Here is a 72,089-nt window from a genome sequence, read left to right as displayed (position 1 = left end):
GGCTGGGGTACAGACAGGGCAAAGTGGTTTCCCGAATCTTATTGACTTCCCTAAGTGTCCTATTAGAGGACAAAAATGTGAGTTTGTGAGCAAAAAGATCTGCTGGACAAAAGAACACAGAGGAAAATGCTCTTTGGAGGAAGAAGAGAGTTAAATTGGAGCTCCTGGCAAACAAACAAACAAACAAAAATTTTAAAACTGCAATATTTTATTTTTGAGTGGCTCAGTAGATAAAAGTGTTCTCTGATATTTGTGTCATACATCAGATTCTCCCTCTCCTTTGCCCTCTTCTGCCCTGGTCAGTATTTTAATGAGTCCTATTTCACCATCTGACTTAACAGCTGACTGGGCAGTAACATGCATGGCAGAATTCAGGGAATCACAGAATGGTTCTGGTTGGGAGTGACCATAAATATCATCCAGTTCCACCCTCTGCCATGGGCAGGGACACCTCCCACTAGACCAGGTTGCTTTGAGTCCCATCCAACCTGACCTTCAATGTTTCCAGGGATGGGGCATTCACCACCTCTCTGTTCCAGTGTTTCACCCCGCTCATCATAAAAAATTTCTTCCTTTTATCTAATCTAAATCTTCCCTGAGTTTGAAACCATTGCCCCTTGTCCTATTGCAACAGGATCTGCTAAAATGCTGCTCTGATTCTTCTGAGTTCTTCCAGCAGAATTTTTACTTTCTCCAGTTGTTCCTCTGTGTAGTTCAATTTCTCACAGCCTTATTAGCTTTGTCAGCAGGGCTCTTCACTTCTGGGTTTTGCAGCCACGAGTCCCAGATCACTGCACAAAACCAGGGTGTGCCTAAAACCCAGGCTGTGAAGTTCACTCTCCAAGGCAAAGCTCCCGATAATTCAGGATGGCCAGAACATCTTGGAATGGATCTCACATAAAAATGTGCAGGTAACTCACGCTCCTAAGTGCTTTAATAAATGGATAATGATGCAGAAAGGCTTTAGGGCTCCTCTTTTCTCTCCTTCCCTTTTTCTGTGCTTTAATACATGACAGAAAATAATAACTATCTCTGAAACAATTGGTTAGAGAGAAAAAAAAAAACCCTGTAAATACACTTTACCAACTGAACTGTTTAATAAAGAAAATTTAAATACACAATCCCTGAAGACTGATCCAATACACTTTGCATTGCTGCTACTACCAGGAAACAAGTAAAATATGCAAAGAACCATACCAAGTTCATATCTGACTAAAGATTTAAAGGGCTCTGTCAAAAACTATTACCACAAACATTTGTCAAATTTTTGTTTCCTTCTAATTCCCAGTGATGCCATGAAGATTTTTGCCTTTTCTTTTATACCCGTTACACCTTTTTACAACTTCTGTACTCCTAGTGCTTTTTCCCTACATTCTTGGACTTGTTTGTCAAGCTGAGAGACTCAACATTTTAGAAGCTTGGTAGCCAGGGATCAGTGTGCCCCAGACCCCAAGGTCCTCTCCAGAACACATTCTGTAAACTAAGATAGAACCATCCAGGGGAAGGTTCTTTGGGGAGGGGGGCTCACTCGAGCCTCTCATTGGGGAATCTTTGATAGATGTGCTAATTAGTAAAACCCATAATGTTATACCCGATGTTGGGGAGACAGACTCGGCAGGGTGCATCTCGATGCACATGACCTGGACGTGTACACCTAAGGATCCTTAAAATAAATACCAAGGTAAAATCCCTTTCCCCCTTCTAACCGTGTCTGACTCTTGATTTTAAGACCAGGAAAAGGCATCACCAGCAGGACAGTCCAAAAAATGTCTGTGGAAAACTGTTGCATCTTTAACGTGAATTGTTGACCTCTGTAAGTCTAATCATGGAAAAGGCTCTGGATTTGTAGAAATCCTGGTGCTCTGTACCAGCTGAGTGAGAACAGCTGCTGAAATTCTCCATTTTCATCTCTTTTCTTCGTTTTTCCTCATATTTTATTAGCATTTTGTACAGCACTAAGTGATGGGATCTGTGGTGAGGGGTCTGCTCCTGTACCCCTGTGCTCAGGTGAGAGCCCACCTGCAGAGCTGCCCCAGCCCTGGGACCAGCACAGGGAGGACGTGGAGCTGCTGGAGAGAGGCCAGAGGAGGCACCAGGATGAGCAGAGGGATGGAGCAGCTCTGCTGGGAGGAAAGGCTGCGAGAGCTGGGATTGTTCAGCCTGGAGAGGAGAAGCTTTGGGCTGAGCTCAGTGTGGCCTTGCAGGGCCTGAAGGAGCTGCAGGAAACCTGGAGAGAGACAATTCCCAAGGCATGGAGGGCCAGGAGCCAGGGAATGGCTTCCCAGTGCCAGAGGGCAGGGCTGGATGGGAGATTGGGCAGGAATTGTTCCCTGGCAGGGTGGGCAGGCCCTGGCACAGGGTGCCCAGAGCAGCTGTGGCTGCCCCTGGATCCCTGGCAGTGCCCAAGGCCAGGCTGGACATTGGGGCTTGGAGCAGCCTGGGACAGTGGGAGGTGTCCCTGCCCAGAGCAGGGAGTTTGAACAAGACCATCTTTAAGGTCCCTTCCAACCCAAACCATTCCATGATTCCATTCTCATCTGTTCCTTTCCAAACCATGATGGCCAGCGAGGATTTTTAACATCTAGGGGCAGGAAGGCCCTTGGGAAGCCCCACAGCTGTACATGGGATGCTGTGCACACTAAACCTTGGACAGGTAGAAGACATATGGTGCTTTTAATTTCCCTAATGATCCTTGTAGTTCCCTCAATCTCGTCAAGAATCAGGGTAAATTAGTTTCCTAAAGAACTGCATTTTGCAGCTAATGGGGAGTCCTTGGCTACCACATGATTATTTCCTAAATGGGGAAAAAAAAATGCACATTAACATGAATATTCAAATGAGATTGCAAACCATTAAAGACCCATTTGTTCTGCAAATAGAGCTGCAGTGACTTTTTGAATAAATTCCTTGAGAAAAGCAGTTTTCTATAGATGTGAGGGGCCAGAAATTATTTACTCACTCGCAGAAAAGGAGAGGTATCTGTTGTTTTGAAAGAGTGAGACTAAACACACCTAGGAGATCAATCTGTTTTTCTGCCTGGATTTTCAGAATTGCTGTTTTTTGCCATTTTCAACAGAATAATCAAGTCCCTAGGTGAACTTGAATAAAATTCTGTGTTCTTTTGAGTTTGATGGACTGGTTATTTTTAGTCAGGTTTAGATGCTAGAAGCAAATTGAGGTTTTTTTAGAGTTTGCACAGATCCTTAAGGATTTTTATAACACTTCAGAAGCACAGGGAAAAGCATTTTACTGCACTTATGATGCTTTCAAAGTATTTTAAAATGCTTTAATGAAAAACTTGACAAAATCTCACCAAGAAACAAGAAATATGCAAGAAAGATGGAGAGAGATTATTTACAAGGGATGGAGTGACAGGACAAGGGGGAATGGCTGCAAACTGACAGAGAGGGGGGTTAATTGGGATATTGGGAAGAAATTCTTCCTGGTGAGGGTGGGAAGAACAAAGGCACAAAAAAGTTGTGGCTGCCCCTGGATCCCTGGAGTGTCTTAGGCCAGGTTGGATGGGGCTTGGAGCAACCTGGGATAGTGGAATGTAGAACTAGATGATCTTTAAGGTCTTTTCCAACCCAAGACATTCCATTATTTTATAAATCTGTATATACATATACAAGTATTTATATTCACATGTCCATGTGTACTGTAATACAAAAACTGTTGTTAAAACAAGACAAAAGAAGAGGGGAGCCCAGGTCAGCATCCTCAGACCACTTCAAAGTGCTTTGGCCTGCAAAAATGATACATTTGGGTTGTACCCTTGCATATCCAACAGTGTTTACGTGCAGCCAAAGGCTATGGGCATTTGTAAACCACAGCTCTCAGCTAATAAACATTGCACAGGCTCCTGGTGCACCCTGCAAATTTTCCTTCCTATTTCCTCCTTCTTTTCCTCCTGATTTTGCTGAGGAAATTTACACAGGGCTGCTGAGGCACTAAAACACGAGGTTTGCTCTTTCCTTCACCGAGGCAGGCTGGAAGCGCGTGTTTTCCTCGTTAGCTGGCTTTTACTGCTTGGAAAAGGGATATTGCAGCCTCAGTGCACAACTGATGCACGGTGCACAGATGCAGTGCCTTGGAAAACATTTGCATTGACTATCATGATGCTTTCCTAATTAGATGCCTCTGAATACAGATCTATTTCCAGCACGGTTTTTACGTCGAACTGCACAACAAATTCAGTTCAACTGGCAGTTTAGCTTATCCAAATGCCATCCATGGAAGTTAGCTGAAATAAATTAAAGAGGCAGTAATGTGCTCGTAGCGTTAACATTAGCATTTTGTGGCCTTTAGCAAGCTCAGGCAATAAACAAACCCGAATTGTGAGAAGTTTCCTGCTGATGTGGACAGAAGGGTGTCTGATGGCTGAGGGCTGATTGCCGCCTCTCATCAGGCCCTGCCGGCACTCGCCTCTCCTGACAGGGCTCCTGAGAGCCTTCAGGATGCTCAGAGAGTGTTTTACCCTCCCAGAGAGGGTTAAAGGTGGGAAATCAGTGGGTTCATGGGAATTCCATGTGGTTTAACAAGGCCAGGTGCAAGGTGCTGCACACGGATTGGGGCAACACTCAGTATTGGCACAGGCTGGGGATGGAAAAATCAAGAGCAGCCCGGCCAGGAAGGACTTGGAGGTGCTGGTGGATGAGAGGGTGGACATGGCCCAGCCTGGAAGCCCAGAAACCCCATGGCCTGGGCTGATCCCATAGTGTAGGCAGAGGTGAGGGGGGGATGGTGCCCCTGTGCCCCTGTGCCCAGGTGAGAGCCCACCTGCAGAGCTGCCCCAGCCCTGGGACCAGCACAGGGAGGACGTGGAGCTGCTGGAGAGAGGCCAGAGGAGGCACCAGGATGAGCAGAGGGATGGAGCAGCTCTGCTGGGAGGAAAGGCTGCGAGAGCTGGCATTGTTCAGCCTGGAGAGGAGAAGCTTTGGGGCTGCCTAATTATGGTTTTTTAGTGCCTGAAGGAGTTGACAAGAAACATGGAGAGAGACAATTTCCAAGGGCTGGAGAGACAGGACAAAGGGGAATGGCTTCCCAGTGCCAGAGGGCAGGGCTAGATAGGATATTGGGAAGAAATTCTTCCCTATGATCGTGGTGAAACACTGGAATAGGCTGCCCAGAGATTTTGTGGCTGCCCCTACACTGGAAGTGTCCAAGGCCAGGTTGGACAGCACTCTGGTCTAGTGGAAGATGTCCCTGCCCGTGGGAGGGATGTTAGGATGAGATGATCTTTAAGTTCCCTTCCAACCTAAACCATTCTATGATTCCCTGATTCCACAAAACAGAACAAAGGAAGGCAAAATGGGGGACGGATGTCAAAGCAACCTTGCTAATAAGCTGATGGAAGGAGCAGCTGGGGATGCAGCAGGTCCCCCTCCTGGCTGCTGCCTGCAGTGATGGAGGTTTGCTGACAGAAACCGGCCAGCGTGGATTGCAATTAAGGGTTTTCCCTCTGGTTGTCCTTCAGCAGAGAGCTCGTGTGAAACACTGGCTGCAGGGACAGCGAGACAACCTCTGTCAGGATTTCTGGTGAAATTCAGAAGAAACCTCTGTTTTCTCACATCATCCTACTCCTTCCACAGCTGATGGAAGCAAAAATTGCTTTTAAGTACCTGGAGCTGCAGATATAAATTACAGCTGAATTAGGGTTTTAAACACTGCCTCAGGCTGGTTTCCTGGAGTCTCAAACAGGCAGGGACATATGTGGCAGAAAAATACCTGCTACCAAGAGAAAGAGGTTTTTCTAGAAATTACCCACCATAGAGAGAAACGTGATTTTGCCCAGGAATTAATGTCGTGACTGTATCAGATAATGGCGCAGTGAAAAGCAGGCACAAAAGGGATGGAGGAGCTCTTCTGGCAGGACAAAACAGTGCCAAAAGCTGAGCTGAGTTGGGGGTTAGATGAGGAGAGAAGGAGAAAAGGAAAAATCTCACCTTTATGAAAGTCCAAACTGTGTGGAATTGCTGTCATTTTATATCAAATTGCCTCTTTTTCTTCTTCCTCCCTGAGGAACATGGATTGCTTCAAGTATTGGGACTAAAGAAGTACTGCAGCAAAAGAAAAGCTCGAAATGGAGTTATTTAAATAGGTGAACCCTATGCTTCCCCAGGAATCATGTACTGGAGCCCCAGACTGGGGTAAAGAAGGAGGGCTGCTTTCTGCCATGGTTGAAGCAGATTTCCTGCCCCAGATTTAACTTCAGATAAATGGGTTCTGACAAGAAACCATTTTCTTGTCTGACAAGAAATCCTTGGGCAGAAGGGAGCAGGGGACAAGGGTGGTGAGTTTATGGCTCCTGGGGCCTCTGCCATACCCTGCTGATGAGCCTGGGGCTGATGGAGCACGGGAACAACGGCCAGAGAGGGGCAGGGACCTGGGACGAGCCAGGGAGCAATGCTGAGAGCTTCCCCCACCTCCCCTAAAATCATGGAATGGTTTGGGGTGGAAGGGACCTTAAAGCCCATCCAGTGCCACCCCTGCCATGGCAGGGACACCTTCCACTGTCCCAGGCTGCTCCAAGCCCCAATGTCCAGCCTGGCCTTGGACACTGCCAGGGATCCAGGGGCAGCCACAGCTGCTCTGGGCACCCTGTGCCAGGGCCTGCCCACCCTGCCAGGGAAGAATTTCTTCCTAATATCCAATCTAAACCTGTCCTCTTTCAGTCTAAAGCCATTTCCCCTTGTTCTGCCACTAAATGTCCTTGTAAAAGGTTTCTCTCCACCTACTGAGTGTCTGAGGTGGCCACATGCTGCTCTGTTTCCCCCAAATGAGGTCATTGCTTGAGAACAAATTCCAGGATGTTATCACAAAAATTTTACATATTACCACCAAAGAGCCATCAGTATTTCATTAATTTATACAAATACGCCTTCAGCCACCACGAGGACTGCAACTCCAAAGAGCAAACATTTTAATCCTGTTCCAGAAGATTGCAGTTTGCTCAAGCACCTGCCAGCTTTATCCTGGCAGGCCAGGCTAGGATTGCTCTGGCATTTTACTGTGCCTTGCTGTTTGATGATCAATTTATCCCATAAATTTTTTTTCGGGCAATAAATACTCGCTGTATGTGGCAAAGCATCTGGAGCCACTTGTTAGTCCAGCACACAAGGGATGGCAGAGCAGCCAGCACACCCACGGTCTAATTTTGAAGCTAGAATTTATTTATTTTCTGTCAGCTGGTCAAGCTACATCCTTTCATGCACTGCAAAAGTAACTTTTATAGTTATGGTGCACAACTTTTAAAAGCAGTAATGGCCCATCAATGAGGCAAACAGAAAGGAGAAAGGGCATTGCAGCTCCTGCAGTGGCCAGGTTTGCACGGCAGAGCAGAGAACTGCCCTGAGATTTAGCACAGCTCCAGCTGAAGCCATTGACAGCTCCTTGGCATGCTGCTGAACCAGAGGGGCTGATTGCCAGGCAGCCTGCAGAGCAGTCCAGTAGCAGGGATCCAGCAGAGCTTGGGAGAAGAACAATTTAAAACCCACTTTTGTTGCCTAGAAATGTGGGAATACAGCAGGCAACATGATTGCTGCACCATCAAAAACACAGCCTGGTGTTGTCCAGGCTTGAGCTCATCTTCTAATTAGACAATAACAAAAGGTTGTTTCCCAAGACTTTACACACCTTAAAAAACAAAAACCTTGATAAGAAGTGCATTTCTTGCATTACCAGCAATGTATCAGCAGAGGAAGGTAGCAAAGGCTTGCTGAAGAGAGTGGAGCTTGGTTTGGTGTGGTCCCCAATGACTCAAGTTAAAGCATATCCAAATGTTTCCAAAGTTTGGTGTACAGTTATTTCAAAGGGGGGATAGGTTTGCAGAAATATTTCCAAGGCTGAAGTGGATGGCCAGCAGTGCTTGCAAACACAAACACCGTGGCACCAGAGAGCTGTCCTGGTTGGGCCTCGTGTGCTGATGCGCAGCTGGGAGCACTGAAGTCAACTTTTGGAGAGATGGAACAAATGGAAAGCCTTCAAATGGAAAAGGGAATTACTGAGTGCTTGTTTAGCTCAGGCACTGCCGGAACAGCAACCACGCTCTCTTTAAGACAGCAGTTCAACTTTAAAGAAGACAGGACAGGAGGTTTCTGTCACGCTTCCCTCCTGCCAGCAGATTGCTCCTGTCAGCCTTGATGAAGGGGAAACTTTGAGGCACAGAGTGCTCAGCTCTGCACAGGAGAGCACAAAGAAACTGAAAATTCTGCAGATAAAGCGACTCTTTAATATTAATTTGTATTTGCTAAGTTGTAACTCTTAAGCCTCGTAAAGATGGTGAAGATGCAGATGGGCGAATGCAGCTTTTTTAATAGTAAAAATGATGACAATCTTATAATTAGAACAACCTCATCTTGTACGTGCTGAAGTTTGACACAGCACATTACTGAAGGTTAAATTACAACAAAGTTCACCTGAAAAGTTCAGAAGAGTAAAACTTCTCTAAAAAAATTTGTAAAATTATTTAACTCACTGCTGCACATTTGTTCTCCAGTAGCTGAACTCACATTTTGATTTCTGGCAGGGAGATTTTTATTCCCTGTTCCGAGTAGTTTCTGAAGGAAAGAAAAAGGTCACTTTGAAAACTGTTGACATCTGCAAATGGGGGAAAACTCCTGATTGATTTATGTTTGTTCGTACCATGTGTGATGGGAACTGAAATATTAAGTAAAGGGTGTGGGGAGGGCGTCAGGAATCCTGCATTAGAGAAGGTCAGGTTCTATTTTCAAACATCCTAATTTTTCAGGACTCTGGCTTTCTCTCACACTTAATAGTTATGGCATTTGCTGTGTAAATTCCTAACTCAAATATATCAGCAGAAAGATGACCTTGCCAGATTGCAGAAATATGCTAAATATTAAATCCCTTAAGGCTTAGGCTTCGCTCACACATGCAAAGAAGTTTCAAGAAATGATTATGAAATACAAATACACATCACAGCTACACTGAACTTACATAATATCTTAGACAAGAAAGTTAAGTTTTAGTAACTGACTTTTAGATGTCACTGCCATAGGAAAATTCAGCATAAAAGCTCATCCTGGGATGCTAAGGGAAACATACTCCACCAAAGATCCCCTATTTTTCATCCAAGAAAGGCAGAAGCTCTCTTAGTTTCCCTAAAACGTCAGCTGAATCAAAATACCAAATCAAAACGCTTTTATCTCCCAAAATTTTTAAAATGTCCATGTGTTTGTGCCCACGTGGGCAATATGTGGAGCTGAACACAACAATTGGATGCCCTGGCCATAAACTCACCTCATATCTCAGAGCTGGGATCATCTTTAATTGATTGATTGTCCGGAAAAAAAGAGCTGAAAATAACCTGTGCTTTGACTGACAGTTCAGTTAATGAGCTTAACTAGATAATCCTGCAAGGTCTGACGTTAAATACCACAGCCAAGGAAAGGTATTACCCCTGGTTTTCTCCTCACTCTGACTTTACCAAGTGCACAGTTCCAAGACAAAAGACAAGGGGCATTGTCCAGTGCCCAGAAAAAGATCCCAACTACTTCAATTGTTTTGTTAATGAAGAACAAAGCCAACTTCCATCCACATCTCAACAAAGTTTTAAAAGGTGGCTTCTCATTTTTTTCTAGGAGAAACAGTGCTTTCTACATGACTCTTGAAACTAATAAACAAACTAAAAAAAAACCCAAACCCAACAACACACAAACAGGAAAAAAAAGAGAGGAAAAGAGCTTTTAACCCCAGAGATTGCACCTTGCTTCTTATTTTAGCAATGCAGCTCTTACCAAGGTAGGTAGCAGAGGTGCAGTGCGCTTTTCTAAAACTTCAGCTGAATGCAGAGGCTCTCATGTTGCACTAAGTGGGAAAATAGCACAGTTATTCTGCTGAATAGGGTGTTTAGAAAGAAATCTCTCTCAGATCAATTAATTTGGTTGACTGTATGTAGGCGAGAAACAGATTTTTCCGAAATATTTGGCCTTAATCAGAAAATCAGTGATCAGGCTGTGGCAGTGCCAGGCTGTAGCAATGAGCTCCTTTTCCTTCTTTTCAGGTTAGAGGAAGAAAGATCCTGTAAAAATTGTCAGTTTCTCAATTATGATTCCCAACTAATTTTTGACTGCAGAATGAAAATCCCTAAATTGCCCTGAAGTCATAAATACCCTGGGTTATATAATACAGCCTCATATCCTCATTAAAAGTGATGTCTTCAGTGTCATTTACTAATTCCTCATTTTCTCCCAGCTCTGGTGAAAACTGCCTTGCAAGGAGCCCACCTCCAGCACCCGGCCCCTGTCCTTGAGGGATTTCTTGGATGTGCTTCCAAATCTCCATTAACTGTGACTTTCCAGTCTATTAACTATTTGCCTCTGGTACCCCATGAGCATTTCTAACATAAACCCTGCTGCAGTGAATGTGGATGCTCTATATAAATAAAGAAGGAGCAGTGGATTGGATCAGCTCCATCTGGGAATGAGATAAACTCCTCTCTATCTCAGGACCAAACTGAGGTGATTTTTGCTGCAGAAGGAGGCTGGACACTTTCAAGGGTTGGAAGCCAGATTAAAGCCTGAGGAAGGGCCTAAATAAGCGTGGGTCAGCTTGGTCTGCTGTCCAAAAAAGGGAATTTCAGCACCAGGAAAAGGTCCTGTTCCTCCCGAGTTCCTCCAAACTCTCTTTGCAGGCAATTCCTGCCCAGCAGATGATAGATGCTGATCTGTAACCAGACAGAATTTGTTTGGCTGTGTTTCTGATGCAACAGACAGATCAAAAAACAATCAGATGTCACTGCAGCTATATTTACAAATGGATGGCTAATAACTGGAAGCTGGTGCAAATTAAGTCAGATTTATTTTGCTTTAGGTGAGAGCTTGTTAATAACAGCAAAATGCACGAGGAACAGAGGCTCTGCTAAATCTCCCTGCTTGGCAGAAGCCTCATCCATCACGGAATTGCTGCAGTTGAATATGGCACATTTACACAGTCTGTGAAAGATTTGCAAAAGCACCCAGGGGATTAAAGTGCACGAGTGCCAATGACTTTAAATGGTACTTGCTTTTGCAAATTTCATCCCCTGAGATTTCAGTAAACCTAATAATGCACAAAAATACAGTCTGAAGTGCAAGCCAGCTTTACATAAGCTTGGCAAGTCTTGTTTTTGTTTTAATTTGACTATTTTAAGGGGAAAACAAAAATGAGTGCTTTTTTTTTTTTTTTTTTTTAAGAAACTATCGACTGGAAAGTAGGTTTTATAACAATGCTTACTTAACTCCTAGGCTCACAGGTACAAAGGTTCCTAACAGCCAACAGATCAGATGTATTTTTTCGGTGGGAATCAACAGGTTTTATGTCAGAGAACAGACAGGCAAAAGGAATTAAGTGGCCTTGACTAATCATCTCACCTAAAGAATATCGCTGCTGACAGAGCACAGGAAAAGGGAGTTACAAGAGGGAACAGAACAGCCTAAAGCACACAAACAAAAGTAACCTTTTAAAGCTGATTTGCATCAGAGGCTGTGGACCATTGTCTAAAAATACTGATGTTGACTCCAGCAACCCAATCGAGCCTTATGCAGTGTATCAGGAGAAAAGCCATTCAGCTGGGAATGCCTTAGCGAGAAGCAGCAGGAAAATTGAGAGTGAAATTCGGTTTCTAGGACAAAGAACAAGCAATCCAAGTGTGTGCCTGCTCATGCCACGATAACTAAGGCATGCCCTGAAAGACTGGAAGAGCTGAGAAACCAAACTTTCAGTGTACATGAGCCTCCCCTGGCCATGTGGTTTTATATTCCTGAGCTGCAAAACATTTTTCAGTGGCGTTTTGCAAGTCCCAGATCCACCACCTGCATATTGTCAGCTATTTCCAGGGCAGAGAGGTAGAAGGACACTCCAGAAGTGGCAAGCAGGGGATGTCTTCAAAGTTTTCTGATGAATTATCCTTTTGGATGAAGCAGTGCCTTCCAGACCCACAGAGCGTGGCCTGCTTTGTTCATACATCACAATTTCACTCAGGTCTGGCTGAGTGGGAACACTGCACAACTCACCAAAGCAGCCCAAGGGCTTCCCCCCTGTGCCTGCAGAGTCACAGAATCCCAGAATCATCTAGGTTGGAAAAACCTCCAAGAATGAGTCCACCTTGTGACCCATCCCCACCTTGTCACCAGCCCAGAGCACGGAGTGCCACATCCTTGAACACTTCCAGGGATGGGGACTCCACTGCCACCCTGAACAGCCTGTTCCAATATTTAACAATCCTTTCCGTTGGAAGACCTGAATTTCAGAGGAAATTCCTCCTGATGCTCAGCCTGAACCTCCCCTGGCACAGCTTGAAGCACCCTGCACTCCCCAGCAAGGGAAGCTGAGCTCCAGTGAACTCTCAGCCACGGGGTGATAAATTTTGTGGTGATAACTCTGAGCACCAGGAGAGGGGAAGCAGCTCCAGGACTTGTATCTCACCTTTATGGAGCACACCCTCCCTCGTGCTGCAGCCCTGCAGCCCTGCAGTGAGGTGGCACCTGAGGAAAATCAAATTCCTGGGCAGGAACAAAGTGTTTGGTGCTGGTACACCCAGCGTGCTGTGCATGTGAGCCCGAGCTCTGACTGTGCACTGGCACCGAAGGAAATGCTGTGCAGATAAAAAAGGGATGTTTACCATTTTGGGGTTTGTTTCCTCAAAGGAGAATTAACTGTTTCTGTGCAGGCAAAAAAAAAAAAATGTCATCGAGAGAATTTCCCTCCTCGCTGGATACTTTCAGGATTTCCTTTATTCTTTTACTTTTTGCTTTGTTGCTAGTCCTTGAAGCTTTGGCAGCTCTAAACTAAAAATGCTATGAAAAATTAGTACTATTGCCTACAAAGCTTGCAGGATTACAGTTTCAATGTGCAGCACAGAATCAAGATAATGGACTTTTAATTCAGATGACAGGCACGAACTCGTGTACATCTGTGAGAGCAGAGCAAAAGCAGGTAGCTCTCTGATGCCAAGGAAACTTATATTAATGGAAAATGCTTCTATGAAAGGACCATTAACTTCTTCTGTATAAAAGTATGAAGAATATGATGCATAATCCATGCTTTCCCCTTGTGGGCATCCACACAGCAGTTCTGAAAAAGAGCAGAAATAGAGGAGCTAATCATCCATCTTTTTGCTATGCAGCAGATGTCAATAAACTGGAGTTTGTGTTCCATTCCACTAAAATCCCAATGTCCCAGGCAATAACCTGTCTTTCAATAAACCCAGGGCTAATGTCCACTGAGATGTGAGCTAATGCAGAGTGGAAAATGACTTCTCTGTTTACCTACATCCAAATTGCATTTTATTCATTTTCATTTACCAGATAAAAACAATTGATTGCTTTGACTTATCCTTTGTAAAGAAAAGGCCTTTGTGAACAGAGCAACATCGATGGCCCAGGAATTCCAGTGGAATAAAATTGCTTCCCCTGCGAACAAAACGCGTTTAATTCCTCCACAGATGATGTCTCCCAAGTCACTTTTTAAGCCCTCGGTGCAAGAGGTGTTTTGGGTGCTCTCCAGTAGGCACCATATGTCAGGGGGAAGTCTAGAGGGCAAACTGTAGGCTGACTGATCGAACAGTGAGACTTTTATTTTTAACTCTGCCAGAATTTACACGGCCCAGCTGTGATCCTCAGCTGCCTGCCAACAGCCTTGCATAACTCGGGCTCGCTGCAGCGCCCCAGCGCTGGCACTGCTGCCCAGGTATCCCTGAAGACAGCACCACGCTGCCTGGTTTTACATAACTGAAGGGGAAATCTCTAAGCAATTCATGCCATCACCACGAGAGTGAGTGGGAAATGAAGAGCTCCAGCTCCTCGGCATCAGGCAATCACCGCCCTTCCCTGCCACCCCTCCCGCTCCGCCCACCCTTCCTGCCAGCGTTCTCTGCCCACACCCTTTGCCTCCTCCTTAAAGCGCTCTTATTACATCTGTCCCCTTCACCTTTTCTAAAACCCTTCCCTTTCCACTACAGAAATCCCCTTCCCTGCTCCCAGGCTCTGCTGACATCTCCCACCATTCACTCCATCCTCTTCGCTGACAAGTGGTACCCGATGCTGGGGCTGGCTCTGCGCTTTAGGGCAGGATGTTGACTCCACAGCCCAGTGCCTGCTCAGCTCAAAGCTCTAATGCTGATGCCTATTTTTGGCCTTCGTTGCTGGTGTTTCGGCAATGAGATTTGCCTGTTCTGGTAGCTCAGCCAGGCAGGCAGGTGTGTGTCCCCATCAGCCTCTGAAAGATGGCTCCACCTCAAGGTTTGCAGGATTGGTCTGAATTTTGTCAAAATAGGTGGTAATGAGAGATTTGACACAAACAGAACAGTCCTACAAAGGGCACTGGTATATCCCCATGTGACCCTAAAGTGGGGACCAGACACTGCATCCATCCCCTGGGCAGAGGTGGGAAAGTGGGATGGCACCAGCCCTGGGCAGGGGCACGGCACAGCAGGGACACGGCCAGAAATGTCCCTGGTGCCAAGGGGAGACAATTTGCTGCCACTACAACTGGGTTTGGCCACAGCAGGAGGAGGGTGACAGCCCATGGCACACAAAGGAAAGTGTCACTGTGGCTTGGTGTATGATCTGAACCATCTTAACGTGTTTTGGAGAGATCACAGAGTCATGGACTGGTTTGGGTTGAAAGGGACATTAAAGCTCATCCAGTGCCACCCCTGCCATGGGCAGGGACACCTTCCACTGTCCCAGGCTGCTCCCAGCCCCGTCCATCCCAGCTTTGGACACTGCCAGGGATCCAGGGGCAGCCACAGCTGCTCTGGGCACCCTGTGCCAGGGCCTCCCCACTCTCATAGGGAAGAATTTTTTCCTACTATCCAATCTAAACCTGCTGTCTTTCAGTTTGAAGCCATTCCCCCTTGTCCTGTCACCAGCTGCTCTCGTGATGCCAGGCTTCTGGAAACCTGTCAATTTTCCCCTTGCTGTAGTAATTATTGTTTCTGTTATTAATCATCACCATCATCTGCTGGTTATATTTTTTTTTCCAATAATTCACTCTATTAAATGCAGGCTTGGCTCCCAACAAGAAATTACAATGGTTCAAGGGATACAGGGATTTAATTTTGCCAAGATCTGCAAACCAAGCACAGAAAGTCACTGTACTTTGTGTACTTGATGAGGCCAACAGATCATGTGCTCACACCCCCTCCCTTTGTCACATTAGTCCTGAAGACTTCTACAGGAATATTCATGCTGGAAACTACCACTGAATGTGAGTAATAGTATCAGTTTGGCCTTTGTGAAAAGATCATTAAATCACAACGCACTGAGAAGGGACAAGAGTCCTCAGGCTTATTTCGAGAGCTATTTTTAGCCGTGGATATGAAGACTTTTCTTATCAAATAATTAGTCATCACCAGTAAAGGCAAGTTAACTTTTCAGAATAAAATAGGAAGTCATTGAAACCTTTTCTGAGTTTCCAAAAAAGGTTGATTTAGAGATCATTGAAGCCTCTGCACCTGACTGTAATTATTTAGTAACAAAATGGGAAAGCACAAAAAAAAAAAAAAATTGAAACTATCACAATTCCTGCCTTAGTTGAAGGACAAAGTGCTGCAGATAAAGACATTTACCCAGATTTCTGTGTCATCCCAGTACTGCAGAGGTGCAAGGGGACTGTAAAACTAAAAAAGGTGTTTTACAGCCAGAGTAGTCCCTTGCAGAAAAAAAACGTGAAATCCTGACCAGCCAGAGAGATCACAGAGAGGCTCCATATTCATGAGAAATGATGTTCTGACTACAAGCCAGCAAAATAATGCTGCCACAAAAAATGCCAAAAGCCGTGTAAATTTGTGGTGAGGGGCTCGTCACTTGTAAAATAGTGGAGATAATTATGCTGCTGTGCCTGGCACTGGGTACATTTCATCTGGATTGGCTGCATTTCATTCCAGGCACACAGATAAATTGGCAGAGTTCAAAGGAGAGTAACAAAAAATAATGAAAAGGGTTGAAAAGGAGACCTCCAAGATAAGATTAGGGAAACTGGGTATAGCTGGACTGGAACAAATTAATCTAAAGGGCAGGAGGGAGGATTTAGGTTTTAAGTACAAACCAACCTTTATAGCTTTAAGAAAAGTTCAGCCATGGAACAAGCTGCCAAGGAAGGTTTTAGCCTCACCATCACTAGAGATACTAAAAGGCAGGAGACCATCTGTCAGGGAGAGTTTAGGGATTAAAAAAAAAGAGGCAGAAAAAAAGCACTGCCACAATTTAAGAGTTGAGCTAAATAACCCATTCGTGACTGGACTTTAATGGATTAGAAGTGGCATTGCTTCTCTTTTGAGGGGAAGTTCCTGCATCTTTCCACTCTGAAGATTGTCTTGATCATAGAAACCAATACAAGGGATTTCTGCTGTTTTCAGACTGAGAAGGATATTTGCATTTAAATGCTTCCAGGAGATAGATGTCTAAATATTAATTTAATCATATTGATAGTACACTCTGCTTTTTTCCCATCAGGCTTTGAACACTTGTATGGAGCGAATATTGAAAAAAAGAATTATAGAATCATGGAATATCCTGAGTGGGAAGAGACCCACAGGGATCATCAAAGTCCAGCTCCTGGCCCTGCACAGACATCCCAAAATCACACCCTGTGCCTGAGAGTGTTGTCCAAACACTCCTGGAGCTCTGGCAGCCTCGGGGCCGTGCCCATTCCCTGGGGAGCCTGTATAACAAATGGTCACCTCACTTGTTTTTCTGTGGGACCCTTTGTTCCCACACCTCTTAGGCCCTTCAAGAGGCACTCAAGGCAGTCCTGTTTAAACTTCTGGAAAATCCAGGTGCCCCTGGGTTACCATCACCCACCTGCTTACTTCACCAGCAGCAGGTTTGTGAATCACAGCTGCCACGTGGCTGGCAGTGATGTATTGTGGTTGTGTTACATCATATCATCATTTCTCTCTCAAGACCCTTAATGAAGTTGCTCTTTGGAAATCTCTGAATACTACTAGAGCCCTTTTAAGTAACATTTCTAAAATATGTTAATTATTTCCTCTGGCATTGAGGCCAGTGGGAGCAATGGTTTGAAGAAGGCAGATGTGTATCTGAGCTCCTCCACCAGCCCTGGGTGACCCTCGTGCAGTCCTGGTGATTTGTTGTTGTTAATTTGTTGTTACTAAGAGGGTCAGTTCAGATGGAATATTGGGCAGGAATTGTTCCCTGGCAGGGTGGGCAGGCCCTGGCACAGGGTGCCCAGAGCAGCTGGGGCTGCCCCTGGATCCCTGGCAGTGTCCAAGGCCAGGCTGGACACTGGGGCTTGGAGCAGCCTGGGATAGTGGATGTTCCCTTCCTATGGAAGAGGAGGTTGGAAGGAGATGAGCTTTAAGAACCCTTCCAACCCAAACCATTCCATGGCTTGATTCTATGATTCTGTGATTTTGCCAGGTTGCTCCAAACTCTGCCTGAGTTGTGGGAGCCTCTGCTCTGGGCATTAATCCAAGGCTCATTTCTACTTTCCGTAAAACCTCCACTTCCCCGCTTTCCCCACAGATTTGGCTTTGGCTTTTCTGTTTAACTTGACAGACTCCCCATTCTTTGCTGTTTTCCTCATGTGGGCATTCCTGTGCTTTGCGATGGCTTTTGGTTCCTTCTATTGGTCTCCCTTGTGCTGACTTCCACAGGTGATTTCACGGTCCAGGCATCGATGTGAACTAAGGATTTCAAAGGCTCAGGCAATTGTTCTGATCACTCAAGGTCACTCTCTTTTGGGATAATCTGGCAACAGTTTGGAGCAGAAGCAGTATGAATATGTCTGGGGAGGGTGTGGGTGTTGGTGGTGGGAGCAATAACCCTGTTTCCTGCAAAATCTGCTGCTCTGAATATTCTTCCGTGTTACCTATGGGAATTTTGGGGTTACCAGCACAGATACCCTCCTAATTTAAATCTTCCTTTCCATGACTTGGTTAATCACAGTTAGGCAGAGCTCAGTGAGTGTCTGGAAGTTAAAAAAGCCACACTTGTACCTGGAATATTTAACTGTTCTCTTGCATCCATCCAGGTTAAATCAAAGTCTTTGTCCTCACCTCAACGAAACCCAGAAAGGTCTTTGGGATAGCATGAGTTAGTGGTAAGACAAGAAATTAACAGCTGTCACTTTGGATATCGGCAAAGGATGAGTGAAGAGCAAGACTCAGGAGCAAGAAAGCTCTCCTGGGAACACGAAGTGAATCTGTGTGCAAACACATTTACATAAAAAGGAAATTGTCTGACAGAGGCAGTCACGATTATTCCAAATTTCATGCCAGATCACTGTTTCCTCATTATGTTTCAGTGTACATTAGGGCTGTGCCTGTAAGATGCACTCTGAACTCCACATTGAAGAGAAGCCCTGCTGCTGAAAGAGCCACAATTCATTTACTAACAGCCCCTGCTGCTGTGCTTCAATAATGTAATCATTTTCTGTATCCCAACCATATGATTATTCCTGTTGTGTAGGAAATTTAAGTCCAAGGAATGTCAGATCAAATATAAAAGCCTAGTGCTTACCCATAGTTTTTATTCAATTAAGTAGCCATTACAGAGCTCATGCTGTTTCAAATGACATAATGCAGAACACAAATGCAGTCTTTTATTACAAATGTATGTTCATCTAAACAAAATGGCACCAACACAACCCAAAGCCATGACAATTTTTAGATTATTATGCTTAGGCTATTATTATATGGTGAGCAGTCGCTGTGAAACACAATTGGGGGAACTGGGGCCTCCACAAACCACACTTGGAGCACAGCAGCGCTGTTATTTGAGGTTTATTTGTGAAATTCTTAAATGCAAAGGAACAGTGCTGCTTAAAAAAAATAATGAAAGCACTGAGCTGCAGCTTGGAGGATGATGCTGACTTTGCAGGTGACGAGTGGGAAAGTCATGCCTAGGGCCAGGACCTGACACAGACAGAGGTGCCACAGGCAGGGTCTGGGCAGCATGTAGATGTTTACCCCCAAAGTAGGTTCTAAAATGCCCTGTCCCTTCCCACCCAGCCTCAAGCACCTCACAAGTCATGTTTGCACAAGCTTTCTTCACTGCCCACAGGATTTCCCCTGCTCAGCATCCCTGAGGGCTGCCCGTAACCAGCACGGGGCCAGAGCTCCTGACAACACCACGGAAATGATGCCCAGCACCACAAGTGCCTTAACCTGCAGAAGGATGAGGGCTTTTCCCTTGTAATCCCACAGCTCTGCACCTCTCCAGCATTGCTGCTCTGGTGGGCTCCCGTGGGAAGGGCAGGAGATCCCTCCTTTCCCTCCATTCCTGCCCCCTGCTCATGGCTTTCTGCTTAAAGGTGACTAATGATGCACTTGTCCCTTGCCCTGGTGATCAAACACTCCTGAGGAAGGTGGGAGAGGAAGGAAAGAATCCCCCTGGGCAGAACTGGGAACGACACCTGGATCTCTTCCCCCTGAAGGAGGGAAAGGCAGGCAGGCTGCCACCACTCACTTCCCAATTTAGGACACATCGCTGTAGCTGCTTTTTGTTGATCCAAAGCTGGGCTAACACAGTGATAAAGGGGCTCACAGTTGAATACAGAACAGGGCAAATGGGCACAGGAAGCCTGTTAGGATTTACTCCTCAAATATGGAAAATAATATGGAAATAGACAGATGGCACAGAAATAGTTGCTGATTATGCAGAGGACTGAAAAAATGCATCCATAAACAGAGTTTAGATGGTCAGTTTCTATTTTTACAGACAAAAATCAATCCCAAACTTCCAAAGGTGTTTTGTGTCTGGTTTATTATTTTCTTTCCATAACAGTCAATGTGGTCCAAGATCTCTGAATGTTATCATGCAAAGAGGAAGGACAATTTCCCCACTCAAACCACCTTATTGACACTCTTGCAAGACAGAGATAAACCACTCCCTGCTTCCTACACCCATCATGCCAGCTTCTGTCTGCAACTTTTTCTTTTTTTTTTTAACTTTCAGCTCATTACGAGAAAGTAGTTTGATTTTCACATTTTGCTGGCAGCTGGAATTCTCCAAATGAGGGAAGCAGGGCTGAGATGCATCTATCTCATCCCTCAGCAAAAAATCCCTGCAACATACGGTGCTGTTATGACTCCGAGCTTTACATGGAGAGGGAAACAGGCATCTGGGCTGAGTTCATTTGTAATGCTGCACTTGCTGGATTAATATGGAAAGACAGATGAAGGCAGACACTTTAATTACTTCACCCTAACTTTTTATTACAACATCAAGTAAAATGGTGAGTTACAGAGGATAATGGGCGTGAAACATCTGGGATGAAGTCGCACACAAGCTCATGGGTTGTTATCTGCCAATGGGGTTTTAAATATTGATAATTTCTGTACATGCATCTTTGTGTTATTTCTGATATTCTTGATAAATCATCTCAGGATTACTTTGTTTTACGCTGTGAGGTAGCTACTAGGACTGGGACCCCGCTTTTTTCTTCTGGAATTTTCTGAACTGGGACTGTATCGCCACGGCCGCCCGCTCTGTCTCTGGCGCGTCCATGTCTATGTCAAACTCCTCTTGGACCTTCTTTTGCCCATCTGCTCAAAAGAAACAGAACAAAAACATCAGCAGGTTTTTCAGACAGGGATAATCACTGGACAGCACAGGTGGAAAATTCTGTTTCTTCATAGACACAGCCATGTCAACAGGGAGCAGATTCAGGGAAAAAACCTGGGACAAGTTTCATCAAACCCCTCCCAGTGATGGAATTTGTGACAGACTGTGGGGAGCTGGGCACTAAGGAGTGGCATCCCAAGGCTGCTCAGCACTCATCCAGCATCTGGGCAAGTGCCCCCCAGCCCAGGGAGCCAACGGTGAGGGATGGAAGGACTCTTCTGTGCCACCCTGCAGGGAGAACTTAAAGGACTTTTCCAACTTAAATGATTCGATGATTCTGTGTTTCCTCTAAAAAAAAAGGCAGCTTAAAATATTTTAAAGTAGAGGGATTAAGACCCTGTTCTTATCACACCTCCAACATGAGAGGAAGAATACTTCCTAAGATACTTCCTAAGGCTAATTTCCATCCTTCTCACTCGCTTCCTGCCTCATCCCTTCCAACACACTCCGCTCTTCCTCTTTGAATCATTTATGTCCAATCTCCCCAGCACTGCACTGCTTCCCTCACTTCTCTCCAGGCCCTGCTGTTGTCTTTCATCCTCAATCCTTGGCTCTCTGCCTTCCTTTATTCCCAGGCCTCAGCTTTCCCTTCAGCTGCATTCAGCCTCCACGTGGACAACCCAGCTGACTGCTGAATTTTCCTTCACCCACCTACAAGTTAAAAGTGCAGGCCTGGGAAAATTCCTGCCCTTGTTGCAAAGATAACCCTAAACTGCCTGGACTGAGTTAGTGGGGACACACATTTACCCCACTAACCTCATCACAGCACCGAGTTTTTCACCATAACCTTGTTTGTTAAACTCACTTCTGTAACTGTTGTGTCCCAGCCTGCAGTGAGCGTCACTCCAGGAGTCTGCAGGGAGCTCTACTTAACAGCAGCTGGGGGAATCCACCCATTTTGAACCACTTTGCTTTTAATTCTTGACATTAATACCGCCAGGATGCTCATCCCCAAGTACTGTTCATGCAAATAAAGGCAACACTTTCCATGTATTATTAAAATGAAAAGAAACTTAACCCCCATTGTCTCTGTCCTTCACAGCAGAGAACAGGGATGCCATTCCATGACTTCAGCATGAGTCTTGCAGTAGTTCTTGCTTGTGCTTCTTGCTCTTACTCAGAACTTAACTTTTGTGTTCATTTCCCATGGACCACTCTAAACTGAGCAAATATTTAAAGGGAAGGTTTTGCAATATTCCATATTGATTTAACTACAACCAAATAAATGCAGCTATGCTAACGTAAGAGAAATGTTCACTTAATATTTTGTTTTACTTAGAAGAACATTGAAGAAGAAAGATGAATGGAAGAAGAAAGAGAAAATCTTGATGAGAAGAACAGCTTGAGAGCTCACCAAAAGTTTGATTATACAAGCTAATGAAAAGCTAAGCTATCAAAACAAAGATTTTTGTGGAAGGCAATCAATCCATTAAACTTTATGTCATTAAATCACGGAATCATGTCATTAAATCCAAGAATCTGCACGGTTTGTGTAACTATTCAAGCAATACAACCACCCTAAGTACAGAAATACAATTGTAGTTGATTTTCCGTGGGGAAAGGGACGTGAAGGTTGGAAGTGACACAGCCAAGGAGAAATCTGAATGGATTTTGATTTGGTATTTATGGGTTAAAGGCAACCTAACAGCAAAAGTGGAGTCTATCCATTGATTTCAGTGTATTAATTACTGTCCTTTGGAAATGCCAGTTGGGAAAACCAGATGGGTGGATGAATAGACACAATTGGGTTTGTACCTCTTGATGAAATCTGGCTTGTACAGCTCATTTCCTATTACAGCCAAGTTTTAGCACTATCTTAACTTGCAACAGTGACTCAGCAATCTCACGTTAAGACTTAAGAAAATGCAGCATTTAGAGTAATTTGTCTCTAGAATTTCCAGGTCACCTTAATTTTTGCTTGATGGCATCATCACTGCCTTAAAATCAACTGTAATACAATAATTTACAATTATCTTAAGGTTTGACTTTTACTTTTTTTGACCCATTCTTGTTGAGAGATCAAAACCAAAATTCCATGCGAACTCTTTCTATATTCCTATTTTCCTATCACCACAGAGAAATGGTAGGATGAGAAGTTTTCAGCCATGACAGACTTGTAATTAAGAAATTAGAAGTGTTCAAAAGGTCCAAGACATTTACATGAATAATGAAGAAATTCAGCATTAGCAGATGGTATGGAAATATAATGATTACACGTATATGCATAATATAAATTATAAAACAAAACATGTGGAATCTATATATAATGTAATAGACATACCTGTATCATTTTCTTTCTCCCTATGTCCATATTTCACTTTTTTTATACATGTATGGTTCATCCACATGTGAATACATAGAGAATATATATTTATATATATATATAATTGCATAGACATATTTGCTTAAAGAGTTGAAGTCCTATGTTAAACTGAAAAGAGCTGGATTGGGTATTTCCCCAATTTTGGGAGTGGATTTTCTTGGAGTCCTCCCCAAACCATTTTCTGTTGATACCTGTCATAATACAGATACTTTAACAGATGGATTTTCAATCTGGAGAGAAAATTCAGTGGGGTGTCAGCTCGGGCTTTGTCTAAGGGAGAAAGATTTTAGTTTTTACCTGATTTTAGCTCTCCTAAAAACAGCCCAGTGATTTAAAAAGTATCACACCCTGCAAACTACATGATTTTACTGGTTAGGAGCAGGAGCTCCAACTCCCTCGTGACAGGGGAGACAAAACCAGGTGATCTTTAAGGTCCCTTCCAACCCACACCATTCTACAATTCCATGAATTAAGAATTAACCAATTAATTACTATGAAAAGCCAGCCTGGGCTCAGGACCTGCAGAGACCAGAAATCACCTCACTGCACTGATAAAAGAACTAAAAGCCTTTTTGCACCTTTCCTGCTCCATATCCACCCATGCCACAGTAACTTTTACCTGTCAGTAGTTGTTCAAGTATCTCTAGTGTACAGGCTGTTGGATTTGAATCCTCAAATCATTCAATTTCTGCAGAGAGCTGAAAGCAAGCCCGTAGAAATGTCCCTCTTTCATGCCCTGTCTCCCACTCCTGGTTTTCCTTTAGCTCAGAAATGGTCTGAAAACCCAGGAAATTCTGGCTCTCAGCAGGCCAGAGCACAGGTTATACTCCTGGACTTGCTGTTTTCATTCCTGCTGGCAGGGGCCAACCATTCTGATAATAAATAACCTTTTTCCAAGCTACCTTTATGTACTAATAAAGGTGGATCAGGATTCCCTCCCCATCCTCAGTCACACACAACCTTTTGTTGATATTTTCACTTTTTAAAATACATGAAGATTCCTTCCACATGGATATCTGAGGATCCCTGCACTACACCCACCCACATGAGGAAACTAGGGAAAACAAAACTGGTGTCAGTAGACTTAAACTCACAAGCTTCTCATGATTTTACAGGATTCAGAGATGGTTGATAAGCCCTGGCCTGCACTTTCTGCTTTCTGAAGGGATCTGGTTTCATTAGCACCATAATAAATAACCCCCCTAACCTTTCCCACTAAACTCAGCTATTTCAAGGCTTTTCTTGAAAGATTTCTTCACACATTGCTGGACTCCCACTCTTCTGAACACACCCTGACAAACAAGGGGAGTGAGTGCATGTCCCTGCTGAGTTCTGGTCACTGCCAACAGCGGAGGTGAACAATCCCATACCAACAGCTGTAGGCCATAACAAAAGGCTACATTATCCCATGAGTTTTCCAAAATCACCTAACATGGACGGGCTCTGGCGCCAACTGAGGCAAATCTGATCAGTGATGGGACAAATCTTGGAGCACAATATCAACTGCTTGCTGACAAGGGACACCCCAGACCCCAGCGCCATTACACTGCAGGGCTGAAGTCGGAGACAATTTGCAGGGTACGGGTTTTCCCTCACCACAGGCAGCACTCATCCCAGCAGGAGAGCCTGAAACAGCAACTAATGAGCTGCTTTCCAAGTCTACCATCATTATGCACTGTTGCAACTGAAAAAAGATCTGTGTATTCCCTTTCCAGATGAAACAGCATCAGAATGCTGTCTCCATGATCTGCCTACAGCACCTCGTGACCCATGGCAAACACTGGATGGATAATGAAGCTGAAGGAAAACAATAAAAACTTACACACCAATCTACCCATCAAACTCTGAAGAAATGTGGTGCAAATATAATTATTCACAAATGTGCCTCCAGCTATTTCTTTCATTTACTTTTCAACTATAAAGTAAAATGAATTGTGACAATGCTGGGAAAAGGAAACACTGCTTATTCCATATGGGCCAAAAGTCTAAAGCAGTCTTTTGTGACATTTGAACACAGCCTAAACAGACTAGTCCTTCCCAAAACTGCTCAGGGAAGGAAAAAGGTTAGCAGGGTGGAAAAGGGGACTCAGTCTTTATTCTCAGAAATTCCCCATCTTCCAGATGAAACAGAAATTGCTCATCACATTCTGGAAAACCATTCAGCATGAAAAATGGCATGAGCTGAAGGCTCTAACTGGCATTTCCTGTCTCAGGTGCCATCCTCTGCCCCTGCTCACCTGGCTCACATCGAACAGGAATTATGGGACCAGACTGAAGATGGAATACACTTATAAAAATACTGCATTTTTCAGGGGCTAAACTGCAGCGTTTGGGGAGATTAAATGGAGTGTGGGACAGAATCACAGTGCCCTGTAACAGGCCAGAAGCGGTATTTTGCCTCAGGCAGGATCATTACCTCCCACTGCTCCCAAGATTTTTCAAGCTGTGACAATCTTTACGCTGCCGCTCGGATCCCAAGCTATTACACCAGCCTGTCCAGTGAGGCAGAACAGCCCCGAAATAAAGAGGACCAAACTGGGCAGGAATCACATGGATGTTGACATCCATGTGGAGCATTATCTTTATGTGATGGGAAGAGTCATTTTATCTGACCAGAGTCCACAGAGCAACCAGCCAGCTCGAGAAAACATATGGATGCTCAGAGGTGTGGAGGCCACACTCAACTCCTCACAAGCAATAGTTTTAAAACTTCTATGTTGATGTTGGCCATTCCTCCCCTCTGTATCTAATTGAGGGTGAGGAAGTAAAAGACTTGTTTTCTAGGGGAGTTACAGAATCACAGAATGGCCTGGGTTGGAAGAGGCCTTAAGAGGACATCCAGTTCCATCCTACCACAGGCAGGGATACCTTCCACTACAGCAGGTTTCTCCAAGCCACATCCAGCCCGGCCTTGGACACTGCCAGGGATCCAGGGGCAGCCACAGCTGCTCTGGGCACCCTGTGCCGGGGTCTCACTGTGCTCACAGTAAAGAATTTCTTCTAATATCTAAACTAAACCTACTCTCTATCAGTTTGAAACCATTACCCCTTGTACTTGTAAATAATCTCTCTCTTCCCAGCTCCTTCAGGCCCTGCAAGGCCACACTGAGCTCAGCCCAAAGCTTCTCCTCTCCAGGCTGAACAATCCCAGCTCTCGCAGCCTTTCCTCCCAGCAGAGCTGCTCCATCCCTCTGCTCATCCTGGTGCCTCCTCTGGCCTCTCTCCAGCAGCTCCACGTCCTCCCTGTGCTGGAGGCAGCAGAACCCCACCACCCTCCTGTCAGGGACTTGTGCAGAGCCACAAGGTCCCCCCTGAGCCTCCTCTGCTCCAGCCTGAGCCCCTTTCCCAGCTCCCTCAGCCGCTCCTGGGGCTCCAGCCCCTTCCCAGCTCCCTTCCCTGCCCTGGACACGCTCCAGCCCCTCCAGGGCTCTCCTGCAGGAGCCAGAACTGGGCACAGCCCTCGAGGGGCCTCTCAGTGCCCAGCACAGAGGGACAATCCCTGCCCTGCTCCTGCTGGACACACAATTCCTGATCCAGCCCAGGGGCCATCAGCCTTCTTAGCCACCAACACTCAGCTTCTTCATTAATAAGCACAAAATTTTTCTCTAATTAGATTAGGAACAACAATAATTTTTCTTCCTGCTCATTAGAAGTGCTGCAGGGTGAGATGCTCGTTTTGTGACAAGGACTCCATCCCTACAGCTGTTCTCGTTTTGTCACTCCAAAATAAACCCAGACATTCCAGGGCCACCTTCCAGAGTCCAAGGCTCCCTGTTCTGTCAGGAGAGATGCACTCGATGGTGGGGAATTACAGCTTTCCACAAGGCGTTTTTGGTTTCAGTTATTTGAAGGTAGAAGATGCTGGGGAAATGGAAAGTCCAAACGGGAACCATCTCTGAAACAGAAAAGCAACCCCTGGAGCTCAGCAGTCTCCTGAGACTTCAAAAGCTCCGTGTGGAAAAAAATAAAGGTTATCATTAATGATAAGACTAAATGTAACAGCTGTTTTTATCTGAACTACACCAACTGGCCCCAGAATATCACTCAAAGCAAGCCAGGAATAATTAATATCATTTGATTCAACTGTAAATTACAATTTGGTATAAAGAACATAACCTTATTAGGCAACCAGAATCTTTTATTTTTCAAATTGACCTTTACTTTTGGAATATGGTGTTGCTATCTCGAACTCGAAAAATTAGTTTTGCTGTAGAAAATAATGGTTGTTCTTCTATAATTTTAAAAATGTTATTTCAGCATGAGGCTTTTGAAATGTCTGATTAATCTTTTTTTTTCCCTAGTTGTAATAATGTTTGAGAACAGGAATATTATTTCTGACACAAGATAAACGAAGTAGCACAAAAAATATGTACATTGGGGTAACATAATGGAACAGAAAGGAATAGCAATAAAATTCAGTTTACAGAAATTGCATTCTCCAGTAGACTGTAGCCAACTACAGATGAATAGATTTTGCTCAACAATTAATATAGAGACAAATATTGTTTTTCCTTAAATGCTAATATTATTTAAGCAATCATTCCTCATCTTCAAAATAATTAATGGATCACTGCCAGCCTTTTGAAATGGTTTACAAACATGTAACTGATGCATAGGTAGGTACATAACTCATGGGAGGTATTCTGGGAATGAAACTAATTCACACTGCCACTTGGAGATCAAACTTTCTGGAGTTTAACTGGGAACCTAGCAAATAAAAATGGCCATTTCAGCTCTATCATCTCATCTCTTACCAGCTAAAGCTGCGTCTGAGAAGTGCTAAACTGGCAAATTCAGTGGGAGCCTCTGGGAGCTGAAAGGAAATGGTGCTGGGGATCAAGTGCTGGCACTGTCACAGAATCTCAGTGTCCTGAGTTGGAAGGGACCCACAAGGACCATCGAGTCCAGCTCCTGCCAGGTCCCTCTGTCCCTGCAGAACGATGCCCCACCAGCAGGGATAACACACCCAGCCCTAGCCCAGCCTCTCCCCCAGGTCAGGATGCCAAGCTCCTCCTCACAAATTCAGCCCAGAGTTATGGGAGTCTCATTCTGCAGCTGCCCATGATCCCCAACGCCCCAGCCAAGTTTTAAATGGGAACTGTTACGACACAGTTTTAATTTCCTCTGCCATTTCCAATTCTCATTTCCCCAGTTAAACACTGTGCCTTTAACCAGCTTTGCTGTGGAAGGAGCTGCATTTCAGCAATGCATGAAGCAAGCTGCCCTCCTGACTCGCTTCTCGACTGCTTGATTAATATATGATCAGTTATTTCCCTATTATGGTAGCATCCAGGCACTCCCAGCCCGAGCTGGGAGCCCTAATGTGGTTACAAATGCAGAACAATAAATTCTTTCCCCTCCACCACCCCTCAGTGCTCTGACCTTTGCAAAAGTGTCTTCAGCAATAACGTTTAAAATAACAACGGGAGAACTTCCTCAGGGCTACCTCGACACCAGCACATTATCCGAGGCCCCAGCACAGCTCAGACATCATCCACAGCTTCCCTAAATATGTGAGAGTCGGTGCAGCCACGGGCACGGCTGGGATTGTTCCAGACAGACTCTGCCGAGGGACTGTGGTGGCAGAGTGTGGGACCCCTGGGGTGTTGAGGGAAAGAGAGTTTAGCCCTTTTGATTCAAGCCATGCTGCACCACTTTGCATCAAAACCATATAAAAGGCTCTAAACCCATTTTGTTTTCCAACAGACATGCTTGCCCCCAGCACTTCCAAACATTTTGCTGCTCCAGACTGCAAGGGAACTGCCTCAAAATGAGTTGGCACTCGCTGTTAATTGTGGGATGACGGACGGTACCTGAGAGCACTCACCAGGAAAACACGAAACAGAGGATTTTACCTTCCAGTGTGGCACTGTCTCCCTTGGCTTTGCTTTCCAGGGATGCTCCCTCACCCCACCACCCCCCTAAAGAGCAGCTGGGGAAGAAGCTCGGAGAAGTGGCAGCGATCACAACATGCCTCACAGGAGTGGCAGGAAAGGGGGATCAAATCCGTGCCTGACAAAGTGAAAAGAGCTGGGGAAGGTGGCACGGGTTACAGAGCAAAGCCTGTCAGTCACAAAAAGGAGAGGAGTCAATCAAAAGCACCGTGATATGGAGTCATAAGATGTTTTTTTCCACACACAAAAAAGAGCAAGACTTTGCCCTGCTCATCTTCAAAGTGGAAAATAAGGGCATTTTCTTGGAGTCACTGGATACCAGCAGATCTGTTAGCAACTAATGAGAGCCTATTTTAAGTTTACAGGGTAATTTTAATAAAAACGGTTATATGAGCACTTGGAAAGTCACAGTGAGAAAACACTCTCCTCTTGTAAAATCCATCACAGGTTTTAATTACAAACGACTAAATCCCACACTCACAGGTGCAGAGCATAAGGTACAGGAACTGAGCTTTACCATTCAATATCACATTCTTAAGCAAAGGAGTTATTATAGAAGAAATTGTTCCTTGGGAGGGTGGTGAGGCCCTGGCACAGGGTGCCCAGAGAAGCTGTGGCTGCCCCATCCCTGGAAGTGTCCAAGGCCGGGTTGGACGGGGCTTGGAGCAACCTGGGACAGTGGATGTTTCCTTCCTATGGAAGAGGTGGTTGGAACGAGATGAGCTGGAAGAACCCTTCCAATCCAAGCCACTCTATGATTCTATTTCAGTATCTCCTAAGCCTTGTAAATATTATCAGTATGAAGCACTCACTTTACTGCACAGATTAAGAGCAAGAAACAAACAACATTAATAATGGCCAAACAGTGCAGCTTTTATTTGCACAACCATGGGCATTGCTCTGTGCTGTGATAGGATAGTTAATTTAGCACAATTACATCCCCAAAAAAAGCCACTGCTTTAATACATGCACCATGTTTTTTTGACATCTTGTACTACCTGCCAGTTTGGGAATGTTTGTGGAGGCAGCCGGGCAATTATTGTGTAGAAGTGGAGCTTGTGAGGTTAAGAATGCCCAAGGAAGTATTTGGAGTCCTTTAGTGACAGAACAGAATTGTCACAGGGTAAAACCAGGCTAGGATGAACAAACCTGCTCTAAGACGTTCTTTTGTTTGGCAAAAGAAAGTTTGTCACCCCTCCATAACACCAAATTCATCCCTTCAGGAGAGCCCTAGAGATGTGATGGATATAAAACGCAGGCTTCTGAAGCAGCTCCAAGGTAGTTCGCCCTGAGCAAAGACCAGGATACTCTAAAGGAAATCAATTTACCATGAAACTTGGCCTGCCAGTGGGTCTCACATGCTCCTGCATCACTTGGCTTTGTAACTTCTGCTCCAGCATCCACAAGTTCAGCCAGAGTGCTGCATAGATTTGGTCTGACCAGAAGTCTTACTGAATGTTCCACAGAATGAAATTTTCTCACAAAAGGTACGGAATTTTAACATCTCTGACTCCTGAAAGCAGTCACCCAGCTGTAGTTTTCCACCGTAAAGCAAAGAAAACCTGTTGCAGGAGGGTTGGTTCTAGGAAATTTCCACTGCTTTTTTTTGCTTGGGCTGTTACCCGAACAGAATCATTAATTTGAGTTTACCGTGTCTCCACGGAACGCAAAAAGCCACATTCTGTGTTTATTTCCCCTGCAGGCTGGCTTGCTTAACTTTCTTAGGAAGAGAGGAGGGGCTCCTCAGGAGAATGTAGGATAACACTGAAACAGCAGCACTGGGAAGATAAATTAAGATCCAGTGGCAATGTGACTCTGAAAGAGGATGAGAAGGAATTATATGCTGGAGGGTATTGTCAGTGTGCTCCAGGCTGTCTTGCCCAAGAGCCACTCAGCCATGTTACGTGTTCTGCAGAAGCTCATTAAGCCAAATATTTCAAAACCAGATTCTAGGTAAAAAGCTCTGGCCAATTCCTAAGGCAAAAAAAAAAATTTCTTAATCTAACTTAGAATCATAAAATCATTTAGTTTGGAAAAGATCTTTAAGATCATCAAGTCCAGCTGTAAAGGAAGCCAAACTCGCAGGTGTTTAGAAAGACACCAATGGAGCAAAGCAAGGACTCCAAGGGTGCAATTCCAACATTAGTGGACAGCACAAATCTCACCCTTGAATCCCCTTCCTATACTGCTTAGTTCTCTATTAGTTATAAAGGCAGCTCAGAGGGACTGGTTCAGATGTAGATATTGTTCTTTAAGTGAGTTACATTGCCTGAGCCTGAGTGGTGCCTGAACTACACATTGTAGAATTTCAGATGAACACACTTATCTGCTAGTTCATGAGAAATTCTTTCTCATCAAATGAATTATTTAGCCCTTCTGAAAGGTACTACACTGAAACTGCAGCAGCTAAGAAATCTTGTTTGCTCCGAGAAGGAAGAAAAGAAAATAAAGGTAGGCACACCTTCTCACACAATTCCATCTGTGTGCTCTGATCCCATGGGATGGAGAGGGAGAGAACGGCTCACCTTCAGTAGAGGGTCAAAATGAACATTTGTTCCCTCTGCTGAGATGGCCAGGGAAGCTGCCAGTTGTGCAGCTGATCTGGATCCTCTCACGTTCCCTCAGGAGCTGACTGAACAGTGTGCATACATTTTTCTTTTTATAGAAATATAGCTGAACAGACAAAAAAAACTGTATCAGCACCTCTCGCTCTCCTTTCAATTTAATTCAAAGATAGTGAATTTTTGTGTACACTGTGTGCCTTTAAGTGCACATCAATAAGATTCCTTATACACCTCTAATAAGGGATTACAGTTAACACCAAGACAAGCAATATCAAATGCTTCATGTGAACAAGCAGCCAAATGACAGTTTCTGTGAGAACTGTAATTGAATTCACCAGCTACTGCAAACACCAAACCTCTGCTCTGCTATTTAGCTAAGAACGAGCCAGGTGATGGCTGCTGCCATCCTGAAGAGTGGAGGTGCTCCGAGGAACCTTGCTGCACCCAGCATGTGACAGAGGCAACCAAAACAGGGCTGAGAATGCAGGAAGAATAAAATGTGTGAGTCAGATGTGCTGGGTGTCCATGTGTAGAAGATAAGAACCCTTTAAAAGGTATTTCCATGATTCTTGTGGCTGGTCCAAGCCAAGGAACACTGACATGAGACTGGAATCTGCACGCAGAGCTCAGAAAAACAAAGTGACCACCTCCTAGTGCAGGTCCCCAATGTGGTGCACTCAACAGAGAATTCAGATTTTACAGCACCATTACACACAAAAGTTACTGCTTCATCATTCCTTAATGGAAGAAATACAACCCCACCACACATCCTTGACATGTTTTTTTTCTCTCCCCTCCCCTACTGTGGAAACTGATGCTGAGGTGGACATGACTATTGGCTCTGAGGCACAACTGGAGCACAGCTCTGCTCTCCCACTGATTTCCTCTCCCAGAGTAATAGAAAAGACCTTACTGTCACATAGGACAATTTACTGTTTAGCATAAGGGAGTAAAACATGGCAGTGAATAGATCCTATAAAAGAGGGGGGAATGAATCCAGAAGGGCAAGGCGTCCTTCTGAGCAGCTTGTTCATTACTTAGAGGCAGTTACTGTACTGGGAGGCTAAAGCCTGGAATTCTAACAAGTCAATACCAAAGCTCAGTGGGATTTCTTGTCCCTGCCTGTAGCCTCTGTATTTATTGAGTGACGACTGATGGTTGTAGGGTAATATAATTTTCCAAGCCTTTCCAAAGCAGCGAAGATAATGAGCAAGGTCGGGCTCCAAAGCCACTACACAGTACTTCAAATCCTGCTTCTGCATTTTTTTTTCCTCTTTCCCCCATCTCATAAGAAAATAAAATTCCAAACCTTCTAGGTCCTAGGCACTGACTCAGCAACATCCTCTTTTGAACTGGATGCCATTTCAGATAAAGGGTGGAGGGGTTGTTCTCCCCTAAGAGTGCAGCCCTGACAAGCATTTGACAAGCAGCTGACTAATGTGTAGATCATTAAGGCTGGCTTGCAGTGGGCTTATTCTCAGGTGTGTAGCAAGGAGGAGTATCCACCTTTTTATAGCCTGTGTATTGATTATTCACACCCACACACCTTTTTATTTTTTTTAATGTGGGTAAAAGCAAGCATGCTTTTCCAATAAAGCCCCTGCGAAGGGAGAAAGCAGGTCCATATTCTGAGCTCTTTCACTACATCAGGAGGTTATGGAGCAGGGAAGTGAAAATGCTCTCATTATCCTGACAGATGGTGCACTTAACAAACCCACACAGAACGCTGAGGACACAAAGAAGGTTGTACGTGCTGGAAGCGGGTGCATTTCCGAGCTGCCAGCCAAGTGGTGCTTGTGAGGTACCACACTGGCCCTCCAGCCTCGCTGCCTTCCAGTCCTCAGAGCTGGAACAAATCCCTTTTATCACCTGGAGCATTCCCTGACTCCCATCCTGCAACATCTTAAAGGAAGCTCAGAAAGTGTCCTCTGTAAGTTCAATTTTTTTTTTTTTTTTAATGTAAAAACATGTTAAGGCAAAACAAAACAAAAAGCAAGCTTTATTAATATGAGCTGTCTAGAAGAAAAGGAGGGTTCCTATTCATGTTATCTTGCTTTTCACCTCACTAAGTTTTCATCTGGTGCCTTTTAACAATGGCTATTTAAAATCAGTTTTATCCAGAGGGGTGGCCATTGATTTAGGTAAGTGCTGCAATTGCAATTAGAAAGTTATTAAACCCAGTGCCAGATAGACTAATTGACATGAAAATCTAACCAAGGCTGGGGGATAAAGGTTTCCCTCCTGCTTCAGCTGTAAGTTTATTGCATGCATAAAGCTATCTTAAAAGAACATTCAGGCTGCAAAGCTGAACATGAGAAAGTAAATAAATGACAAAATGAACCGATACCATTAGGCAAAATTAACTGAATCACTGAGTGGACAACTTTAATTTTTGACATTGAAACTTTCATGGTCTTAGGAGTGCAGTGTTTCCTAGATTTAAAGCAAAAAAAAAAGGTATTTTGATACAACATATGGACACCCACATGGCTCCTCAGCACGGCTGCCTGGAACTGTTAAATCCAACACCAGTTTTAATGGAGTAACAGGCAGAGGCGGGAGGCTGCTGTCCTGTTCCTGAATCAGCAGGAAAGGGAATGACTTGCAGATTTTTTGGGTGGGATTCATAAAGCTGATGGGAAGGGAACAATCAGAAAACTCTGATGCCTTCAGATGTGGTGGCTACTCCTGTTCCATCTCCTCTGTCCCAGCTCAGGGCCAGCTCCAGCTCTCCCCCAGCCAAGACGGTCACCACGGCTGCCAGCAGACCTCAACAATGCTGTGTCTTTATTTTGCTACCCCTGCTCCCCAAAACTGCACCAGGACATTCCCTAACCTCAAAATTCCAGCCCAGCCCCTTCCCACACCAGCTGACTCCTGCTCTCCTCCAGTTCTCACATGCCTGCTCATATTCCTCCCTCCCCATCCCAGCTTCCATCCCATAAGTTTCAAATCCTGCCTAATCCTCTGTGGTTCCAGCTTCCTGATGAGACCTACTGAACTCCTTTGTCATTCCATCCTTTGACCTCCCCGCTCCAGCTTCTGGGACCCTCTGCTTCCAAGGAAGGAGGCACATTTTTTCCTAAGCAATTGTGATGTTTTAGGAGCACAGAAAAGGCACGACCCTTCAGCTCCTGGCCAAAGCATCGCTGAATGTAGCAGCAATTAAGGAAAACAATCATTTCCTTAAGCCTTTCAAAGACAGTGTTGGTTTAATTGCTTTTGTGTTTACTATTTGGCTCAGTGATGTTGCGTTTTCATGGAAAAAAAAATAATTAACTGCTTCACTGAACTCACACAAACGTAAGGCTTGTCCTTCGAAACATTTATAACTTGGCCTCTATAACAAATAGAAAAGTCACATCCCAGATGACAAATCTTACATTTCTGTTCAAAATGACAAAGGCTCGAAGCAGTCAGACAAAAGGCCATCAGAAATTGTTTTTAATTTCTTGATGTGCTAACATTTTGCTCAAGCCTCATTTTTGGAAAGTACTAGAATGACTTTGCTGAACCCTTCCGAAATAATTCTGCTTGAGGCAAGCAATCAAAATAACAAATTTCAGCCCAAGCCATTGGATTTTGGCAAGGTTGTGTACAACTGAAAAGGGAGCTTTTAGCCAGCAGAGTTCAGCAGCTGTTAATCGGCCTTGCCACCAGTCCAGATTGCAATAAACAAAGTAAGTGCATATAATACCAGTGAAGGAATGTAAACTAAATGAAATAAAAGTTATGGATAGCTGGAAAATCGTTAAAAGGGATCAAAACCAGAGGGTGAATGTTACTCTGCTGGTGTTTTGAGAGTTGCCAATGATTTCTTGAAGATTTAAGCACAGGAAAAAAATTGAAAACAGTCGAGTCACTTAAAATGATTACATGGAAGACAAAAATTAATCTGAGTAGTCCTTTACACATTCTATGGTGAGGATTTCTCTCACATTTATCTCTGCTACTCATTTAAAAATTCTCTAGAAAACATTTTCCCTTGTGTGAATTTAAACCCTGACAGGCACCTTTTAAGGTCTGTCTGGATTTACAGACATGTCAGATTGTCAATAAAGCTGATCAGAAACAGCATCTGGGCTGACACACGCAGCTGGCCAACCTCAGATCATCTCTCCAGCCTGTATTTTCTGGTCTAGAGAGACCCATTCTTCCTCACCCTGTTTCTGAGGATTACAAGGACACGAGCTTACAAGCATCTAGAAGGACTAAACCTTTCATGCATTTCCTCTGCTTCAGGAAACACAAGCTGGGTCGGTGCAAGGAAGGACCTAAGTTGGGATTCACATCCCTCACCGCCTCCAAAGTGCTGGCATGTGCAGAATGCACAGGACACAGCACAGCCCACTCCCTGTTCCACTAAAACCCACCTAATTATCTTTACTGCTCAAATTTTAGATCTACACGTAAACAGAACCAATTATTTTTTTTTCTCCTCTTTTGTCAGGAAACCCAATTATTTATTTCCTTCCTTCCTTCCTTCCTTCCTTCCTTCCTTCCTTCCTTCCTTCCTTCCTTCCTTTCTTCCTTTCTTCCTTCCAAATTCCTTCCTTCCTTCCTTCCTAATTCCTTCCAAATTCCTTCCTTCCGAATTCCTTCCGAATTCCTTCCTTCCTTCCGAATTCCTTCCAAATTCCTTCCTTCCGAATTCCTTCCTCCCTCCCTTCCTTCCTCCCTCCCTTCTTCCCTTCCTTCCCAGAAAGAGAACAACTAAAAGCCTTCTTGTTTCTAATTCTGCTCCTTTAAAAACTGTTCTGTCTCTTACTTATGTTTCTCTTCTTTCAGGTGACTCCTCACCTGGCCCTTGTTTAAACCTAGTCTTGGTAATGTTTTGTGAGACTGGAGAAAAATGAAAAAGTTCAGCTGAGGGTCACCATGACCCCGAGTTAGAGCATTAGTCAGGAACCTTCTTTTTGGCAAATGAATATTTTTTACTAATGACCCAGACTGCAAGTTTTCCTGGGAAAATAGGAGGGAAAATTAGGCAGTTAGAGGGAGAAGCAGCACTCGACCCAGCTGTGCTGAGGAGACACAAAATTCTCGAGGGGGGGAGGAGAAAGAATGAGAGGTGAGACACAAGAAATGAGGGAGACAGGAAGAGAGGCAGAGAAGACCCTACTTGTGGAAAAAATGAAAGGAAAACCACAGGTTTTATGAAGAAAGTAAGAAATAACTAACTTGATCCATCGTGGAAGCCTGGCCTGCCTGGTAGGAAGGACCAGGAGTTTGGATTCACCCCGGAGCATCCCACTGCACCACTCCTTGTTGCTTGTGACAAGGAGTCACAGTGGCAGTAAAATATCAACTTATATGACTGGTTAAGACCTTCAATATCATGAGTGAATGTGTCTTGGGCCTTGAAAAAACCAGCAATAACCACTTCCAGAAGAGCTCTGCCAATGGGCACCGAGGATCTGAGTGTTTTCTAGTGCTTACCTTAATCTGTGCAGCCTCTCCTGACTAGCAAAAAGCAAAACTTCCTTTTTTTTAACCAAATCGATCAGTTTTTCTCCTGAAACATCTCAATGGTGGGGGCAGAACACCCTGCAGTTTTTTGAACTGCCTGGACTGAAAAGTCCACATTGCTTTTTGTTTTGTTTTGTTTTCTGGCATGCTTGGCCAAGCTTATCAAGTGTTTTGTCACATTCAGACAGCATCACTTACAACAACAAAAGGTATCTCTGACACCAGCAAAGGAGGCTGGCAGCTCTGGGCTGCATCACTCCCTATCTCAGCAATTACACTGAACTAAACAAAAGTAAACTCAGCCTTTTGCTGGCAGGCCAGAAACCCCACAAACACACAGCAGAAGAGAAGCAGCTGCTCTCTAACTCAGCTCAGGTTAATTGTTGGTTTTTCTACTCTGCAAGTTCAGTCAAGAAATTCAGCCTCAAATACGCATCACAGTACTACAGAGTCCTGCAGAAAACTACTTACAGCCACAGAAAATCACTGTGATGTCCACAGAGTTGTGGGAAGCTCAAAGGGTCAAATTCATGGTAGTTATAGAACATTTCCATGCCAAGTTTCAAGTACATTTGGATCTATTTATAGTTATAGAAATTTATAGAAAACAGTAACTTCTTAGTGGTCTCACATAGTACCCACTCAAAAAATAATGGCAGTTGTGGATGTGCTTATATTTAATTTCATTTAAACTTGAAACTTAGAACCGAACTGAGCTGGAATTACAAGCTCACACAAACAGATATGTGGGGAGAAACTACAAAGAAGCACTGGTATCCCTTGATGCAGCTTTCTTCACTGGCTTTTTTTGTGTCCATCATCTTCTACTGCAAGAAGAAAAAGAACAGTAAAAGGAAAGAAATAAGTATTCTAATACTAACCCAGTCTGGACTTCAGCCAGTCCACCATGTAATAGCAAAAATGCTAATGTTAGCTGCAGTAATCTTCTTAAGATGATGAATAGAGACCAAATAGCTACACTAATTCTGCTGCATCTGAGAACAGCTTCTAGACTCTGTTGTTCCCAAGGTTTGCCTGTGGCACAGGGAGGAATGGGGGGAATTGCCAAAAATTACATTTTCTTTTTGATGTTCTTCCATACTGGAATGGTTCTGAGCTGAGGGACCTCCAGAGGATGCCATCCCATGACTTAAGTCTTTTGCTCTTTATTTCTGTGGTCCCTCCTGTGAAAACCATAAATATTTAAACAAGAATTGTGACCCTTTTCTCTGGCACAGGGAAAAGCTTCAAAGAGGTCCAGCAGTCAGAGCAGACAACATCCACCAAACCTCCCACACCTGGTCTCGCTGGGAAAATGACACAGGAATATATGCTATTGTTTATGGATCATTAATCTCCAAACTTCTTCCCACTGGGGTCTAGAAAAGCCATTTCTTTCTCTTTAATTTGACAGAGGAAGGAATTTAAGCCAAAGAAGTTTGTCTGAGACGAGACCAAGTGGTGCTGATGGAGGGAATGATTGACTGGCAAAGCCCACGTCTTGCCCTCTGCTGACAGCATCCATCATCCTTTGACAGAAAAGATCCAAACCTACACTTCTTCCATTTGTCTTCTTACCTTCTTGGCTAAAATAAGCCAGGGATTCTTTTTCCCCCAGTTTCTCCACATCTTTGCCTGCCGGAGGCAGACCTCACATGAGAGACACAGAGCTCTCACCAGAGACATAGAGTTTTGTTGGGAACAGATTCACTGGAAAGGTCACCAAGAAATTTCTGCCAGTGACAAATACAGCTGCCTGCTTGATGAATACAATCATTAGGTGAGACCACAATGCACGTTTTCTGCTAGGAATTATTCTGCTGGCTGCTAGACCCAGAGGTGGCTGCTTCAGGACACCAAACAGCCTTGGATCCAGCTCTGTCTCAATGTCCTTCCCTCAGTGGGTTCTGTCCCCTGGTTATTTGAGGTGAAAAGAAGGAGGTTATCTGATCCTCACCTGTGCTGTATGACCCTGGATAAGCCAGGATGGGGGTTTATGTGCTCCCAACATTCCCCAGGATGGGCCCCAAATGCAACTGGAGGTTTGGAATATACACAGGTGTATCCACATCTTCCCTCAAAGGTACCACACCTGATAACCTACACTCAGCTCTGAAATCAAAGGCCACAAGAATAAACAATTCTTCAGGCTTAATTAATCTCACCTCTCCCATCCTTCTGTTTGGTTCTGTTACACAACAAAGGATGTAGCCCAGAATTTTCTCCGCAGCTAATCCCTGTTGCCCAGAATTATCTCCATGGCCAATCCCTGTTTCCTGTCAGACACCTGGGTCAGAAACTCTGCAGTGTCTGTAGGCCCTGTAAAATACATTTTAGGTGTCTGTCAGTAAACAGATCTTTAACTTAGATTAGGAGCTGCAGGGATAGTTACTGTTGGATCAGCACAGGCACATAATGAATTCCAAAATCCTGCAATAACGTGTTGTGTTCCTGGCTATTAGCCTGGGTTTTAATTAGTTTGAGCTAATGAATATATTTGTACATGTCCTTTTTTATTGGCAGCTTTTACAGGAGTAGCAAATTGGTCACTGTGGAGTGCCAGTGTTTCACTAAAACCTAAGGAATAATTAATGCTTTCTCCACCTAGAGTCAACCAGCAGTCTCAGGAGGTTTTAGGTATAAATTAGAATGAAAGATGAGATACTCAAAATACAGTTAGAGAACTCATTCATCAACGGTGATTAAATAATGTCACTGTGAGACCCTGGAGAAGTGCTGAGAGCTGATTTCCAGCTCTGGAATACCCACATCATCTCCCAGGAGCTGCCAGAGCACCCTGCCCTACTTTTTTTCCACTATGACTTTCAAAATGCCTTTTCCATATCCGGTGCTATCCAACTTTCTTCTGTTCTTGGAAATTCCTTCTTGGAAAGTATGTATTTTTCTCAGTCTTTCCTACTCATAACCCGCTGTGGGCTGGGGGAAAAAGGAACCAATACTAAGAGTGCTTGGCTAAAGCAAATGCTTCCATCAAATCCAGTATCCTGGCTAACAAAATCCTCAAGCCAGAAAATATTTGGATGTTTTCACATCCATATTTCCACTGAGAAAATGGCTGTGAGAGCTGGCATGAGGTGGTCAGGATAAGTCAAACCTGAATAAGGATAGAGCTGCTTGAGATGGATTTAAGGAGAAATTAAATGTCCAGGTCCAAACCAGACATTCTGAAATACCCTGCTGAGCATCCACTTAACTCCAGAGATAGACAAAGAATTATTTTGTTTATTATTTATTATATAATTTTTATTATTTTTAATGTTAGTATTACCCACAAATTCCTCAGCCATGAGAGAGCTAAGCAAATTAGAAGCCTAAATCAGATTAAGATCTATGAACACCAGGCTCTCCAGAGGAGCTCATTCTGGTAAGCACCACGTCACAAAAAAATACATTTTTCTCTGTTGAAAACAAACAGAGCTTTAGGTCTCTCACAGAGATGTGCACCCAGAGAGCCAGACATGAAGAATTTCACCCCAAACTTAGAGAGAGAGGCAGAGAACCCAAGACACGTGTGGGGCTGACTTTGAGACACCCCTCTCTTCCCTCGGACAGGCGACCTAAGCATTTTACATAAGGTCCTGAAATAATCTCTGAGCACGGGGACTGAAGGTGAAGTGTTGTGCTGGTTCCTGATGCAGCATCTAATTCCTTCCTGCAGCCCTGACTGCTTTTTGTTCTGGCCACCAGTTCAGCAAAGGAGCACATTTTCATCATGTCTGTAACACTCCTGCTGTTCTAAATTCTGGTGCCTGCTTACACAAGGGAGCCTGATAACACCAAATTACAAGCTAATTTTGGAGCATCGAGCTAAGTGCTGCAAGACAGCTGTGTGCTACAAATTAAAATCTTAAAAACCTTCAGAAAAAAAGCGAATGATTAATCATTTACCGAATTTCTAACGGAGGAACTCGTAAGTAGAAAAGTATTTTCATTCCATTTACAAACCCAAGTCAGAAGGAAACAAAAGCCTGTGGTGTGAAGTAAAGCAGGTCTGTGTACAGTCGTGTGTGTACAGTCAAAAAGAAAAGTGATGTTTCCACAACAGTAAATCCTGGTAACCACTGTTGGGCATTGATTGTGTTCCTCTTTCATTTTTCACTTCCACTAAATTAAAAAAACATGCTGCTGAGCTATATGCACCTCTTGTAGCCTTTTAATCATCTGTTGTTAGTGTCGGGGAACGTGGAGAGAGGAATCTCCAAGTTGTGCCAGTCTGCCCAGCTCCATGGATTCCCAATGTAAATATTCCATCTCCCACATCCCATTGACTCTGATCCTGACACACCCCAAACCATCCCTGATGATGCAGGGGCAGATTCATTTCAGAGGAAATTTTATAGGGTTATTGAGGGGCTGGCTTGAGCTGTGTCCTCCCTTTGGGTCACCACCAGCACCAAAGCAGAACTAAAGGCTCCTTCTCCCAGGAGAGCCCATTTTCCAGGCAGTGCACATTTGTGGCAGCCAGCCAGTTATGTGCCAGTCATGGAAAGAAGGCTCCTTCTCCCTGGTGCACAGTCAGGCAGCTCACTGATAATTACAGACTGATTTCCAGAAGAAATACGGCACTTGTCAAAGGCATCATTTCAATTCTGTCTTTCCTCATTAACACTTGATGGGAACTCCAGTGTATTTATGACTCATCCAAAAGGCAAAATCCACCAGCATCACCACAGCTTTATTTTCTTTCATTTAATTTGATTTTTTCTTCATTTCTAATCACTTTTTTTTTTTTTTCCCTTAATGATCTTGGCTGATTTTCCAGCCAGTTTCTCAGGAAGGAGATGGGCTACCACTACCTTTCAGGTGCTCAAATACCCACTTACTGAGACACCTCATGATGATTTCCTTGGGCTGCTCCTGATCTCAGCACTGCAGGAATGCTGCAGTTCTACTGACTTCTACCTCCTGCAAAGGAGCAGACTGTGAGGGACCATACAGAAATATATATAACTCCTATACATGTGTTCATCTCTCACATTTTTAGAAATGCAGCCGGATTTTTGGATGCACTCGGTTTGAGAACATCGCATCCACACAGGCACACAAGCTTCCCGAGCTGTGTGCAGGCACTGTGTGCAAAACAAAGGTCCCACAAATTAATCAAGTTGTTCTCCTAGCAAGCTGGAAAGTAAGAGGTGGACCAGGGCAAGAATTGTTATTGTTATCTCTATTTTTAAATACTTGGAAGACACTCAGTTACTATGGTGGTGAGGACCATATAAGTACCTAGACAGATTCATTGGTGGCAGGAGTATTAAGTGTGAAGATTCTCCATGTCAAAGGTACCAGTTAATAGGAGCTTTTCCCTCTATGGGAAAAAAAAAAAAAAAGATAGATCTCTTTTGAAATAATTTCCCATTTCCCATTTTTTAAGTCTTTAATGAGCAGGTTTAAAAAGCTGAAATTGTTATTCTATGCTTGTGCTGTTCTGCTCTGTATTTTTTTTTCCTTGTGGGACTTCTGCACTAAAAAAAGAAAAAAGAAACCCAAAATGTGCAAGAAAAAGCTGCATAATTAACATTATATAGCAACATACAGACAGACATCCTTCATGTGGATAGTGCTATATTTTTTGTGTGGGAAGATGGACTTATTTGGGAGTCACGAGAGTGGTTATAAATGATACACAAAATGAAAACTTTTAGGGAATTCCAGAGCCAAGACACAGGCCAGACCACAAGAGCACAGCTGTTAATTGATGAAACGTTTAATAAAATCCTTTTTTTTTTAAGATGCTTCTGCCTAAACATTTAAAAAACGAAAGCTCCTCATTAGCAGATGAGGTGAAGCTGTAATGCACAGTGTCAAAGCCAACTTGTCAGATAACAGAAAAATAAGAACAATATCTACTCTTTTAGAAGTATTTCTTCAGTTTAGTTCAGATACATTGTTTAAACTCCTCCAGAGGCTCCTCTCCATGAAACCAGATGATCACTGCACATGGACAGGCACACATGGGTATAGGTGAAGCTTCAGTGCAGAAGGTGCCCACATTATCTCAAACACACATAAAAACCATCACTTTAGAAGTTTTTGTTTCTGAATCAACACCAAAAATTGTGTGTCAGAGAATGTTTGTGAACAGTCCTTCATTGCCATCACTGCCCCAAATAAAGAAGCACACAGTATCCCTCTGGAGAGGACTCATGCTCATCCCTGGCCTCCAGAAATGGAAATTCACCTAGGAGAGGAAATAAAGTTCATGTATAATTCCCTTCTCTTCCTTTCAGCATCCTCTCCAGGGAAGATCTGTGAACAATCCCAGAGCCTTGTTATTAAAGGCTCAATCTGCCTTTAGCTGAGCCCTGCTGGCTGCCTGCAGGGACGGGCACATTCCTTGATTCCACACACCAGGCTGGGCAAAGGAAGAGGAGGGGACCTGAGACATCTTTGGTTTGGTTCTGGGCAAACTTTCTGTGCAGCTGTCCCCAGGCAAGTTCCTAAACTGAAACTCAGCAGTTTCCTGCAGTGTCTTTGCCATGTCTTGAGATGGGATTCATCTAGAACTGTTCACTTGGGACTTTTTCTCCTCTCATCTGATCCACCCTCAGCTACAGATCAGAGTGTTGAGTTCTCACAGGCTTTTTACACCTTCCTCTGAGCCTGAGTGATCTGTACATGACCGAACACAACTTATATAACCATGCTGAGGGTTCAGACACTTTTGTATTTAGTCTCTGTGAAGGTGTTATGGTATTTGGTGGTTGCAGACTTGTCTGGGAATGTTGCTGAGGCACAGACTTTTTATTTTAAGAGATGTGGGATGAGGTACAACAAATCATTCTCATTTCACTTCCCAAATCCCCACTAGTACTGGCTAGACTGGATGAGATAGGACAGAATTTGGCTTTGGATATAGGCTGAAAGTAGAATGAGAGAGACTGCATTACTGGGAGATCATATCCCTTGAAGCACCACTTAAAAGGGATGAGAGAACTTTCACCATAGTGAAAAGAGACAACAAGGCAAGCTAATTTCTGCGCCCACTCTCAACCTATCACCCAGGAAAACTCAGTATTATACCTTCATCCAGTACTCCCCATCCTAACTTCTGATTAGTGCTGTGGGGGTGAAATATCAGAGAGCAGCAGTTTGAAAGGGTTAGGGTGGTTTTTTTCACATTGATTCAGCAGTTGCTTGCAATACTTAAGATTCATCTTTTGCTGCACAAGCAATGTTTTGTGGGAAAGAAAATGTATGAGCATTGCAATGCAGCAGTTCAGGCTCTGTCCCTTCCTTGGAATAAAAAATGTGACCTCCAGGCCCAGGAAGATACAGCAAACCATGTTCCATGAGGCTCTTTGAATATCTATACAAATTACCCTCATGTGTTCCCCTCCCTTCCTCAAAATCGTTTTTTCCCACCAGTAAGTTTATTTGCAGGGCTGTTCCCAAAAACAGCACATTTTTTACGCAGTCATTGGAGAATATTAGTGGAAAATTAATTTTGAGTTCTTAAAGAGATATTTATATTAGCCCATAGTACAATAAAGATCCTGGCCTCTAGCCAGGAACTGAAGCTCTATTAAGCTAAGCACTCTACATAAATAACGATGAAGATTATTATTCACTCTGTCGGATCTGGCAAGATTTCTTTTTTTATTCCTGAGTGCAGTGAGCAGAATTTCCCAAATTTCTTGAGCAGAGGAAGTGGGTGAATGGACTGTTGATAATACTGCAAGATGCCTACCCCTCTACCAGGAAAGCTTACTAGAGAGAGATCTCTATTCTCCCACACGGGATTGCTTTACAATTATTTACCATTACCCTAAATGTTTTCTAGAAGCATTCAGACTGAAGTGACTCCATTTTAGATGCAAAACATAAGAATTTACTTTATTAACTCTACTGTTTCTTCATCTTTACGTACAGGCATCCCATGGACAGGATGAAACACAGAATATTTATTCATGTATAATTTTCTGAACGCCCCAAAGCAGAGCTCATACACTGACAAGTGTTTGGGAATGAAAAGAAACTGAAAATACAACTGACCATCTTGCTGTGATCAGATTAATCCACCATGACATCTCACTTCATGCAAAACCTACTCATTTTCATTTCACTCAGAGCCAGGAAGGCATAGAATTCATCCCATGAAAACACTTATTTTGTTATTATAAATATTCATGTTACTGAATGATAAATCTCATCTTCCAAGAAAAATTAATAATACCAATTAATAATCACATGCTTTATGTATTTTGAGAAGAAAGGGCGAGATCTATTAATAGGAAAAACAGTGATTCTAAATTTGAAGATAGAAATAATTGGTTCTGATGCAATTGTTTCCCTGGCAGTTGTGCTGGGCTATTAAGGAGTAGATTGCATGAGAGCAGCTTGCAAATTGCACCACAAGAAAAAAACAACACAGGGCAATGTGAAACACAAGAAGTGACAAGTGTTAACCTACAAAGGAACTTTGTGACATTGCCAAGGTCACAGAGAAGAATCATTTATTCACTAATAGCCGGGGGGGACATTCTGTTTTCATATTTGCATCTGCAAATATGATTGTCCCGACTAATCAAACCAGGTGGGCATAAAGGAAATTACAGCTTCTTATCCCACACTGAGCTGTGCGGGAATAGCAGTGCTGTCTTCCCTTTGGATTTTCTTCCACAGAGAACAGTGTTTATGTAACAGGTTTACAAGCTAAGTTTGCAGTTTCACAAATAAGTATCTCTTGGGTTTCAGGTAGACTGAGGTCCTTCAAGGTCCCAGTGAGGTTATGGGTTCAATACTGGGCCCAGATTGTTTAAGTTGTTCATCAGTGACTTGGATGAAGGGGCAGAACCTCCTCAGCAAGTTTGATGATGACACAGAGCTTGGAGGAGCAGCTGATCCCCGTGAGGGCTGTGCAGCCCTTCAGAGGGATCTCAGTAGGTTGGAGGGATGGGCAGAGAACTGTCAGAAATTCAGCAAGGGCAAATACAGGCTCCTGCACCTGGGAATAAATAACACAGCACAGGCTGGGGGTGACCTGCTGGAGAAGGATCTGGGAGTCCTGAGGGACAATGAGCTGTCCCCAAGCCAGCAGAGTGTCCTGGGGGACAGGAAGGCCAGTGGGATCCTGGGGTGCACTGGGAAGAGCATTCCCAGCAGGTCAGGGTTATCCTGCCCCTGTGCCCAGCCCTGGGGGCACCTCTGGGGTGCCGTGCCCAGCTCTGGCTCCTCAGCCCAGCAGGGCCAGGGAGCTCCTGGAGCGGGGCCGGCGGAGGCTGCGCAGCTGAGGAAGGGCCTGGAGCAGCTCCGTGCCCAGCACAGGCTGAGGGAGCCGGGGCTGCTCAGCCTCGAGAGGAGCCCCAGCTGAGAGGGGCCCTCAGCCCTGGCTGTCCCTGGCTGCAGGGAGGGCTCAGGGCAGGGCCCAGGCTCTGCTCCGGGGCCCGGCAGCGGCACCAGAGCCACGGGCAGGGCCTGAGCCCGGCAATTGCCCTGCACAGGAGGCAGAACTGCTGCCCTGGGCAGGGCCAGCCCTGAGCAGATTGGCCACAGAGGCTCTGGGGTCTCCTCCCTGGGGATATTCCAGAGCCATCTGGACACAACCCTGTGCTCTGGGAGCAGGGAGGTGGCACCAGATGTCCCCCTGTGGTCCCTTCCATCCTCATCCATCCTGTGTGTGCAGCAGCACAGCCCCTGCTGCTGATGGGAGGTTTGCTAAGAGCTGCCACTGCTGCTCTGGGGTAGGAGCTAAATAAAATTAAGGATGGACTGTTCCTGTCTAAGGAGGGTCAAACAAGAAAATGCATTTGTGTCTACCCAAACTATCCCTGCTATAAAAAGGAATCCTCGGAGACTGAATTTCCCTGAGTGCTGCATGGTGACAGCAAGGCCATAGATGTCTTCAAAGAGGGAGACTGCTGATTGCCATGGTCATTATTTTATTTTCTTCAGTTTCAACCTAACCTAGAGGCGGGCCCAAAATTCATTTTCTACTGCAATGCACGAACAAAGCTCAACCCCACAGTGTCTCTCTGTGTGAATCAAACCCTGAGAAAAGCCAAGCATCTTTATTTGTTGTTTGGGCCAGTTTTCAGCAGCTTTTCCTAATCTGTAAACAGAGCAAAGACGGCAACCAGACCAGTTTGCCTTTGCAAACATTGTCAGAGCATGACTTCTCTTTCTTTTGCTTTCTTTTTATAAGATGAAAGAGTTTGTTTGCTTCTCCACCCTCCCTCCTTTTCAACAAGAGGGAAACAAGAGGGAAAGTTTCCTTTTGACAGGGAAACAAACACTTGAAGAAGAGGCTAATAACATTTAAGACATGGACATATTGCTGACTTCCGGCCAAAAAAACATGGAACAGAGGATTTATATTGTGTATGTAGGTTTACAGCACACCCCAATTTTCAGAGCAATAAATCACTGCTTGGGTTCTAACCACACAGAGCTAATAAGGACAAAGAGTTACACATTTCTGCCTCTTTGATTTAGCATTCAATTTCAGGTTCAAAGTTCTGATTCTGCTTTATTTTTATGCAAGCATGTGGGCTGGGGAGATCAGAGGACTCTATTCCATCTCCCCCTGCTGCTCCTGTGTTTTATGTAGGTGACAGCTTTTCTGCTATAATTTCATTACAAAAAATAATTGGTATCTCTTTGCCCAAGATTAACTGTGCATCTGCCTCTTTATGTTACACATAAAATTATGCCACAATTAGAACCATATATATTTTTGAATTAATGATGCAGCCCTTGCTCACTCAAAATCCCCACTAAGAAAAAAAAAAAATTGCTTTTAAAAAGGCTGCAGGATCAGTAAATCTAAGCTAAACTTGACAACAGGACTATTTTATTTGGGAAGAAATTTTTATTTGGGAAAGAAATTCAAGGCAAATGAGCTGAGTTCATAATGTGCTCAAACAGAAAAGAGAAAAACATGCTCCCCATGCTGCCCGAATGGCTGACATAATCTTGCTTGCTTTCCTTCCCTGTTAACTTGAAAATGCAAATTGCTTTGCTGTCAGGGTACATTTGTTCCCACTAATTCAAGACACTATAACAAGCCAAAATATTTATTTGGGGTTTTTTTTTTTCCACTCCAATTTGTGTTTTCTCATAGTGGGAGCATCATCTACGGATTTCATTTACTGAAACATTATGCAAACAGCCCTTACGGGAAAGTCACCTCCCTGTAATAGGAAAACTATTCATAAAGAAGACTCTTAATGCTCTAGGATGTGTTGCCTCAAAGGGCCCAAAAATTCTACTCTGACCAACGTAAAAGGCCAAAACACACATCCAAAATAACCGCTCAAATGACCCATTTGGAAAAGCCTTGGCTTTTCAGAGAAGGGACTCGGATTCTTCCTGCTGTTCAGGGGATGGGATGGACACAGAACACATTCTTTTAATTAGAACTGGATGAGCAAACAGAAGCAGAGAGCATATTTTATAGTTCAAGCCTCCTTCTGATGCTCCCTCTATTTTAGCTGGGTATATTAAAAAGAAAATCAAAATTGTTTAATCTTTTCCTTTGAAAAATGTTTCTGATGGTAATCAGATTTTAATCAATTATCATTTGTGTGAAAAGCATTTCTGCTCCTGTAGGAAATAAAATGAGATTTCAGCTTAAAAAAAACCCCAAACAATTACTGTTTTCCTGAAAATTCAGTTTTGCATTCTTCTGGGGGAAAAAAAAAAATCAATGTTTTTTAATTAGAATTGTTTGTGCCCCTTGAAGGTCTGAAATTGGTTTCTGCCAGCCCCTTTATTAAGGTCTGAAAAAGCCCCATGAGTCACCCCTTGGAGGAGTGGAGATGAGTCCAGCCTCACTCCAATGACGAAATTCAGAGCCTCTTTGCCATCTGGTCCTTCCATGGGAGCTGCTCCATCCATAGCTTCTCTCTAGCAACACTCAAATAAGCTCTAAACAAGTGGATTCTAACTTTGGTATCTTAGTTCTGGGCCTAAAATTAGGTGGGATTAATCACACTGCAGAAACTCTATCAGCAAATCCATTTCTCTTCACCTTCCTCATTCATGGAGCAGCTCATAATACCTCACCTTGTTTTTTGGTGTCCTTTTCACACATACCTCATCTTGTTTTAGTCTCATTTGTCTCTGCTCTGACTTCTTTGAAGTCCTTAAGTTTACCACTTACACACTCAGAAGAGAGACTCTACTTTAGCAAAGGGTTTAAACATACAAGTAAAAAGAACACAAACCCTCTGAAGTCCTTCCAGTTTCTCAAACACAATCAGAAGGTAATTTATGACACCAAAGCCTTCGCTACGGACATCTGTCATTAGAGTAAAAAGTATTTTGGCTCCATTTTACTCAGTATTCTCCATCCAGAAATAAAGTCAACCCTTACCATTCTCACCAGACGTCTTGTCTTTCCCATTTGTAGCCCCGGTTCCTTGTCTCTGTTAGGGGGAAAAAAACACAAAACAAGAGGTTAGGACACACTTGAACATGCATTTTCCCCTTGGAATTCCTGGTAATTACAGCCTGATTCCTCCTCAGTATGTTGGATTATCCATTCACCCTCATGCAATGTTGTTTTGAGACGCTGCCAGTGACACAGGAATGTTTAGTTCCATTTAAAGGTTGGACTCTGTGATCCTGGAGCTCTTTTCCAATATAAAAGGCTCTGATTTAGGTCCAGCTGGATCACTACGTGTGCCCCTGGATGTAATTATAGCAATGAGTGATATATATGTGTGTAATCAGGTTCCCAGCAGTGCAAGGGAATGAGAGCTACAATGCAGCATTTCATTTCTTCAGCTCCCTGCTGTGCCTCCCCTTCCATGACGCAGGAGGACTACAGGGAAGTCATGAGGTTTTGCAGGGACAAAATTATAAGGGTCAAAGCCCAGCCTGAAGTAAATGTGGCCAATGCCACAAAAAAGACACAATAACAATGTTCCTAGAAATACATTAGCAACAAAAGGAGGGCTAGGGACAATCTCCATCCTGACTTGACTTTGGCTAGAAGATCCATTTTCTGCTTTGGCCACGAGAGAAGATGGAACTTCCCACTTTAACTCACTGTCCAAGGAATAGCCTCCTGAATTCCCATGAAAAAGAACTGATTTAAATCACTCTGCCAACTAACAGGAGGCAAAACACCAGGGCAGTCGAAATAGTCACAGTGGCAGAGTACTGGAGTGGTCTCAATAGTAGGGGACTTTCTGGCTTAGGAATGGTCACTCTATGAAAATTATTCTGCATCCCCCAGAGAAAGCATCTCAAGGTGGATTAAGGTACTTCAGCCTATGGCAAATTTACATTCCTTATGCAAAATTATTCATACTTGTGTGTGTTACTGAAATAGAACTGAAGAAATCGTCCTCTAGGGTTGTCCACGTAAAAATCTGGGAGTATAAAACTCAGAGAATAAATCCAGCTGCACTCAGCCATCAGAGGCAGCACATCCTCAAGCACCAGGGAAGTGAAGAGGTACAGGAGCACTGCAAACCAAATGGTTTTTACCAGCATCTGGACAGTTATGTGGATTCTCCTATGAAAATGCATACAGCCATACACTTGTCTGAAGGCATTTTCTTTAAAATTTCTGGTTAAAACCTTCTCTGCTTTGGCTTCTGTCTTTTGCCTTCCCAAGCAGTGGTATTTCCAAGGTGTATTTTGTATATAGAGCTAATAATGAGGTAAGTACAAAATCTTCATGTGTGCTCTTAGCTCTGATATGGACAATGAAAATACTTTTTTTTTCTCCCTGGAGCCTCAGAGCCAAGACAGAAACTTGGCCAATAACAGAGAATGGGATTCTAAAGGGATAAACACCTTTGACAAAAGCGTAAGTTACCAACAGCCAGAAATCAAAAAATCCACCCAACAAGCAGTTTTGCCTTGTGCCTTTATTTAAAGTTTGGTTAATACTTCCATGTTTCAATTCTAAACAGCACTTTAAAGAAGATTTTATTGTGTTCATTTACAAAATACCTTATTTTTTCTATCAATAAAAAGGTACCTATATTCCTTTTTCCTCCCCTGCATATTTTTAAATGCTTTTTCAAGTTGTCTTATTTCCTGAGCATTTCAGGCTGTGCTACTTAGGCTTTATGAAAGCTTCTCTTTCCTCCCTAGGCTATACCTGTCAGGTTCAGTCTGCTTATGATGGAGTGCTGGAATATGGATTCACACATTTATTTCATGTCTCGAGATTTCCCCTCGGGGAGAGAAGAATGTTGTCAAAGAAAAAGAATAAAAACTTGGGTTTGGTAAATGAAGGTTTTTCTATTCATGAGGTCATGGTATTTTTCTTTAAGTCTGAAATCAGTTGCAATATTCTGCAGCCATTTTTTTGATTGGTGACCCCTGGACTTAAACAGACGAAACCTGAAAGTCCGCCAAACCAGCTTCTTCTAAAGGAAAAGAGCTTTTCCTTTAGTTATAGACATATTTTGATCTACAAGTCCTGTGCTGTCTTCCAAGTGACTGCAATGGATTTGAAAGTGAGAATCAGCTTCTCATCAACAAGGTACTGAAACTCAGGAAAAAGCCAGGTACAATGGGATCATCCTCCTGCAAAGCCTTTAGTCTTTTATTTCAATACATTCAGTGGACCTACTTTTCAAAACATTTTCAAGGTGTTGGTATTATTAGCAGCTGGAATTTCTTTCTTCTTTCATCACCTTTCATGATGCTACTGCAGGTTGCAGAACAAAGCTGAGTTTTTTTAACGTGGTTCAGAGAAAAAGGGGACTAAACACGAGGAGGAGTTGCTGGGGGGATTTTCAAGAAGCAATGGATGAAATGCTGGTATAGCAGATATTGGCCATAGATAAAACAGATGAAATTAAAATCACTGAAATACAGGAAAAGTAGTATTAATTTCTGGGATCTGATAGGCTGAAGAGCCCCAGCTCCCTCAGCCTTTCCTCATGAGAAGATTCCCATTCCCTATAACTTGCAGCCAGCTCCCTTCATTCAGAGATTGCTTCTGAAATTCCACAGCGTTTTTTAAGGCAAGCACCAGGACAGAAGCATTGAATAAACTTTCCACCAGGCATCAAAGAAACATCAGAGCTAAAATGAACATGAGTGCAGACCCATAACGATTATACAGTAAAACATGATAAACAGTTTTGTTGCTATGTTGCGTAGGAGGAAACAGAGTTTATGACTGCTTCAGGCTATATTAATTTTTAACTCAGTGGTTTTACAAAACACCAAAGGCATATAATTAAAAATGTCTCCAAAAATCAAAGTGACTCCCAATTTGTCAGCAGAGGAAGTAAAAAAGACTTCTGCCATATGCTCAAAATCCCAGTAAGAACAGAACAGGTTTGCTTTCCTGTTAAATTCTCAGAGCTATACGCAGAGGCCAGTTAACATGGTATGAAAATCTGTACTAAATTAGTCCCCAAGGCGAGCAAACTAAGGTTAAAAGTGAACTTGCAGCCAGGAGGACATTTCAAGAAGAATGTTAAATTACTGCAGCAGCTTTTCTACTCATTCTTCTAGGCCCTGTTGCACCCCCAAGCCTAATTTTTGCCTTTAATCTTACATTCTGTTCTTGTCTTGAAATAGCCTGACCTTTTCAGCTACGTTTTTAATTAGCACCTCAGTGTTAGGGATTGCAGCCAGGTGTTGATTACAGAATTTTTGGGGGCAGAAGGGTTGCTTGTTTTATAGTGAGCCACAGAAAGTCCAAGATCAGGGACATGAAACTGCCAGAACGTTCTGAAAAATGGGCTCTTACAGATAATAACATCATCCTGATGCTTTGCCTCAGTGCAGGGTCAACAAGGTACACAGAGCTGTATCCCAGGAAAGCAGTGGCTGCAGATTTTCAACAGGATGTGTTTCTACATAAAAGAATGGGGAAAAAAAAGATCCAAGAGCAGAATTAAAAGAATAGAAACAGGTGGAAAGTTTCTGTAAAGTGAGCAGCAGCAGAAGTCAGCGTAGACTGACAGGGGCGACACATATGAAATGTTATTAGGATGTTCTGTATTGGCAAGAAGGACAGCAGGGAATTTTTGCTTTGTTTTGCTATGCTAAGATGTGACAGGAGGAAACACACATTGGTACTAAGCAACACAAAAAAAGCTGTGGCTCTGCCAGCACGGTGCCAAGCAAGCCTTCCCTCTGCACCACCACCCATTCTCCATACAAAGATTTCCCTCTAAGAAATTGAATCAAACACAACTATTTCATAAGGACCTTATTTTTTTATAGTCTTCTGCTTTAATTAAAAAAAAACCTCAGCTGTTTCAGCCTTAACGTGAAAAAAAAGTACTGAAAAAATACATTTCAAAGATTTATGAAGTTTATGATCTTTCTGCAAATAAAAATGTCGCTGAAAATATCTGCTTAGGGACTCGTGATGTTTTCCGAGCAAAGAAAGCTTCCTAATCACAGCAGAATGATCAGGAGATACATCAGAATCTAAATGAAGATCCAAAATTTAAGCAGGGGCAAGAACCAAGCAGCTATGACCTGGGATGAGTGGGTCCACTCTGCAGAACTTGGGATTTCAATAGGATTATTTAGGTTAAGTTCTCCTTTACTGGAGATTTCTGTGTCACTACCTCTTTCTGACGTCATGTACCAACTTGAAACTATGGCACTCAGCATTTCACATGCTGATGTGTGAAAAACATTTCTCTTAGCCACAACACAGTAATAATTTGGTTTAAAAAATGGACAAAATAAATGACAATGCTTAAAATAAAAAGAGCAGGAAAAGCGATGTTGCTGTGATAAAAAGCTTTTTGTTTGCTGAAGCTGCAAGGGCCTCTAAGTAATGGGACTGGAATTTTAGCACCACTGTATTTTTCGGAATTATGTATCAGAAAGCATGGAAATGAACAGCTGGGAGAGATAAAGTGCACTGCTGGAGAGCCAGCCACAACTTCTATCATTTCACTCATTTCCTTCTAATTATTTCTTCTCCAAACTGGTCTGGCAGCACAGATGGCAAATCCCAAACCAACTTTGTGACGTACAGGTTCACTCACATCAGTCACCTAAAGAACATCTGCAGACAGAGCTGAAGAACCCCAGACAGAAGCTTGGATAAAGGAATGAAAATTGCACAAGAAACGACACAAATAAACCTTCCTCACTCGTCTACTTGTGCCTCCTTTACAAGCTCCTCCACTCCTCCACCACATCTTTATAGACGTGGTACTGAATATTTATGAGATGAAAGTGTCCTTCAAAGGCCTCATTTAAGGGAACTGCACCAGGTACAGAAGATCTAGCCAGGAGTTTGTTGGAATGACGGATAAATCTGGTAACATCTCTGTTACTTCTGTCTTACTTTGTGAGAAATCGCAGACTGCATTTCTTGAGCAACCTGACAGAAACAAAAATTATTTATCAACTTACACTTCTTCACCCACGTATCCCCTCCTCCCTGCATGCTCCTCTACTCCGAGGGAGTTCTCCACAGCCAGTTTTCTGTCTGTTCTGTATTGCCAGGGCAGCACAATGTTGCCAGAGGAAGAGCACCAGAATCCATCTTTCCATTCTGGCTGTCAAAGCTAAATGATCCCTGGCACTTCGACAATTCCTGTAATTATCCTCGTGGGTCAGACAGTTTTCTACTTGACTGGCTCCGGATTGTCCCTAATTTTATTAAGGCTTTCCTATAGCTATTTTAAAAAATTAGAACTACACAGGTGGGCTGAGATGAGCCAATGGGACTCAAACTGCAGTGGCTAAAAGCTGACAGAGGGACAACGGGTTTTTGTGACTTTTTTAGTCACTGAAGGCACATGGTCATGCACATGAATGCCCATTGTCATCCTGGAAACCACAGAATTATCTGTCCAAAATTGACAAGTTTCTGATAACTACAAACGGTGTTGTTTGCAGTGTGGTCACTGCCCATGTGAAACACACATTTTTATTTACCTGTCTACACAAAATGCACACAGAGTGCCTTAATCAAAGGGTTGCTCACAGGCTTAGGGCATTTGCTTCAGTTTAAGACACGTGATTTGTTCAGTTTTGTCCACACAGAACTTCTGGCTTGAGGTAAATCCTCAGAACAGGAATTTCTGAGCGCACACAGACAGCAGGAGGCCCTTCAGCACTGAGCACACTTAGAAGCATGGAATGGCTTGGGTTGGAAGGGAGCTTAAAGCCAGCTCCACCCCTGCCATGGGCAGGGACACCTCCCACTGTCCCAGGCTGCTCCAAGCCCCAATGTCCAACCTGGCCTTGGGCACTGCCAGGGATCCAGGGGCAGCCCCAGCTGCTCTGGGCACCCTGTGCCAGGGCCTGCCCACCCTCCCAGGGAACAATTCCTGCCCAATCTCCCATCCAGCCCTGCCCTCTGGCACTGGGAAGCCATTCCCTGGCTCCTGGCCCTCCAGCCCTTGGGAATTGTCTCTCTCCAGCTTTCCTGCAGCTCCTTCAGGCCCTGCAAGGCCACACTGAGCTCAGCCCAAAGCTTCTCCTCTCCAGGCTGAACAATGCCAGCTCTCGCAGCCTTTCCTCCCAGCAGAGCTGCTCCATCCCTCTGCTCATCCTGGTGCCTCCTCTGGCCTCTCTCCAGCAGCTCCACGTCCTCCCTGTGCTGGTCCCAGGGCTGGGGCAGCTCCAAGGATAAATTAGGAGGCATCTGATGAAAATGGACTGAGGGAATCACTGTCTGGGATGGAACCTACTTACAGTGCTGATTTTAAATATTCTAATAGCATAGAAAAGAACTTTAGCTGTGCCCCACTTTTGCTGATGCTGGGCTGTAATTTATAAATCAGCACAGTGAGAACCTGCTGATTTTGTATTCAGATTCCATATAATGTTCTAAACGGAATATTTACACCAACACCAAATGTAATCAACGTAATTAGCACAAACAGTAGCTTGCTTAATATTTAGGTTATTAGCATATTTTGAATTAAAACATTATTTCTCCAAAGACATTGTAATCACTTTTTTTTTTTTCAGAGGCAGGGATTAATGGAATCTTTGAAGTTAATTTTGAAAGCAGCTGCAAAAATGTGTTTCCCAAATCCTGTTAATTACCATGCCAGCCATAAGAAGTAATCCCTTTTTTTTTCCTGCAGGAAATGGAAGATTTGATCCAGCATGGTTTATTTACAGGGCTAACTCAGACATGGACAAGTAATTGTCTTCAACTCAGCAGAATTACTTTTAAGAGTGGAACTGGAACCTCAGTGTGGCACTGTGGAATTTCCCTAAACTGCGTGTTGGGATTTGTTTAGCAAAGGGCAAAGAGAGTAAAATCAGCTACAGAAAAAAACCTTCTCACACCACTTGCCAAAAAATGACCTCAATTCTCATTTGGACATGGGTGATCCAGCCCATATCCCAGTGACGCTGAGGTTTCCTCTTTATCCATTTCCAAGGTGACCTAAGAAGAATATTCGATTACATAAAAATTGATTAAGCTAGATGGCATAAACAAAAAGTAACTGTGGTTCTTACGGTGGACTCAGCCTTTTTTTTCTCCTATTATTTCTTATCTATTGGTAGCACCAGACCTGGCATTACAGATTCAGAAAGGGCATTTTTGGGCAGGAAACCTGCCTTAAGAACTCCTACTTCCCATTAGAGCCCAATCCAGCCACACCTTCCCATCCCCAAGGCCTCGTTTCTTTGGAAACAATTGTTTGCAAGGTCACACGGAAAATAGGAGCACTAAAATTATTCAAGTTAAAAATAACCCTTCAGCAGAGCTGTGTTGAAAACAATCATTGAAATGATCCAGCTAAAAAAAAAAAAAAAAAATACATATTTCAGCTGTTTCTGTTGATCATTTCAGTCGTGTAGTTGATGTCTCTGATCCACAAACAGTTGTACCAGGGCAACCTAAATTCTAAACCTTGGTCCCCTGTGTGGGAAATACAGGCAGGGCACCTGATTAGGAGCAAGGGAACCTTAGGGATCTGGAAACATCATTTGGATTCAGGCAATATCCTGGGTATCCTTTAATATCAGCATCCCCAATAGGAAGAGTGTCCTAAGCCAGTTACAGGGTCCCTGCCTATGCATAATATAACAGATTATGGATGGTGGTGTTGTAGCAAAAAATTTACTTTATATTTCATTCTTCCAAGCCCTTGTGAAGTTTTGGGTAACGCAATTTGCTGAGCTCTAAACCCAGCTGTAATTGAGTTAGAGGTTGTCTTCAAGGGACAGCTTGGATTATTCACAGCAAAAATCTGCGCTGACAAATTGCTTCATCTCTGATCATATTGGCTATCATTATTAAAACAGGCTGCTTCTTCCCAGACTGCAAAAATTCTGGTGGCTGGTTTTTTTTTTTTTGCATTGGCATGTTTTTATTTCCAGTTGTGCAATTAAAAATAATCTGTTCTTATTTCCCTGCTGTTTCCCTACATATTTCAGAGGTAAACAGGTATTATCACAGTCAGTTAGGCTGCTCTAGTAACTGGGCCAGCCAGGATTTTCCAAAAAATATTAATTATGGCAGTTTCAAGCCACCATGCAAAGGAACTTTCTGCCTTCAGCCTCGGGCAAAGCCTTTGATTTTCAAGACAAGAGCAAGACCAAGTGGCAGGGATGTTTCTGCATCACTTACTCCGCTGCTCCACCCACCCCAGGCAGCCCGTCTGGTTGCAGGGAGTGACTCGGAGCAGCCCCACAGCCATCTATCTGCAGGGATGACATGCACTTCTCCAGGGTCATTCCAGCGGCAGGGAATCACTGGACTGCGAGTGTGCCACAGCCTTGGCAGCGCAGCCTTGCCCAGGGGCTGCACAGCCAGGCGGTGCAAACCTGGCATCCCCGGCTCCGTGCCACGGGCACATCCCTGCCAGGGGGACCCAGAATCGGCCCTCGACATGGGGCATCGCTCAGCAGAGGATTTGTCCTGCATTGTGCCAATCTGGATCAGGAATGACCTGCTGAGGGCTTTAGGGGAGCTGCTTTGTTAGGGGGGGGATGTGGTTCAGAGCAGAGCTCTTGGCACTGGGAGGAAAAACCACAGCCAAGGGATTAGAAACAACCCTGCCACAGTGAAAGGAAAATGGGCAGGGTGAGGCACAAGGTCACCTTGATCGCCAGGAATCGGGACAGCAATCAAATAAGCTCACATGTAGCAAGCAGAAGACAAGTCAGGTCACTACCTCTGTCCAAGAGATGGACAGAAAATCGGGATTTCCACAAATCAGAAACTCCCAGGACCCTGCAGCTGCTCGGGGAAATTGTTGCTGCGATCCATTTCATTGCTAACAGCAGAAGGGAAGATAAAGCAATTTTCACAGGAAAGCTGTAAGAGTTCCCAGGCTCCCTGGCCCCAGCAGAGACACACCAGGTTACCTGTCCCAAGACTAAATCCTTCCCTGGGAGGGTGGGCAGGCCCTGGCACAGGGTGCCCAGAGCAGCTGGGGCTGCCCCTGGATCCCTGGAAGTGTCCAAGGCCAGGTTGGACACTGGGGCTTGGAGCACTGGGATAGTGGAAGGTGTCCCTGCCCATGGCAGGGAGTGGAACAAGATCTTGAATGACCTTTCCACCCCAAACCATTTGGTGGTTCTATGAACTGTGTTTCCCAATTCAAGTTCAATGAAAACTTTCAAGTTTCTCCAAGTAGTCCTCTTCCATTCCCTCTGTCTTCAGTCTCACATTATGAACCAGGCTCCATTCTGCACTTTGTGCCTTGCAGATGGAGACAAAGAAAAAACACTACCCATCTAAACATTTCCAGCTTATTCACAATGAACATGGCAAAACATCCTGCAATGCCATTAAAAATGGACCTTAGGTGCTCCTACAAGAAAAGTCATGCATTTGGTAATAGTCTCACTTATTTATCCCGTGATTACAGAGAAAATAGTTTCCTTAGAAGTTTCATGCAGAAAACAGATTTAGATCCAGCTGTGCTACCTGACACACTGCAGTCAGACAAAAACATCTATTAAAGACTGACATGGCATGACTGCAAAAGCTGTTACTAGAATTCAGGTATTTGCAGCTTGGGTTCTCTCCAATTCATAATATTAAGGACAATCCTTTGGCACCAATGTTCCCACACCTGCAGATCCATCCCTTAAGTCCAATTCCAGGATGGAAACGCATGAAGCTTTTGATCCACTGTAAGAGACGGTCCGAAGATCCCTCATCTGCCCCACGATCATCGCCAAGGATAGAGACTGAGCACAGGAGTCCTGGCCTGGCTGAGGTGGGATTGTCTGCCGAGTGTTGCCTATGGGTGTGCCCACTGGGAACTGGTACGCATTCCTGAGGAAAATTAGCGCAGGTCACAATGGACTGCGCCGTTCTTGCTGCCCAGGCGGGAAGGACTGCGCTGAAGCGGAAAGGAATGACCTGTCCTGTACACCTCTCCGGTACACCTGTCTTGTACGTCTGTCCTGTACCTGCTTCCCAAAGCAACGGACCCCATAACAATGGCTGTAGATTTCCCAACCTCTTGGCCAGTTGCCCCTCGCTTCTGAAAAGGACTATAAAGGGACCTTCTGAAATAACCGAGTCGGAGATCTCCCCACGGAAAGAAGACGAATCTATTGGCGGAAGACCACGAGGACTTCGTCTCATCCGTTGGTAGCTATTGCCCCTCTTTTTCCCCCTCTCTACTTTGTTTCTCTCTCTCTCTCTCTCTTACTCTCTTCTATTGCATTACTGTGTTGTGGGCACTTAATAAAGGTGCACTGTTTTGATTAAAACTGAAATCTCTTGTGTCCTTTTACACTCTGAGATCGATAAACGAACCATCACGACCCCCGCTTGCATTAGCGGATCGTGACATCCACACAAGGAATATGAAGTGGTGCTCAGAACAAAAGCCCTGTGAGAAAGAGAGGATCTCCTGTCATCTATCCTGAGAGGTTCATTCAGCTTGGTTTGGGTGTTAGTGCTCTCCAGTAGCTTGCAAAATATGCTGAAGGAAAGAAGTGATAACTAGCCAAGTCTGACTGGCAAATTAAAATTGGCATCAAGCTGGCCTGCCTTAGGCATTTGGCTGCCCTGCTTAAACTGCAGCACATGTGTGCTGGCACATGCACTCTGAAGCGTGCCAAGCCCACAATATGTTTGCTCTCTTCCAGGGGTGTGGATCTGACAGCTCTGACTGGAGCAGTGATATGTGTGAAGCAGCCATGAAGCCACATGGCTCATTTTCCCCCCCATGTCATCTGCCCGCCTAGCCATCCTTCCTCCTCCTTCCTTCCCATCAACTTAATGCTTCTAATTTTTGGCAGTTTATCTTCTGCCTTCCTCGACCTCACATTTTATAAGTACTCTTTTGGAATTCCAAGAAACAGATTTCCATGTCATTCAGATTTCCTCATGGAACACCACAAGAAAAAGTTCAAATAAAAGTCATTCTTCAGAGCATTTCCATTAGAGTTAAAATTACGTGCTTAAGAGTCAACGTGCAGAGTGCTCAGTATTTTAATACAAGAATAATTTAGTGCTGGTTATTGCAAAGAGAAGCCTATTTCCTCCAAGGGAAAAAGAGAAAGAAAAATCCCCAAGAGAAAAAAAGAACCCAATTTCTTGACACATTAAGGCTAGACAATGAAAATCACTAAAATTCAGATGAAGAACACACTTGTGATTTTTATGAGGATTATTTTTCTGCCTCTTTACCTCTCACCTAAACTTGGACTTTAGCCTTTTAAAACGTGTTTTCCTATTTCTCTAGGCATTACAGCCTGATACTCACCTGATCAACCCAACCTCATCCTACTGCCTGGTGAGGCAACCATTTTGTGGGGAAATGCTATGATGTCTGTGAAAACCATTCTCACAAATCACTGGTCTTCCTTCATGTCCTGAGTGTCACTAGGAAAATGTCTAATATCATCAAAATCCTAAGAAATCAAGTATGTCCTCAGATGTATTAATTTTTGCTTCATCTGCTTAGTTACACACTTGCATTTTGAGGAAAAGGCTGTTGAGATCATGGCACCTGCTGGGTAGCAAGGCTTATTTTGTTGGCCACAGTGGACACATGGAGATGCAAATCATGCCCGGATATTAGCAATGGGTGCTGTCTGCTTCCCAACACTCTGCCCAGGGATTTTGAAGCTGTGCACATCCCAAGTTTTCTTCTAAGATCTCTTCCACCCTGATTCACTCCAGAAGAGCCTGCGAACTCTTGTCAAGCTGATTTAGCATGACAGGGATTTGTCCCATTTCCAAGGATAGCCCTAATAAGTGACAGCTTGGGCATTGCTGACCAGTGCTCCATCGTTCCCAGAACAGGTGTACCCCAAATCCCTACAGCTACATCCCCACCAGCGTGTGCAGCCAGCCAGGATCCCCACATGGATCTCTCTCCTTCACTTTCAGGAGACTCCTGCTGTGCAGCAATCCAACACGACCTCCCACAGCCCTGCACGCCCTTTCCAAGTTTAAATCATCATAACCTGACCACACTTCAGGTTTCTCTGGTTCTGCTGCTGCAGCTTTCCAGGTCTGCTGGCACCATCCAGCAGCTGTGGTGCCACAACCCACGAAGAATACAACTGCCAGCCAAGGAACACCGCTTAAGGCTGGTGGCAAAGCAGCTCAGTCCTTTCTGTCAGGCATTTGGACACTAAAATTCAATGTTAAAGACATTAAATACACACCTGCAGACTTCCTGGCAGTGTTAGTCTGTGTTTCCAAGATATGATGCCCTCCTACCTGGTGCCACCCTTCTCACCAGCTCTTTGTCTCAGTCCACGGATCTCTGAGGTCTCCAAGGTCAGACAGAAGGACACCAGATTTTGCAGGTTTTTTTCCTTTCTTCTTTCTCCTTTTGTTTCTTACTTTCATCTTTCACAAAAGAGCTCCCTAACATCATTCTGTCTACTGTTACAGCACTCACAGTGTCAGCTACGGTCATATTTCATGCACTCTAGGCTAAGGTGGTAATGCAAGAACATTCAGTGTCTGTAAAGCAATACTTTTCTCTTTAAGAGGAAAGACAGTTCAGCTGAAACTAATATACAAGTCATGTAGGCAGACAATTTTCATTTTGTCTCTGAGTAAACTTGTGCTTCTCCCCCCAAATTTCATGCTAGTGCATCTATAAGGCTTTATCCCTCTTGGTATGAATTGATGAGATGAGACAGCACCAGCCCAAGACCTGGTCTGTGTGACACTTGCCCAATTTACCTCTAAGTAGCCTTAGTGTGGTCTCTGAGGAGGCGGACATGGAGAGTGGGGATAAACTGTGACCCAAATCCTGTCATTTATAATGTTTCACAATTGATTTCCTTTGCAGTTGCTTGCCATTTATTTTCCTAGTAAGACAAATGCATAGAGTCTGTCTTCTACCTCTTTCTGTAAGAGAGATTGTCCTCCAGTTTTAATTCAGTAAACCAAAGTTTAAAAAGGATTATTTATGATTTGACCTAGTTTACAGATATCTACCATACTTTTTTATTTATTTAGAAACCCAATATCCAAACAACTAAAGAAACAGGATATCTTTCTTTAGAAAGAGAGGGAATGTATGTTTTTCATCTTCATGAGAAGATCCTGTGCCTTGCAGAGAATGTGGTACATGGCTCAGGGAATTTAGGGCTCTGTTGCAACTAAGAGACTGAAGGAAGGTATTCCTTTCCCCTGCTGCTTTCTCCCATCCTCTTCAGCCAAGGGGGTGTCTCAGGATTTACATACCACATGTTAAGCCCACTCTGTTACAAGCTCTTCCACAGCAGAGTTAAAGAGGCAAAACATGCAAACACATTTTTCAAGCTCTCCCTACAAAAAAACTGAGACAGACAAGAGCAAATGGAAGTTCGGAAATCAAATATTTTATTCAAATTAAAAAAAAAAAAAGAAACCTTTGATAGAAATGCCACTGCTGTTCCTGCTGAAGTTAACTGCTACTTTACACCACATTTCATCATTAGTATGATCTAGATAATGTAATAACTGCTGGATGACAACTCCTATAAGCCTGCCAATTCATTACAAATTTAGAGATATTGGACTAGAAACTAATATTCCTTTGCAACCTGAAATTATATTGTATTGTCAAGTCCTGCAGCACAAAGGTTGGAGCAAGTTTGTCTTTTACAAGGAAACATGATATCTGAAGCATACTATTAAAGCTAAATGTCCTTTTTTAGTGTGTTGCCTGAATATGTTGGCATTCTATACATGGGAAGAAAACCCATGAGCTTCTGCCAGTGTCATCAAATTAAGATCAATTTCCAACATCACTTCTAAGTGCTATTTTAGAAGATGCTTGATCCCACTGAAACCACACTGATGGAAAGAGTAGGCAAAGTGACAGATGTAAAACTTATTGTTCTCCCTTCTTCCTCCTCTTTTGAGCTGCAATTTACCACTCAGCTAATAAATAGATGTGAGTTAAAATTAAAAACTGATGTTCATGTGCTTATCGATCCCACCCCCATCCTGTAACAGCTGCAGAATTTCCTCCTCCACTCTGCCATGTTCTCGCTGGGGTTTTTAGAGCTGCACAGTTTTTGTGCCTACTGTGGGTAGAACCTCATCGAGGGAAATAATTAACACTTGGGGTCATGGCAATATCTGAAAAATGCAACCAGAAGGGCCCCCCTACCGTGAGGGGCTGGTTCAGACACCCCCCAGGCCTGGAAACACCAGAGCAGAGAACAGGAGCTGCTCTAAACAAATATGGTGTGTTCTTCCCTTAAAAACACCAGTTCTTTGATTTAGTGCCATCAGGATTATGGTTGTATAATCCTCACTTGTGTTTATGTGGTTCCAAGATGCTAAATATCATTTCAATGGAATGGTTTCAAGGGAATTCAGGAGAACAACCCAGGAAAGAACCCCAGTTTTATCATTTAGCCACCTGAAGCAGCCACAGTTTCAGCCAAAAGCCTCCACTTACACCTAACATTTCACACATTCTCTGTCCTCCTCCAACAGCCTCCTGCTGAACACACCTGTCCAGAGGGATGGGGACATGTTCCAGGTTCTCCCTCAACCCTGAGGGAAAAGGGCACCCTCTGGAAGTCTGCCTGCTGTGGGACATACCCAAACCACCATGTGTATCACCTGTTGGGAAAGCAGAGGCTGCCTTGGTGATGGGTGTCTCACAGACACACCTCAAGCACGGGGGGAAGCTCCATTTTCAGGAGGGCACCTTTGACCCCAGAGTTATCCCATGTCAGCATCCACCTTTGCTGAGTTGGCTGCTTGGACACCTCCCAGCGAGGGTGGTCTGAGTTCCAAAGCAAAGATTCAGCTCTCCAGGCTGCAGAGCAGAGCTGTCTGCATGAGCACACCCATGAGGACAGCTCATTCCCCCAGGAATGCCCTGCACCTCCCAGTTACGGGACACACAAACACTCTCCATGATCCCTTTGAAGGTGGACACAGCACAGGTGGCTGCAGGATTCCAAAGCCAACCTAAGGCAAAGGGAAAGAGCTTGTTGTAGCTCACAGAAGCAAGATTCGGTGTTCTTTGCTTTCAAAGCCTGACCAAAAACTCTGCATTTATGCAGAGATAAGTCCCCAGCTTTTCACCTTCCCAACTAAGCAAGTCAGATCCCTAACAGCTCTTTGAATTTCATGTGCCTGATCGCTTGACACCTGTTTCCAAAGGAAAGCCAGAATATTCTTGCTGCTGTCTGGTAATTAGGCTGATTCTCAAACATAAAAAGCTGCTGGCTCAAAGCACACACCACTTAAGGGGGGCACATCAGCACCCTGGCAATCAGTGCTGCACTTCACTCACATTGCACGAGGCTCTTGCAATGCAAGTTCGTCAATCACAGGTGCCTCAGGCAATCAAAAAGAGATTTCCCAAATGGCTCCCCCAAAGTCAGACACCTAAATAACACCTATTAAAGCTGAGCTTGTCCCCTACACCAGCAAGACCACCCTGATCCTATAAAATCAAAAGGAAATAAATGCATCCAAGGCAATCTCTGCTAGAGACTCCTCATCCCTGAGCCACTGGAACAGCACCCAGGGCTGCAGGACCATATTGTTTCAGTGTTCTCCTTCCCAAGCGCAGACCTGACTCCTGATGACATCCAGGAACATTCCACACAGAAGGCAAGAGTGAACGTCATAAAAATGTCTGTGTGATTGAATGCTTCTTGTGAACCCTCATGGCAGGGGAATGCCACGACCTATCATCATCTGCAACATGTCAGGATAGTTAAATGACTGATCAGATGACAGGATTCCCTGTGGTGAATCGTGTTTATGCCAGATGCGAGTCTAGAGGCTCACTGGTACAACTACTGATTCTGAATAGAGATTTGGCATTGGTCTGCGGGCTCATTACCCAAGATCTCTTCCCCCAGTTCATCCTGTGTGACTGGAGATCTTTAATGGAAGACAGGCTGCATCTCATGGCTGCTCATTGACAGTAGCTGATATTTTTCAGCACTGCTCTCCTCTCCAGGCTCATTAAAAACAACAGAGAACACCTACAGACCTAAAGAAAAGGCTCCTCAGTTATCTGAGGACAGACTTTCAGAGCTAAAAATGTATTTCAATGTACATTGACATTCTCAAGGAGTTCCCATACAGCTAAGGGACCTGTCTGCCACTAAACCAGGCAGCAGGAAGCACAAATCACAATTTGCAAAGTCACCAGGTGAACTCTTACACCTCACATTCCCACTGACTACTTATGGGGCCAGGTTTCTGCCCAGCAGACAGAACTCATTAAACACATTTTCAGACAAATATTGCAGAGAAAGGAGTGTAGTGTTCTTCTGTAGAAAAGGTCCTTATCCTTCCTGAAAAAATATAAGCTAGCTGCTAGAAAATAGAAAAGTACTACAGTCCGATGAATGACTGCTTCCTTTTCAGCTTTTCCTACCAGAGACTAGTGATCACAGAATGGTTTGGGTTAGAAGGGACCTTGAAGATCATCTTGTTCCACCCCCTGCCATGGGCAGGGACACCTCCCACCACTCCAGGTTGCTCAGAGCCACATCCAACCTCTCCTTGAACACTTCCAGGGATGGGGCAGCCACAGGTTCTCTGGGCAACCTGTTGAAGTGCCTCACCACTCTCACACTCATAAATCACCCTTATCACTGTCCATGAACAGGGAAGAAGTTAATTCTGCTTGAAGCAGTAAAATGAGAATTCATGCAAAGTCTCAGTAAATAACTCAGGGAGATGAAAGCACTTTTCAGAGATTTCTGCGACCACATTTCCAGTGCTGCTCAAATCCAGGCAATTGGTAACAGAACAAAAAAAAACCCTTCCCACCCTCCCAACACTGTTGTATGTGGGATAATCTTTTGATGGCTCAAATTGAGCCTCTTTTCAATCACCCTGTCCACAGATTTTTTAGCAGATTAAGCCAAAAATACAAATATCTTTCAATTACAGCATTGGAAGTGAAAACCACCAAGACCCCCCCAACAGCAAACAGTTATTTAAGAGCTTCCCTTCTGCTCAGGGTTTTTTGCCTCATTTTTAACAACAATCTTTTGCAGTGAGGTGGTTTGGGGTGGTGTAGTTGCTTTCATCTGCCTTTTGGGGGAAGAGCTGACAGCAGGGAACAGCAGGGAGGCTTTACTTCACTGGAGCTGTAAGCAATAAACTCCCCAGTTTTGTCAGGGGAATGGCAGCAGCACTGAAGACACCGAGTGCAGTGCTCAGTGGCAAAGGACACAGCTCTGCGCCAGAGGAACATCTCCCAGCTCCAGGAGTTTGCCAGGAATACAGCTCTGTCAGGCACAAATAAATGCACTTTGAATAATGAACCGCTGTGCTGGTAGCAGGGATGGTCTTTATGTTCACTGGGTCTCTTTAAATCCAAAAGGCAATCAGTCTAATTCAAATTATGAACGGTAATTACTGAGCAAATACAACCCAGCACAAAGCTGTGACAAGAATGCCTCGTGTAGTTATAGCAGGTACAGCAGCAGCACCCAAACATTATTCCTCTCCGTAAGATTTTCCCCCAAATGATAAATTTACAAGGTGGAATAGTGCTGCTGCCATCTCACAGCACACTTCAGCCAGCCTGGGTGGAAAGTCACAGTGGCTGGGAATAAAAGCAACAAAAAACCAAACCCACACTGCACGAACTCCAGTCAGGTGACAGAAATACAGGCAGCAGCAGAGGAGAGGTCAGGGAGAGCCTGGTGCATCACACCTGGGCTGCCTGATCCCTGCAGGCAGCAGTGATAAGGATTTCCTCTCCTCTCCCCACTTGGCATGACCTGAAAGCCAAAATGTGAGCTGCTCCTCAAAAATCCCCACACCACAGACCAGGCTACTCCTGCTCTTCATCTCCGGCTTACACCTCGTGGAAAACCACAGCTGAGTGTAACACCTGCACAGCAAGTAGTCACAACTTATCCGGTGTCACTCAGTTTTGCTTCTAAAAAAGGAAAATCCCATTTGTCAATGGAGTAGCAGGTGTTTTATAACAAACAGCCTCCAAAAATAGGTGCTGGGTAAGGCATAGTTACAGGTACCTCAGGGGATTCCCACAGAATGAGCTGCATTAGAGAACGTGGGATCTCTCAGCTGAACCTCCCAGCATTTGACGGTCTACACCAACAAGGAGTCGTTCTGTCTAACAGTACTTTTAACTAAAAAAAATTCTAGTTTGAACTTTTCCACTGCAGAGAGAAAAGAAAAAAAAAAAAAAAAAAAAAGCAAGCAAAACACCCCGCAAGTGCAAAATTTCAGCTTATTTATTTACAAGGGTACAAGTGATCCTTACATATTTGGCACTATTTACATTTTTTCCCCTCGACTGTAATCCTTCTCAGGACACTACTTATAAAGTTTACATCAACACCCAAACACAAACAGGGCGGTTTTTTCCATGAGCTCTAGCAGGCAACTTTCCCACAACTTACTAAATCCTCCTTTCTGCATAGGAAAGCGTTGGGTAGAACAAGAAATTATTGGGGTTTTTTAATTAGGACTCTCCAGCGGCGTGCCTGGTCCTTCAAAGGGCAAAAATACCACCTTGCTTTATGCTCTGCAGGCACACACACACCTGTGGGGATGTGTTTATCAGAGCTTAAGAGGAGATGCTGAGACCCCCCCCCCCCCCCCCCCCCGGGACCTCCGGAGCCTCCGCGCGTCCCCAGCCCGGGATGCGCCGCTCCCTCCTCAGCCGCCCGCGGAGAGGCGAAGGTGACGTTCACCCTCCGAGGGTGCTGCTGCTGCTGCGCCGTGTCCGGTGCCCCCCGCCCCGCTCAGCCCCAGCTCACCTCGCTCATGTCGCGACAGTGACAGTGGCAGCGGCCCCGCCGGCGCTCAGCGCTCCCACTGCCCCGCGACGCGCGTTAAGAAGCGGCGCCGCGCGCCCGGCCCGGCCCGCGCTAGCCAATCAGCGCCGCGCGCCCGCGGGCCCCACCCAATCCCCGCGCTCCCCGCATCCCGAGAGCGCGCGGCGCCCCCTGGCGGCCCTCGGCCCTCATGGCCCTCACGGCCGGGAGCGCTTCTCGCGTCCTCCTCATCCTCCTCTTCCTCCTCCTCATCATCCTCCTCCTCCTTTTCTTCCTCTTTTTAATCTTCTTCCTCCTCCTCCTCCACCCCCCCGCACTCCCCCGAATGCCCGGCACCATGCGCTTCCCTTTGGGGCGGCTTCGGGCATCCTTGCACGGGTGGAGACACGAACTCCAGGTGTGCTGGAGACGGCCTGGGAATGGAGAATTATTGCGGCAGATCGGATGAATAAATGACATGGAGAACGTTGGTTTTTTTTTTTTTTTTACTGTGAGGGTGGTGAGGTACTGGAACAGGTTGGCCGGGGAGGCTGTGGGTGCCTCAACCTTGGCAGTGTTCAAAGCCAGGTCAGAGCCCTGAGCAGCCCGGTCTGGTGGAAGGGGTCCCATGGCAGGGATGGGACAGGATGGTCTTTAAGATCCCTTCTAACTCCTTAACATTCTGCAATCCTATAAACCAGGCAGAGAATCACTGCTCTGCTCACCCCTGGCTCTTCTCTCTGTCTCATCAGTCTTGCTGCCATTCCTGTTAAAATACATGGCATTTCTTCCACAGATACATGGAAAACAGCCCTTTCGATCATTTCTCTGAATGGTTAATTAAAGCAAAACTTTGGGATGTGTGCTGTTGTGCTCCAGCATCCGTCTTTTGATGGAGCACAATTGCTATATTTGGCAATATGCACTCAGATGCTCTGACTCACGTATCTGTGAAGAAATATAGGTTCAATTAGCTTTGGGAATGCACTTAACTCCCTCAAATTTTTCTCAAATCAATAAAAAAGTTAAAATATTATATTGGAGAGCCCAAGAAGCTTGACAAGCCCTCCCACTTCCAGGGACTACCTTGCAGCAGCCTCTTTTCTACGCCAACATCTGTCTTCAGGGCCAGTATTAATAGAGGCAGGGAAATAAATTTCATGAGAAACCACATTTTCTCTTTGAGCTGCAGAGGCAGGAGGGGCTGGGCTCCTTCACCTGAGGGTGAGGAGGCTCCACAGGCAGTGGAACCAGGGATGTGTATCCTGGGAGTATTTTGGGGATGCTGGCCAAATATGTAGGGATGGGATCAGGAAAGCTGAGGCAGAATTGGAGCTGATTTTGGCAAGGGATGTGAAAAATAATAAGAGCTTCCACAGGTGTGCCAGCCAGAAAAGGAGGAGAAAAGAAAATTTACCCTCCTAGGAAAAAAAACCAGGAAATTTTGGGTACTGAAGAGAATTTTTGCCTCTTTCACTGTACCATTATTCCCAGGACCTCCACCAGCATCTGGCATTTTTAAAAATCGACATAATTTGTCCCTGTTTTTGTTGTGAGTGGCCCAAGCAGGTAACAAACATGGTAAGAGCTCATTGCATGAGCAGCTTCAGGAGCTCCCCTGCAAGGACCCAAAATAAAGATGATGCAGTTAAGCCCCTGAAGAAGGTGCGTTTCATGTGACACCATTTTCCAGTGAAGAGCAATTGCGGGTGCATTGCATTACTATTCCTATTCTGACAGGAGTGCCATTGGTCTGTCAGCTTATGGATACAAGGCACAATGCTAACATGAATTATTAACAGAGTGTTCCTGATCAAAGGGCTCCCAGTCACATGGGAAGAGACACAGACCGCTGAGAGGAAATCTTTTCAGGTCCCTTTCACTCTGAGAGGAGTCATATCGGTCTCGCTCTTGAGCATCAAAATAAATGTGTCAAATCCAAGCAGAAAATCTCCTGGTGATAATTCAGGCTGTGTGCCCTGAGAAGCAGGTTAGCAAAGAAGGCTCTTTGCACTAAATGCTGCAGGAGAACATACAAAATTCTTGCTTCCTGACCTGCTTGGAGGAGTTCACAGTTTCCAAGAGAGGCACCCTGGAGGGCACGCTGAGCTGTGTCTGGGAGGTGGCACTCTTTGGAAACACAGTTCCCAGGCTGGTGTCTCTTCTAGAGGAACGATGCTGATGGTGGTGACAGTGCCCTCCACGCTGTGACTGCTCTGAGGACAGCTTGCACATTTGGTAACATGCAGTCACAGTATAAAATGCATTATCTGCCCTCAGACAGGTTCCTGAGTGAGCGCAGAACTCCCCTCTCCCCAGGGAAAGCCTTTGACCTGCAGAGATGCATCTGTTCTCTCTCTCTCTCTCCTGAATCTTGTTCCCTGCCTCCCAGGGAGCATTGCAGCAAATTTCCATAGCCAACCAAAGCAAGCCAAATATGAACTGTGGGCTGAAATGCTCTGTGCCTCTCCTGCCTCTCAGTGTGGACCTGCTCAACAGCTCCTGAATGCACACACACAGACACCTCCAAATCCTGGGTCTAAGCCATCTTAAATGGACAAATCCTGAGTTCTGGAAATGCAGCAGCAACTTGTGCTTTTCAAAAGGATCTTACAATAAAGTTAACTCTAGTAGTTGTTTTATTTATACCCTGCCATTTATGCTGTCTGATGGCATCACATTTTAGTTTTGAGGTACCCCCTTTCTCTGTCAGCTTTTCTAACCCATGGCAATCCCTCAATTTAAAGGGGTCCCAAAGTTCTGCTTTTACTTAAGTGCACAGCTAAGTAGTGGCACTTCTAAGTAGAGAAAATATTCTAAGCAATCTATTTTCAAGAGCCATTATATTCTGAAAATTGACTATTAAAATACCACCTTCTTATTCATCAAGTCTGCACTCAGTGTGTGTTCAATCTTGTCTGCTGGCATATGACTGCAATTTTACTGCCTTTTACTCCCACTTACCTGCAAGATTCAGCAGAGAGAAGAGAATCCGAGCTGGATGTTGGAACAGAAAGGCTCTCAGGCTTCCAAGGAGCTTCACCTGTTTAAGGGAACTGAAGATGGCTCTTCTCTGCCAGACTGAGCAATCCATAATTGGAGAACCGTGTGTTAAAGTCCTGCAATGATTTGGGTTGGAAGGGACCTTAAAGATCATCTTGTTCCAAACCCCTGCCATGGGCAGGGAATGTTCCACTAGATCAGGTTACTCAGAGACCCATAGAGCTTTCAGTTCCAGGGGCGGGGAGTCCACAACCTCTTGGGCAACCTGTGCCAGGGTCTCATCACCTCCACAGGGAAGAATTTCTTCGGAATATCTAATCTAAACCTGCCCTCCTCCAGCTTGAGGCCATTCCCCCTCCTCCAGGCACTACATGTGAAAAATCCCTCTCCAGCTCTCTTGGAGCCCCTTTAGGCACTGGAAGGGGCTCTAAAGTCTCTTCTCCAGGATGAACAACCCCAAATTTCTCAACCTTTCCTCACAGGACAGGTGTTCCTCTGGTGTTGTGTTTGTGAAAGGAGAGAGCTGATGGTGTGCTCAATCTTTGTCAGTGACACTGACACACAACTGCACAGTCTTGCTTTGCTTTAGACCCCACCTCTGAAGGTGTCTGCAAAGTGAAGTGGTTTGATCAGAAGCACAATGAGCTGCAGAATTGCTCCAGAAGAGACAGAATCCCAGGATCCTTTCGGTTGGAAAAGCCCTCCCAGCCCATTGAGTCCCAGCTGTGCCCGATGCCCACCTTGTCCCCAGCCCAGAGCACTGAGTGCCACCTCCAGCCCTTCCTGGGACACCTCCAGGGATGGGCACTCCAAACCTCTCTGGGCAGCCCTTTCCAAGGCCTGACCACCCTTTCCATGAAGAAATTCTTCCTGATGTCCAACCTGAGCCTCCCCTGGCACAGCTCAAGGCCATGTCCTCTCATCCTGTCACTTGTCACCTGGGAGCAGAGCCTGACCCCCACCTGGCTCCAAACTCCTTTCAGGAGGTACCACAGAGTGCAGGGGAGAATAATTCCTTAGGCTGTTGTATTTTTCAGTCAAAATTTGATTCAAATCAAATCCAAAAAGATCAAAATTAAAATCCGGCTGTGCCTTGAACGGCGTTCCACATTCCATCAGAGCAGAACTGCTCTGTTTGGTAGAATATATTTCAATTTTGACT

The 72,089-nt window shown here is 44.4% G+C and overlaps 1 protein-coding gene across 1 annotated transcript; it reads right to left on the bottom strand.

The window, feature by feature from the left end:
* Nucleotides 1-19,713: 19,713 nt before the first annotated feature.
* Nucleotides 19,714-68,032, bottom strand: PCP4 (Purkinje cell protein 4). Its single transcript, XM_042033370.1, has 3 exons — nt 67,928-68,032; nt 49,179-49,230; nt 19,714-20,512 (listed from the first exon to the last, which is right to left on the bottom strand). The coding sequence occupies exons 1-3, from the start codon at nt 67,934-67,936 to the stop codon at nt 20,385-20,387; spliced, it is 189 nt and encodes a 62-aa protein (XP_041889304.1). The 5' UTR covers nt 67,937-68,032; the 3' UTR covers nt 19,714-20,384.
* Between the last annotated feature and the right edge of the window lie 4,057 nt (nt 68,033-72,089).

The sequence above is a fragment of the Corvus kubaryi genome, unplaced genomic scaffold, assembly GCF_017639235.1.
Source record: "Corvus kubaryi isolate FWS band 111438036 unplaced genomic scaffold, C.kubaryi_AGA036_p1.0 133, whole genome shotgun sequence".
Lineage (NCBI taxonomy): Eukaryota > Metazoa > Chordata > Aves > Passeriformes > Corvidae > Corvus > Corvus kubaryi.
The sequence above is the reverse complement of the archived record's forward strand: the minus strand, read 5'-3'. Positions and strand labels throughout refer to the sequence as shown.

Bases quoted from the DNA above. Each gene is read 5' to 3' on its own strand.
- PCP4 (XM_042033370.1), bottom strand. The intron at 20,513-49,178 runs GTAAGGGTTGAC...TCTTTTGAGCAG, and splicing joins CAAGACGTCTGGTGAGAATG to ATGGGCAAAAGAAGGTCCAA.